The sequence below is a fragment of the Benincasa hispida genome, chromosome 2, assembly GCF_009727055.1.
Source record: "Benincasa hispida cultivar B227 chromosome 2, ASM972705v1, whole genome shotgun sequence".
Lineage (NCBI taxonomy): Eukaryota > Viridiplantae > Streptophyta > Magnoliopsida > Cucurbitales > Cucurbitaceae > Benincasa > Benincasa hispida.
The window spans coordinates 8,689,595-8,761,683 of NC_052350.1; the positions used below are offsets into that span (position 1 = coordinate 8,689,595).

Consider the following 72,089-nt stretch of genomic DNA (forward strand, 5'->3'; position numbering starts at 1 on the left):
TTATTCTAGTATAATTATTAGTTGAGAATGTCTCAATTTAGTGAAGGGGTAACCGGTCACCTCACGTGACTTTTACCCTGCCCATTGAAGCATCATTGCAAAATAAATGTCACGTAAGGTGCAATAGAATTTTTCTAAATTGATTGGTTGTTTAATTGGGTAATGCATTTAGTAACTAATATAAATAAATTAGATAGTTTCAACAATTTCATTATGACGAGCGCTACACAAAAACTACTTTCCACTGATAAATTAAATGGTGATAATTATACAAGCTGGAAAAATACTATTAATATTGTACTCATTATCGGACCTACAGTTTGTCTTGGTTACGGAATGTCCTCAAGTTCCCGCCTCTGAAGCATCTTGAAATGCTCAGGATGCATATGATAGATAGGTAAAGGAGAGCGAAAAGGCCCGAGCATATATCCTGGCCAGCTTATCTGAAGTATCGGTAGAGAAGCATGAGCCCATGCTCACGACATGTAAGGTCATGGAGTCCCTGGGGGAATGTTTGGACAATCGTCCACACAACTCAGGCATGACGTTCTCAAGTACATCTTGAATGCCCATATGAAAGAAGGGGCATTTATTCATAAACATGTTCTGAACATGATGGTCCACTTTAACGTGGCTGAGATGAACGGGTTTGTCATTGAGCAGGCCAATTAGGTTAGGTTTATCTTGGAAACTTTATCTGAAAGTTTCCTTTAGTTACATAGCAACAATGTTATGAACAAGCTTGACTACAACCTGACCACCCTGCTTAATGAGCTGTAGACATACCAATCCTTGATGAAAGTGAAGGAACGAAAGGGTGAAGAAAATGCTGCCTCATCCTTCAAGAAGGTTTACAGAGGTTCGCCCTCTGAAACAAAGTTTGCATCTTCTTCCTCCGAAACCAAAAAGTGAAAAAAGAAAAAGGGAGGTCAGGGGAAAGTTAACCTCTCCGCTGCTAAAAAGGGCTAGAAGGCTAAGGATGCAAAGGGAATTTTTTTCCACTGCAACTAGAAGGGACACTGGAAGAGGAATTGTTCCAAGTATTTGACAGAAAAGAAGAAGATTGTTCGAGTCTTTTTGGTATCGCCCCAAAAAGACCTACGAATCAAAAGAAAATTTATACTGCCGAACTACTCCTATTACAACAAAAACGTAGCAACAGTCATAACTATGAGGTAGAGCCATAGGGAGGCACAAAATTAATTCCCTCTTAAGCTAAATTTGATTGTGGAAAAACACTAAAAATAGGGTTTTTGTTTTTGATTAATTTGAAAACATGGAGGAAAATAAATGTAAGGGATAAATGTAAACAAAAATTGGTTCATCTAGTTCTCAGATCAAGTTAGACATTCATTGCAATTTCTATCATCTGTTTATGCCAATTGATAATGCAATCGAATTATGCATTCATAACTACTCACTTGATTCGATCTAACTAGCTTCTATAGTGGCGAACAACTAGCATGAATCTAATCGAGAAAGCGTCCTAATTATTAATTAAGGTCGGAAAGGACATACCCTAACTAATTTACATGCTTTTAAATTCAATTGGATTCGATAGCGGCCATATAGAACTACAAACACATGCATTATGATTTAGGATTCGATTATGTCAATTAACTGCCAGGAAAGCCCTATTCAATTAACCAATTTTATCTTTGAACCTAACAATTAGAACATTCTAAGAATAACCATCAAATGCCTAAATTATTATTGCTATTTGTGATCTTAGCAAGACATTAATATGCAAAAATAAACTTAAACAAGATATTCATGCAAATTGTGACAAACTAAGAATCAATCAGCATGCACGATTAGGCGTGAAAAGTCAACCTCAAAATCATTCTTGGGAATTAAAATAGATTCAAAGAAAAGACACAATTTAGAGTTGCAAATGTCAATTCAGAACAGAAAACTCAAGAAATTGACATCGAATCCTTGGTCCAAGAAACTAGATAGAAAGTTACCTCATCAATTAATGGACAAATCCTTGAGATACAATACAATCGATGATTACAATCCAAAATAAAACTAAAATCTAACCTAAAGATACTGAAAATACAAAAGGAAAAAAAGAAAGCTCGGCCTCTATTGAATTTTAGCATATTTCTTGACCTAAATCTAAGAGAGGGATTTATAGAATTCAATTGCAGCGTTGCAACGTGAGGAAGAGCGTTACAACATTGCCTTGAAATTGGGCTGAAGACAGAAGCGTGCGCAGCTGGGTTAGCATCAGATGATCCATAACGTTGCAACACTGTTAGCAGCATTGCAACACTACCCTGAACATTAGTGTTCTGTCTTCAAGCATCAGGCAAGCACTGGGGCTATGTATGGCATGAGCGTTGCGGCGCTGTCCATGGGCATTTTGGTCATTTTTATTCTTTGAAGCTCAGATGCTCAAATTGACTCTAAATTGCTTCAAGTTAACTCTATTTAGCTTCAAATGCTTAGTTCTACCTCTTATTTTCTCCACACCTACAAAATAAGATAACTAACATTAAAAATCTACTAACGAGCTCGTGTTAAGCTAGGACTTATAACTCTTTTTTAGAGTTGTCAAAGGCCAAACAAGGTAAATATGATTTACTCGTGTTGGAAACTTGTTTAGTGGAGAATGATGATTCTGCCTGGATAATTTATTCAGATGCAACTAACGATGTTTATTCTTTTGTTCTTCATTTCAGGGAATTAGCTCCTCACGGCAGCTGGAGACTAGTGAGATGATGATGCTAATTGGAATTGGGCACATCGTCTCGGCTGTGGTAATGGGAGGACTCCGTTTACATTTATAGAAATCATACTTATTGTTAGACAATATTTATGTAGTTCCTTATTTGAAAAATAACTTGATTTATGTAAAGTGTTTGTTTGAACAATAGTATACTTTAAATTGCATTATGAATAAAGTGTTTATTTACAAGCATGGTGTTGAAATTTATTTTGCAAACTTAGAGAGCAACCTTTATGTGCTAAGGTCGTTAGCATTTAAGACCCTCCTTAATACTAAATTGTTCAGAACTGATGTAACTCAAAATAAAGTAAACGGTTTCTCCTAAAGAAAATGTCCGTCTTTAGCACCTACGATTAGGTCACATAAATCTCAATAGGATTGAAAGGTTAGTTAAGAATGGAATTTTAAGTGAATAAGAAAATTCTCTGCTAGTATGTGAGTCATTCCTTGAAGGAAAAATGACTAAGAGGCCTTTTACTAGAAAAGGTCACAGAGCAAAAGAACCCTTAGAACTTGTACGTTCGAACCTTTATAGTCCTATGAATGTTAAGGCTGAAGGGATGAAAACCCTAAGGCACAGCGGAAGCCAAAACATAGAACCATTTCATTTTTTCAAATTGGCATTTAAAATCAAAACAACTTTGTGGAATAAAAGGTAATATCGATTAAGGATGCACTTCCCAAAAAGACTAGCTATACAGGGGAAGAAACCCTACCTTGCAAACCTTTTGACAATTATGTAGAATTTCTCCGTTGCATTGGGATTGGGCACCACCACTTGGAAACCTCCCTATTCTTGCAGGAAATTGAAGATATGGAGAATTGTGGGATTCTCTCTTTTGAGATTTGGGAATATCACAGAACGATTTTTATTTCTTTTCTTAGTAAGAAGAAAACACTCACACAGACCTTGATAGCCTTACTCTCCCTCTGCAAAAACAAAACCATTTTGTTAGAGAGAGGAATGGTGAGATAGGGATAGAAAAACGTAGGATTGGTTCTACATTTTTTCGTAACTTACCTAAAATGGGGAGTTAATTTGTTTAATTTAATTTAATTCACTTTAATTTAAATTAAATTAAATCATATTTAATTAAATGATAATTTAAATCATATTTAAATGATTTCCTCTCACATAACCTATAGTTTTATGTGCATCTAATGTACATTAATTTTAACATATAGTTTTGATTTAATCAATTTAATTAAATTCAAATTTTAATTAAATTAAACTAAAATAAATAAATAAATAATTCTTCAATTAATTAATAATCCAATTAAATTTCACATATTTAATTTAATCTCTCATTTGAATCATATTAAAAAAAACATTTCTCTCATTTAACTTATAGTTTTAATGCGCATTCAATGCACATTATTTTTACCCTATAGTTTTTAATATGAATCTTATTCATATTAAATTAATATTTGAACTCCTTTCAAATATTTCGTTCTCTCATTTATTGATTTTGAATCATATCCAAAATTAATAATTAAGTGTAAAATTAAACTTTATATTAAAATGTATCGACATACATTAAAAAATTATCATTTCTGAATTTGAACATTTCAAATTCAATTTAATGACAAATTATCTCAATACCCTTTACAAGCTAGGAAGGGGGCCTAATACATTGCAGATCAGAAGCTCCAACTATGTGAGATTATTTGGCTAAACTCATTAGCCAAATTAATCAATATTCGTTAACTGTTGATACACTCTACTAAAGACCCATGACTGCACTCTTCTCACTATAGATATGTTTCTGTATTCAGGGATACAGACTAATAACAACAAGTTAGTCTTTCACGAGTGTTCATAACACCAGCTGGGTCAAATTATTGTTTTATCCCTAGGTTACCTTTACATCCTTAAGTACCAGTGCTCCTCTAATGAACAACCTGTTTATGGTCCAACCATTAAATAGAAACCCTCTCAGGCCAGTGAGAGGGTAGGGCTCTTTGTTCAAGTCCGAAGACACCATATAAGGGAACACTCATCTACTTACCCTAAAGTCGAGAAGGAGTGAAATCCATCTTGTATGATTTTATTTCTAGCTACCCACTCGGTCTTATCCCCAAAATGGTAGGTATATTAAGTCGGAAAACTGGTCACTCTCACCCATATAAGTCAAAGGATAATCCCTCGTGAACAAAAGTTCATAATATACTCAGGAGTAAGACTAAGTTTCCTAGGTCATCCTATTGAAATAGAAACCTAAATATCAACGGAGTTACATCTAGTGGTTACTACTTCGCGGTCTGGTCTTATGCAAAATCATTGCACAGGATACCCACACTAGCGTGTCTCCTAAATGAATGTGTTGGATCACTGTGTTTGTTTCAAATACAAAGTTGGTCGTATTCATAGTGTTAGTAGGATAAGGTACCCAACCTTATCTCTATACTATAGACCCTTTAGGCTATATCTTGAACAATGTTCCTGTTGGGGATGATGCCCTAAACTCTCGTGTCTTATAGTTTGTAAACACAGTTTTGAACGAACGCTTGTGATGTATAATATATGATATTTTCTTCACTACTTGTCTTTGAATGTTGGATGTTTTATTTGCTTTACCACAAACCAATAAACTAAAATCCCTGGTTGTCACTATGTAACTTAAGCATGTATGTGAAGACATACAAGTGGATCATATTTTAAGTGATAACCAAAATGGTCTGTAGTATATGGATATAGGAGGGAAACCTTATCCTGGTAACGCTACGGATGCGACCCGCTTTGTAGAATAGTTACAAGTGTTGTGACTTGCTATAGATGGTCTGATCCTGATCATTCGTGTGAGGACATGCGAGCGGGGGCGTCGCATACAAAGAGTTTGTATAAGACCTGACCACAAAGTGTTAACGTCTCGTTATATAACTTCGTTCATGAAAAAGACTTCACTTCACTAGGATGACCATAGGTAACATGACCTCAGTCCCGAGTGAGTTGGGAACTGAGCCTTTGAGGGCAGTCTTTTGATTTGCATGGGTGTGAGTGGCCTGGTTGCCGACTGAAACCTACCACTTTGAGGATTCGTCTGATTTGGGAGCTGGGAACTCATCTACACAAGATGGAATTCATTCTTTCCCCAAAGCAAGATTAAGTAGAGATATTTCTCCCTTAAGGGCTGATTCTAGGGCTTGAACAAGGCCCGAGAAGTGTCCACACATAGTAGGACTATGTTGTATTGTTCATTAAAGGGATCAGTGGTACTTAAGGAGTTAGATGTAACTATAGGGGCAAATTGGTAAATTGGCTCACGGTACTTACGAGCATCTGTGAAGGGTTATCGCACTATTGATTGGTTATATTCGATGGACACAAAAATATATTTATGGTAAGGAGAGTTCAGTTGTCGGTCTTTAGTGGAATGCTTGGTAGTTAACGAATGGTGGATCTCATGGCTAAAGAGTTTAGTCAGTTATTCATGTACCGTTGGAGCTTTGAGCCATAGGTCCATAAGGTCCCCTTGGTAGTTCAATGGATTCAAGTTGAGAATCAGCTTTTGGGTCAGTTTGAAATATTCAAATTGACAAGAAGGAATTCGATTATATATGGTATGATTGAACTGGTTAATTATAATTAATATAATTGACTTTATGTATGAGATACATTATTTTGGAGGAAAATGGATATAAATATGATTTATATCTAGTGGAGGAGAAAACACTATGGTTTATATGTGATATTAAACTATAGGTTAATAAATATAATATGATTATATTAATTTTTTTAATAGGATAATTATAGGATAATTATGCCCGCTGTTTTCTCCGTAACCGTGTGTTAGTGGGAGGTTTGATTAAGTTTTCGTAACTAAAGAATAAAATGAAAATTGTTTTCATTTTGCAAAAGATGACGTAATTCGCTCAAGTGAAGTGTATACTGTCTATCACTTAGCTAACCGAGAGACTATACGATAGCTTGAAGTTACTACACGATCGTATACACATGCGCCTCTTACTAAACGATCACCTACATTTTACTAAACAATCGTCTAGTGCCCGAGCATTTACTAAACAATCGTATAAATGATCGCTGCCTATTTACTACACGATCGTGTACGTTCTTCTAAACGATCAAGCATTTTCTATGAGATAAACCCTACCCTTCTTCCACTTGCTTGGTCGTTGTATATGATCTTCATATCCTCCTCTTCTTTACCAAATTCCAATAGAGCACACTCTTCGGATTCTCACACCGATAATACCAAGATTTCCAAGTGGTGGTGTCGTTCCCTTTTGTTCTGTTCGTGTGGAGGTCGTTCGTGAGTAGACGACAGGTGATGTTGGTGAACGATTTGCTTGGAGGTTCCAACGAGAGTGAGAGGAGCCGTCCCTTGGAGAGAGCGAGATTTCGATGAAGAAAAGTTCTTCAACTGGTACATATCTCTTCTCTTTGTTGTTTACTATTCAAAGCATGCTGGTAATTTGTAGTACAATGAATATCTTGTCTGTTAAAATGTTAATGTGGTAATTCTGTCACAATATATTTGGAACAATCCGCTTCCGTTCAGAGGTACTCTTGTATAAGAGTTCCTTCAGTTCTCGATATGTCTCTACATATAGTTCAAGACTCATAAGACAACCTAGGATGTTAGTTTATTGGATTTTAGGATTAATAAGACAAAATTAAATAAAACATCAATAACACTTATTAATAAAAACATTAATAACTATTTATTAATGATGGACATTTAATTACATTCATTATCTACGAGTTTTAGGGCATAAAACTGAATAAAGGCAATAAGAGAATTTGAGTATTTCATCATCTTCACAGATTATTATTCAAGGTATGGGTATGTTTACTTAATGCAACATAAATCTGTTGAAAAGTTTAAGGAGTACAAGGTTGAAGTTGAAAATGTATTAAATAAAAAAATAAAGATACTTCGATCTGATCGAGGTGGAGAGTATATGAATTTGATATTCCAAGACTATTTGATAGAACATGGAATTGTATCCCAGCTCTCGACACTAGGTATGCCTCAGCAGAACGGTGTATTAGAAAGGAGAAACTGAACCTTGTTAGGCATGGTTCGGTCTATGATGAGTTACATGCACTTACCTAATTTGTTTTAGGGTTATGCAATGTAAATTGCAAACATATATTTTGAACTGTGTTTCATCAAAAAGTGTTTCTGAAACACCTTTAGAATTATGGAATGGCCGTAAAGATAGTTTATGCCATTTTAGGATATGGGGTTGCCCAGTATATGTGTTTGAGGCTAATCGTAAGAAATTATAACCTCGTTCAAAACTGTGCCTATTTGTAAGCTACCTCAAAGGAATGAGAGGTGGCTACTTCTACGATCCTAAAGATAATAAAGTGTTTGTGTCAACAAACACTACAGTTTTAAAAGAGAACCACATTAGGGAGCACAAACCGCATAGTAAGATAGTTTTGAATGAGCTTTCCAGCGAAGATACTAAATCTTTAACAAGTGTATTTGAAGAATCTAGTACATCAACAAGAGTTGTTGATGTCGATTCATCTAGTAGGTCATTTCCACCTCAATCGTTAAGGGAAACTTCGACTTAGTGGGAGAGTTGCGAATTCTCCATTTGTCATATGGCTTTAACTGAAACCCACTGCTCTATCTTATGGCGATGTTAAGGATCCATTGTCCTATAAACATGCAATGAGGATGTGGATGAAGATGAATGGATCAAAGCTATGGATCTCGAATGGAAACATGTAAACCTAAACCCTATCTACCCTACATTGCTACTTAAATATATTAATTAATATGTTGAGTAAGTTTAAATATGTGCTATGTTATATTGTAGGGAAAATGTTGAAGAATGAGAAGAGTGAAGATGGAACACTCTAACTGTGGATGTATATGGCCTCGGGTAGCTTTATGTTTGGCCTTAGCAAGTGGGAAATTTGACTAAGTATGAGAATAGGCGTGGATGCCATGAGGCAATGCTATGAGGAACTTGAGAGGCAATGAGCTTGTGATTGGAGGTTAATTGAGCACCTAGAAGAGTTAGCCTCGTTGGCTAAGTATTGGTTGCATAAGGACATCATGCATTGGAGGCTTTGATGCATTGAAGCTTGGAGCATGGTATACGACAGCCAAGTACTCTTGAGATTATTTGGGCACATGATAGGCACGAGGGAAGGCGTTGTTAATAGGCTAAGTGTTAGCTGCAAGGAATGAAGGTGTTGAGCGCACGACATGGGCGAGGCTACCTAGGCATTGAGGTTGGGTGTGCGCGCTAGCCAGTGTGTGGGCTATGAGGACTATACGTTGGCCAGAAGCCTATGCAATGAAAAGTTGTGATATGCACCAGAACATGCGCTGATTGGGTAGGTGGTGTGCAGCAAGGGAAGATATGGGCGATGACATGGTCGAGTGATGGCATGAGTGGCTGACTAGGCGATGACAAGAGCGTGATACTAGGCAATGGTACTGTAGGCTAGGAAAGTCAAGATGATAACCATGAGCAAGGCATTGGGCCTAGGCTAGCAATGCCCTTAAGGCATGCGGCCAAAGGAGTGTGCGATGGTGCAAGCGATGGCCTTGAGACATTCGTCCAAGAGGTTGTGTAATGGCAAGGCTGATAAGCTAGCATTGATCAATGTTGATGTCATGTAGTTATGCGTTGATAATTATGGTGACATAATTAGCTTAACCACCATTTTAAGTGGCCAGCTGTCGTGATCAGATATATTAATCCCACTTAGGGATGAGGTGGCAGCTTAATAGTTAAAGTAAAGCATGTAAACTCGAGTATAAAAGAAACGTTGACTTCAAATGCACGATTTGAGCAATCTACTGATGCTATTAAGGTGATTTTAAAGCCATCTGAAAGCCTGGTGAGCCTTGATAAGTTAGGGTTGCCAAAAGGAAACTCCAAAGGAATTGAGCTGGAAATCGAAGAAATTGCAAGAAGGTTGAGTTATCGGATGAATTTGGGCCAGTGATGAAGATTTAAAGTTTCTGGCCAAACCACGAGGAATTTTGAGTTCAAATTTTAAGCTAAGTATGTTAAGAAAATTTTGAGCATGTTTGTAGAAGAAACATTTCTATGAAAAGGCCTGAAAAATGAGTTATTTGAATTATAAGTTGAATTTGGAAATTTCAAACAAGCAGATAGCTCAAGTTTAACGTGCGTGCAAGGGCAGAAGTGAGCGCCAACGTGCCTTGTGCTTAGCATGGGGTTGTGTATGTGAGCGTGGAAGGCTTGGACGCATAAAGGTAGGGTTATGCGATGAGTTGTGGTCATTGGGCACCTAATCATGCGATGAGCACATGTGTCATGGGCGATGGTAGTGTGTGATTGCCGCATAGCCAAGGTTAAAAACCTAAAGAAATTACTAAGTGTTCAATGCATAGTAAGGTAGTTGTTGAAAGGTAAGACTAATGTGTTAAGGAAAATGTGAGCTTAATTATGTAAATTAGTTTCAAAAGGGAGACCATTGCTAGTAACTAAAGTGAGTTGTTATGTTCACAGGGTTGACACCAATAGGAGAAGCTTATCAACCTTAGGAGGATTACCCAAAGTTGTGAGTGATAAATCTAAAAAGTTTTCTAAGTATTTTAGTAACTCATGCTTGCTTAATTATAAGAATGTTTTCCAAGCAAACCAAGTTTTAGGAGCTATTATCGCATGTTAGTTTAAAGGAATGTTTATAAAGCGTGTTTAAATATTTATGTGTTTATGTACATAGAGCATACGTTAGAAGTTTATAAAGATGTGAAAGCTCTTGTTCATGTTACTATGCTTTCAAATATACATGTTTTAAAGAGTAAGACTTATGATGAGCATGATAAACCCAATACTAAAGGACTCTAAGAAGGTATCTAGGCCATAGTACCTAAGGTATGACGATATTTAATTATTACCGCGTGCACATAGGTAGATTTGACGTCAAGGGATTGAGAAAAAGGGTTCTCTTGACTGAGGTTGAGGTTGAGGGATTGAGCAAAAGGGTTTTCTCTCAACTTAAAATCAGTTTAGCTATGTTTTCAGATATGATATGATTAAAGGTTTTAAGCACATGTTTGTTTAGCAAGTTTTCTGATTTCAATATTCATTTTTCTAGCTTTCAGTTTTAAAGTATGAGAACTATGTTATTATTATGTCACTCACTGGGCTAGTAGCTCACCCCATTTTTCTTAAATGTTTTCTTTTCCCTAGGTAGCGGTCAATTTCTCAGAAGATAATTCTACTACTGCTCTGCCACTTAAAGACTCAAACTTGGGAAACATTAGGTGTTTGTTGTGGAAATATGTGTACATATGTTTTGTTCATACAAGGACTAGTTTAGTGAGTTGAGGCCCACAGGATCTTCTATATACATGTCATGTATATGAAATCTTGTTGATGTAAGTCTGATGAATGTTGGTTACATCAGTAAATATATGTTTGTATAATTTAAGGTATCTAAAATAGGTTAAGCAAGTTAGTAGGTAATAAGTGCCAACAAAAAGATTGGTAACTGCTGCCGTCACATTTCCTTTCAGATTAAGAGTGGGAAAAGGTGTGACAGAATCTATATACTTAATTTAGTCTGGGATATTGTAAATCAACCTGATGAGGTAAAACCTATAAGTTGCAAATGAATCTACAAGAGGAAAAGGGGTATAGATGGTAATGTGCAGACCTTTAAGGCTAGGTTGGTGGCAAAAAGGTTATACCCAGGTTGAGGGAGTTGACTATAGGGAGACTTTCTCACCTGTTGCCATGCTAAAGTCTACCTGGATACTCCTGTCAATTACCGCACATTATGACTATGAGATTTGGCAAAAGGACGTCAATATTGCCTTTCTGAATGGCAATTGTGAGAAGACCATCTATATGCAACAACGAAAGGGATTCATAACTATCTACATGCAATAACGAGAGGGATTCGATCTTGGAATATAAGGTTTGATACTGGGATTGAATCTTATGCCTTTGATTATAATGTTGATGAGCCTTGTGTCTACAAGAAAATCATCAACAGTTCAGTAGCATTCTTAGTGTTGTACATAGATGATATCTTACTCATTAAGAATGATGTAGGTCTACTGACTAACATAAAATAGTGATTGGTGGCCCAATTTCAAATGAAAGATTTGGGAGAGACACAATTTGTTCTGGGCATTCAGATATTTAGGGATCGTAAGAACAAATCACTAGCATGATCTCAGGTATCGTACATTAACAAGATGCTTGTCAAGTATTCGATGCAAAACTCTAAAAGAGGCTTACTACCTTTTAGGCATGGAGTTTTCTTGTCTAAGGAATAGTGTCCTAAGACACCTCAAGAAGTCGATGAAATGAGACGGATCTTCTATACATCGGCTGTTGGCAGTCTGATGTATGTAATATTGTGTACTAGACCTGACATTTGCTATGTAGTGAGGATAGTCAGTAGATATCAGTCGAATCTAGGATTAAATCACTGGACAATTGTTAAAACCATCCTCAAGTATCTTAGGAGAACGAGGAACTACATGCTTGTATATGGGTCTACGGAGTTGATCCTTACAAGATACACTAACTCTGATTTTTAAACTAATGGGGATTTTAAGGAACCCACTTCAGGATCAGTGTTTACTCTTAATAGAGGAGTTGTAGTCTGAAGGTACACCAAGCAAGAGTGCATCGCTGACTCCACCATGGAGAAAAAAATATGTAACAACTTATAAAGTTGCCAAGGAGGTTGTATGACTCAAGAAATTCTTGACTAATCTGGAAGTTGTTCAAGGCATGTGAAAGCCCATTACTCTTTATTGTGATAATAACGGTGTTGTGGATAATTCCTAGGAGCCCAGGACCCACAGGCGTAGAAAGCATATAAAGCGCAAATATCACCTGATTCGGGAGATTGTGCATCGAGAGGACGTGATCGTCACGAAGATCGCTTCAGAGCAATATGTTGTTAATCTATATATAAAGGCCCTCACAGTTAAGGTGTTTAAGGGTCACTTAGAGAGTTTGGGTCTACAAGACAAGCCGCATATAGTCTAGGACAAGTGGGGGATTTTACTTGGCACATATTGTATGCCCTAGTTTCGTGTTTTTTTTTTCTTTTGTACTATTGTACTTGATTTCACTTTTGTTATGTACACCTCACTAGTTTTAAGACGAGTGGGAGATTGTTGGGGTTGATGTCCTAAATCTCATGGTCTTGTAGTCTGTAATTGTATTGTACAAATATTTTATTTGTCTAATAAAATAAAAGGTATTTTATTCAACATTTAGTTGCATTAACCCACAAAAACCAATAAACTTAGATTCAAGGTTATCTTCTATAACTTAAATATGTATATGGAGACATGTAGGTGGATCATATTTAAGTGATAACTTAAACAGTCTGTAATAGATAGATAAGGTTGGACACCTTGTCCTAGTCACATTACAAATACGACCCGCTTTGTAGTTATTAAAATTGTTGTAAAGTGCTACAAATGATCTAATCTTGATCATTCATGTGGAGACATGTGAGTAGGGGTATTCTATACAAAGAGTTTGTATAAGATCAGACCTCGAAATGAATAGATTCTCTATATAACACCATTGCCAGAAGAGACTTACATTTCACCAAAATGACCATATGTGACTTGATCTGAATCCTCTTGTGAACTTCTGCCTATAAAGGCGGTCCTTTGATTTGCATGGGTGAGAATGACTAATTTCGCTGACTTAATATCCTTACCATTTTGGGGATTCGTCTGATTGGAGAGTTGGGAACATAGTTTCACAAGAAGGAATTCACTCCTTTCTTACTGTTAGGGTAAGTAGAGAAATTGCTCCCTTAAGGACTTATTCTTGGGCTTGAACAATGTGGTGTCACACCCTCTTCTGGTCCATGAAGAGTTCATTTATAGTTGAACTATGACTAATTGTTCATTAGAGGGATCAATGGTACTTAAGAAGTTAGATGTAACTACATAGGCAAAATGGTAATTTTGGCTGATTGATACTATTAATTGGTTATATCCAATGGATGCAAAAATATATTTGTAGTACGAAGAGTGCAATTGTTAGTCTTTAGTGAAGTGGCCGATTGTTAATGAAAGTTGATTAATTTAATCAAAGAGTTTAATTAATTAATCAAGTACCATTGGATCTTCAATCTATAGGTCCATAAGGTCCCCTCGCTAGCTTAATTGAGATTAATGAGAATCAAATTATTTTTTATTAATTTGAATTGTTCAAATTAATTGAACAGAATTAATTATATAACATATAACTAATAAAATGTATGTGATACATTATAATATAAAATTAATTATATAATATACTAATTAGTAAAGTTTTATTTGAGAGAAATAGATACTTAGATATGAAATATTAATTATATGAATGTGATTCATATAACTACTATAGGTTAAAATTAGTATGAATCATATTCATATTAAATACTATAGGTTAAATGAGAGAATAATGAACTATAGGTTATATTATATGTGATATAATATAAACTATAGGTTATGTGTTATATTAAATATAATATGTGGTTTATATATTTATATATGTGATTCCCCCTCCCCTTCCTGCCCCTTTATTCTCTCGTTTTTTTACGTAGTGGGGGTGGAAGAGAAATTGGAGATACTTTATCTTCTTCAGTATTCTCTAACACAACGTATCACAGAACTCCCAAAATCTTTGTGCAAAATAAATCTGGAACAATAATCTCTCCCTCCCCCCTCCAAAGTTAATACACTGAAGCCTAAACCACTCTAAGTTGATTCTTTACCCCTCAAGAATAACAGGGAAATCATTGTGGTAGTGTCCAGTTCATTGGAGTTTCGTTGTTGTGTACTTGGTTGTTCTTGAGACCGAGAGAATAGAACATTTTATTCATGATTGGAGAGGATTCACAAGAAGAATTGGTCTTCAAGGGTGAGTACTACAAAAATTTTCACATTTCCCCACGCAAAAAAACGTCAGACAAAGTATTGAAAACATTGGGATAGGTTATGCCAACGCATTTTTTTACATCGGCATAATCGTCGTCGTATCCATGTCGGGAGAAGTTCCTCCCGACGAAAACTATTTTCGTCGGCATAAATACCATTTTTGGCAACACAATTGTTTGCGTAGGCATATGTGTTTTCCCAACAAAATATAATTTGCGTCGGGAAAAACATAGTCCTAAACAACAAAAATTCGGTTCAATAGACAGATTTCTGCCAACGTTTATTTGCGTCAGCATAAGTTGTTTATAATTTTATATATTTTTTATAACAATTAAATAACCAATTTTTTATTTCATTAATACCTAATTATGCACATACAAAAATTAATCTTCAAACAAATCAATTGGGGATAAATATAACAAAAGTAAGCTTATATATTTAAAAATAAGACTAATATTCAATTCAAGCTATAAAATTCTACGAATAAAAACTGTGTATACAATTAAATTTGAGCTTTTCTAACTTCTTACAAATCTCCTATACAAAAAAAAAAATTAATCTTCCCTAAGCTAAAATACCCTAATTCAAAATAAGTGAGATACTAAACCAAACTAAGTAACCATCTCACAAAATCTTCTCACAATCTCCAAAAAAAATCATCTTTAAGAATTTACACGAATAATCTAAAATAGGAAAAACAAATATTTTTAAAGATTTCTTAAAATCAACAAAGAAAAATGCACAAAAAGAACTTAACAATCATATAAAGACTTAAACAAAATATTTAAAATGATTATGAGGAATGATCTCTCTCTTAAGTTACAAACATGTCATCAATGTTCATAATTAAATCATGAACACCACAAACAACCATTTTACTCTCTAAAAAGTGATTAAAATGGTTATAATTAAGACATGAACCCTCCCCCACGTTACGGGCATGTTGTAAATGTACTTAAACAAATAGATAAACACCCTTTAAATTTTCACAACTATCGGATCCCTACAAATAAGCCAAGAACTTATTCCTTTAAAGTCCACAACTAGGCTTCAAGATAATCTAAAATACAATTACAACATACACATCCCCTCCCCTCCCAAGCTACGAACGTGTCCTAGTTCCACCTAAACGTAATTTAAACCACAAAGTAGCAATAAATGCATAGAAAGTGTTGAAATGAATCTCTCCCACCTAAATCTACCTAAATTTATTTCAAGGTTAAACCCATCGTTCGATAGTCTTATAAACATATAACCCAACTCTTGGATCCCTACAAATAAATCTAAGAACAAAGTTCCTTTAAAGTACACTATTAGGCTTTTAGATAATCTAAAAAACAATTACAACATATACATCCACAACTAACGGATCCCTACAAATAAGCCAAGGACTTGTTCCTTTAAAGTCCACAATTAGGCTTCAAGATAATCTAAAACACAATTACAAAATATACATCCCTCCTCCCCTCCCAAGCTACGAACGTGTCCTAGTTCCACCTAAATGTCATTTAAACCACAAAGTATCAACAAATGCATAGAAAGCGTCGAAGTGAATCTCTCCCCTCTAAATCCACCTAAATTTATTTCAAGGCTAAACCCGTCATTCGATAGTCCTAAAAGCATATAACTCAACTCTCGGATCCCTACAAATAAATCCAAGAACATAGTTTTTTTAAAGTACAAAATTAGGCTTTTAGATAATATAAAAAAATTACAACATATACTTCCCTCCCCCCTCCTCCTAATCTACAAATGTGTCCTAGTTCCACCTAAATGTCATTAAACCTACAAAGTAGCAAAAGAGTAGACTAAACACACATTATTTAAAGTTGGCTATCATAATTGTAGGATAGCCACAAAAAAAAAAAAAAAAAACAAATGAAGTTCCTAAATCCACTAAAACGCTCCTATTTGAGGTGACGACTATAACTACAGGATAGCCACAAACAACCAAATTAAGTTTCTAAATCCACTAACCAAGAACTGAAAGTTGTCATAACATACCTAATTGTTCGAAAGTCCATCGTCTGTAATTCAATAAACAAATTTATTATTTACATTCAATGGGAAATGAATAAAACAATAATGAATTTGCATCATACCATACAAATTCATTTTTCAATTGAAGAAAGGATTTCGACCCACAATAATGATTGAAATTGAAACATTCTATACTCTTCTTGTTCTTCTCCCTTTTTTCCTACATAGATTATAATTTAGGGTATTACAATTGGTAGAATTTTTAGAAATAATAACCAAGTGTATAACATCATTTTAAAAAAATTGCAAATATAGACAAGTCTATCAGTGATAAACTTCTATCGTTGATAAACTCCCAAGTCTATCAGCAATAGACTTCTATTGTTGATAGACTCTTACCAGTGATATGGTCTATCACTGATAGACTCCTACCAATAATATGGTCTATTACGGGTAGACTATTTAAATTTGACCATATTTGCAATTTTATTTACATTATATTATATCTGCTAATACTTGGGGTCTAATATCTCTATTTGCAACTACCCTTATAATTTATTAGTACAACCAATTTATGTAAACAATAAGTACAACAAACACATAAAATTTATCAATTCCATGAATTGTGTAACTCCATCAATGCACTCTCTTGAAAATCTATCTCTAAACTTAATCCAATCCTTATTCATTGTTGAACCAAATGAATAAAGTGTGAAATTTAACACTAGCAAGTAAAAAGTGTAAAATTTAGTTAATTAAATATCCTTAGCAATTTCATTTTAAAACTTAAAGCATATTATATCCATAAAAAGGAAAGATTAAACTTTAATATTAACAAATGAATCTCATATACAAAATCAAAACCAAAATACACAAGTAATTCATCCTTCATTATATCCATCCATACAAACCAAATATAGAATAACAATTTCATTCATAAACAAATGAATATCCTAACTCCAATCTGAAACTAATACTTAAATCCATCTTAAAAGAAAGAGAGAGAAAAAAAACAAAACAACTACAAGCTTATTTTAAATGGATTTATTCATCAATTTTATTAAAAACAAAATTTCGTCGGGAAAAGAATAGTGTGGGTTTTTTTAATGTCTTTTGTCAACGCATATTTCGTCGGGATATGTTCAAATTTTTGTCAGCATAATTTTTTTTTTTAAAAAAAATGTCCATGTTGTTATATTTTGGCTGACGTATTGAATTTTTGTCGAGATAAATACGTATATACCAATGAAAATTGATGCGTCGAAAAAAAATATCGGAATAGGTAAAAATTCTTGTAGTGAATGAAAATTGGGATACTCATCCTTTCCGCTGTGAGTATTGACCTACTCTTTCATGGACACCGGACACAACCGATCCATTTGGTCTTGAATTTTCAAAAAGAAAAAAATAAATTATACACATGAATAAATAAATAAAGATCCAATTATACACTTGTCTAAATTTTCGTATTTTATACAAAATATATTTAGACAAAATTTGAGACTTATACCAATAGTTACTAAAATGGTGTTTTAACCCTAAGGGTGTTTTAGTCTTTTTCTCAGTATTTACTGTCTGGGTTTCTCTCTGTTTGATTATTTATACATGTCATTTGTTAAGTACTGTGTATCAGAAAAATTAAAAGAATAAAAATTCTCCTATCGTGGTTTTTCTCTCTGATCTAGGGTTTCCACATAAATCTGTATGTTTCTTTTCTTCTTCTTTTTTCCAACATGGTATTAGAACATGGCGATGAAGCCATGGCCGTCATTGATGAGAATAAACCAGAGACTTCAGCAGAAACCACCATTGGAACAAAGGGATCCATGAACGCTGAAGTTGCTGCAGCCATAAGAGAAGCCGTTGAGCATTATTTTCACGCCGCTATGCCTCAACTCCTAAAATCTATGTCTGATCCAACCTCCAGCCAGACCCGACCTGATCCTCCAATTTGTAACCAGTGAACTACCATTGCAGACCCGACCATCAGAACTCTCAGACCAAATCGGCACACGGATTCGAGCTTATCTGGATTTTCTACCTCAGATCCGAGTGACCCATCTGGAATTCGACAACCTTATGGTTTTTCTGCTTCAAACCCATCTGCCTCAGACCCGATCGACACACATCTGCCTCAGACCTGAACCAACCTCCAACAAAACCCATCTACCTCAGACCCAATCGACACCCAGCGATTGACTCACGGTCCGACTGACCTCCACCAGATCCTGCCTCAGAACTCCCTGATGCATGAAAATCCTTCACCCTCGAGATATTTTGCTCAGGCCGACACCACCGTTCGTGACTGGCGGTATACAGTCAATCTCCAGCCCTCATTTTCAGGTCAGTAGCAAGCCCTAGCGTATGTTCCAGATCGCCCGTGGATGACCCAAGTCACTTAGCCGGTCCAGCCGAACCAACTGGTTCAACCAAACCGGGTCCAACCGAATCCGGTCCAGACGAACCAGTATGGTCAGTCAGTTCCCAGCCCTTCTTTTGGTCCGTCCTCGAGCCCAAATGAAGCTATTTTTTCGGGGATTTATGGGCAAAACCAATCTATGGCACATTCTAGTGGAACTGTTGGTTTTGAACAGCAGTTGGCCTACTTACAGCAGCAAATATCAGCCCTTAGATCCACGACAAATCCTACAACTGGTTTTCATCCACATTCAGACTTCTCTTTATGCTCAGAAACACCGGTAAATGCTTACTCTAATTTACCTTTTGCAAATATTATGTCTAGTTCTATGGGGAACTCTACAAGAATGTCTATTGGTGAGAAACTTAACGGTGAGAATTACTTTTCTTGGTCCCAATCGGTACGAATGGTCCTCGAGGGACGTCACAAGTTTGGGTATCTAACTGGAGAAATACCAAAACCAAACCTCGGTGATCCCTAAGAACGTATATGGAAAGGAGAGAACTCTCTCCTTCGCTCAATTCTGATAAAAAGCATGGAACCCCAGATCGGAAAGCCACTTCTGTACTCAGCCTCCGCTCGGGATATTTGGGAAGCTGTCAAGAAGCTCTATTCACAGAGGTAAAATGCCTCACGTCTTTATACCTTGAGGAAACATATTCATGAGTGCAAACAAGGTACTTTTGACGTAACATCTTATTTCAATAGATTGTCCCTGTTATGGCAAGAAACGGATTTGTGTCGTGAGGTCGTGTGGAATTGTCCTGTTGACGGAGTTCAGTACTCAAAGATTGAGGAGGTGAACCGGGTGTATGATTTTCTAGCTGGCTTAAACCCTAAATTTGATGGTGTTCGAAGTCGAATTTTGGGACAGAGACCAATATCGTCTCTAATGGAAGTATGCTTAGAGGTCAGATTATAAGAGGAAAGAACTAGAGCTATGAGTGGCATTAGCAACAACCACTTAGATTCTGTTGCGTTTGGAGCCAAATTCTCTGCGCCCAGAGAGCGACAACACAAACGGAAATCCCCACCCATTTATAGCATGTAAGAAACATAGATGGCACACCAAAGATCAATGCTGGAAGTTACATGGTCGCCCACCAAATGGCAAACGACAGTCTACAAATGATAAATCAAAAACCGGTCGGGCCCTTGTCAGTGAAACAGGGGATGCTACATCATCAGCCACCAATCAAGTAGAGTCCAACATGGTTGGAACTAGCAATATTGCTCAATCAGGTACTTATCAGTCCTTTAGCTTCTTGGTTGAAGGGGATGAATCGTGGATCCTTGACTCAGGAGCAACGGACCACCTAACTGGATCATCTGATCAATTCCTCTCGTATTATCCAAGTGTAGGAAACGAGAGAATACGAATTGTAGATGGGTCCTTTGATTTCGTTGCTGGAAAAGGTCACTTATCTCCTATTCAAGGGTTGATTTTACAGAATGTCCTGTATGTGCTGAAGATATCTTATAATCTGCTATCTGTCAGTAAAATAACCAGAGATCTGAATTGTAATGTCGTTTTCTCACAGGATAATGTTTTGTTTCAGGACCTGAGCTCGGGGAAGACGATTGGCATTACCCGGCACAGTAGGGGGCTCTACTTCCTCGCGGAGGATACTTCATCTAGGAGTTTATCTAGCACTTGTTTACTCTCTTCTCTTACTATTTCTGAAACTGATTTCCTGTTATGGCATTTTCGTCTTGGACATCCGAATTTTCATTATATGAAGTACTTATTTCCCCATTTATTTCGTAATGTTAATATTTCATCTTTATCTTGCGATGTTTGTATTCGTGCAAAACAACCTGGGGTGTCTTTTACTTCCTAGCCTTATAAATCGTCCCAACCTTTCCACCTGATACATATTGATGTGTGGGGCCCATCAAATATCACAACCGTGTCGGGTAAACGGTGGTTTGTCACCTTCATAGATGATCACACTCGTCTTACATGGGTGTTCCTTCTTACGGATAAATCTGAAGTGACTATAGTCTTTCAGCAATTCTACACCACGGTCGAAACCCAGTTCAATACCAAAATTGCTATCCTTCGGAGTGATAATGGCCGTGAGTTCGTTAATCAGTCCCTCCATGAGTTTTTAAATTCTAAAGGTATCATCCACCAGAACTCCTGTGCCTATACCCCGCAACAAAATGGGGTGGCCGAACGGAAAAATTGTCACCTTATTGAGGTTGCTCGGGCTCTCATGATTCCTGCATTCATAACCTCGTACCTATGGGCCGATGCTGTACTCACTGCAGCCCATCTTATTAATCGAATGCCTTCCCGTGTCCTCAAGTTCCAGACTCCCTTAGCCCATTTCAATGAATCCTTCTCTTCTACCCGGCTTTTCCCAGATGTTCCTCTTCAGGTGTTTGGATGTACGGTGTTTGTTCATAATCATGGTTCCCACAATAAATTCACTCATAGGGCTAAAAAATATGTCTTTGTTGGGTATCCGCTCCATCAACGGGGCTACAAATGTTATCAGCCATCTTCTCGAAAGTACTTTTTCACCATGAATGCTACCTTTCAAGAAGATAAACCTTTTTTTCCTATTAGTCCTCTTCAGGGGGAGACTTCGAGTGAAGAGTCTAACACGTCATCCTCCTATTCCATTCCTGTAGACTTGTTACTTGAACCAATTCTTGACACTAATCCTCTTGGCCCTCCTGACACTAATTCTGGCCCTCCAATTCCGGATAATCTTATCCTTCCTACAAAATAAGTTCCTTGGATAACCTACTATCGGAAGAATCTACGAAAGGAAATAGTTTCCCCTGCTGCTCCACCGGAAAGTGTTCAAGAGTTAGAACCAGAGACAACTCAAGATAACTATATTCTTGATAATAATAACTCTGTTGAAAGTAGTACAGTGAACACTGACAATGCAACAACTCTTGACAAATTTAAGGAGGATGAGAACAATGAATTTCCTCCAGATGATGTTCAGGAGACTGAAAATGTGCAGCAGGTGAATAAAGAGGAAAAAGGTAACAAGAACAGTGAAATTGATGCCACCCTAGACTTACCAATTGCCCTGCAAAAAGGAACAAGGTCCTGCACCAAGTACTCTATGAAAAGCTTCTTATCTTACAGTAGCTTGTCAACAAGATTCAAGGCTTTTACCACTAGCATGGACACCGTGACTATCCCGGGAAATATGTACAAGGCTCTGGAAATTCCTGAATGGCGAGCTGCATTCATGGAAGAAATGCGGGCACTCAAGACCAACAAAACATGGGATCTAGTTGTTCTTCCTAGAGGTCACAAAACCGTCGAGTGCAAATGGGTGTTCAAAGTCAAGTACAAATCTGATGGGACTCTCGACAGATATAAGGCCAGATTAGTCGTGAAAGGGTATACTCAAACATATGGGGTGGATTACTCAGAAACTTTCTTGCCAGTGGCAAAACTCAACACTATTCGGGTTCTTCTCTCTGTTGCTGTAAACCTAGACTGGCCTCTATATCAGTTGGATGTAAAGAATGTGTTTCTAAATGGTGAATTGGAAGAGGAGGTTTATATGACCCCTCCTCCAAGGTTTGAAGAACAGTTTGGGAGTCAGGTGTGCAAGCTAAAGAAGTCTTTGTATGGTCTGAAACAGTCCCCTAGAGCTTGGTTCGATAGGTTTACTACCTTTTGTCAAAACCCAGGGGTACATTCAAGGTCACTCTGATCACACCCTGATCACTAAGAAGTTAGCATCAGGAAAAGTAGCAGTGTTAACCGTATACGTTGACGATATTATTCTGTCAGGGAATGATTCTGTAGAAATTATCAAGCTGAAACAGAAAATGGTAAAGGAGTTTGAAATTAAAGATCTTGGTTTCTTGGGGTACTTCCTAGGCATGGAGGTAGAAAGGTCAAAAGAAGGGATCTTAGTGTCTCAGAGAAAATATACGTTAGACCTTTTACAAGAGACTGGGATGACTGGATGTAAACATGCAGATACTCCAGTTGAGGTCAACAAAAGTCTGGTAAACTCAGCATACGACGTACCAGTGAACAAGGAGAGATATCAACGTCTTGTAGGGAAGCTGATATATCTCTCACATACCAGACCTGATATTTCATATGCGGTGAGTTTGGTAAGCCAGTTTATGCAAGTCCCGTATGGGAGACACATGGAAGCTGTTAACCGAATTATGAGATATCTAAAGTCAACATTGGGAAGGGCTTAATGTTCAGGAAAAATGATAGAAGATGTATAGAAGCCTACACTGACTCGGACTGGGCCGGTTCTACTACTGATCGAAAGTCAACCTCGGGGTATTGTACCTTAGTATGGGGAAACCTCGTTACATGGAGGAGTAAGAAACAGGGTGTTGTGGCTAGAAGTAGTGCCGAAGCTGAATACAAAGTTATATACTTGGGTATCTGTGAGGAAATTTGGTTGAAAAAGATATTAGTAGATCTTCATCAAGAGAGTCGTGACCCGATGAGACTCTACTGTGACAACAAGACTGCTATTAATATTTCCAATAACCCTGTTCAGTATGATAGAACCAAACATGTTGAGATTGGCCGACATTTCATAAAAGAGAAACTTGACAATAGTAGTATTTTTGTTCCCTATATTCCATCCAGTCAACAGATTGCGGATGTTCTGACTAAGGGCTTACCTAGACAGATATTTGACACTTGTATTAGCAAGTTGGGCCTCATTGATATTTATGCCCCAACTTGAGGGGGAGTGTTGAAATGGTGTTTTAGCCGTAAGGGCGTTTTAGTCTTTTTCTCAGTATTTACTGTCTAAGGTTTCTCTCTGTTTGGTTATTTATACCTTCATGTGTTGAGTACTGTGTATCAAAAAAATTAAAAGAATAAAAATTCTCCTATCGTGGTTTTTCTCCCTGATTTAGGGTTTCCACATAAATCTGTGTGTTTCTTTTCTTCTCCTTTTTTCTAATAGTTACCTATTGTAGTAGAAAAATAAAGCTTTTATTGTAGTGTATTAATATTAAGCTTCTATCACTAATATACTACACTCGTCCTTATTGAATTATATAAGTGATGGGCACGTATAACTTTTTACCACATGTACCTTGAAGTGTTAATATTTCAAAGTTGATAGCCACATATAGACTATCGTTGATAATCGTTGATAGCCATTGATATACTTCAAATTGAGAGAAGACGTGCACAAACATTTGTGATTTTGGGTTTCTTTTGGTGAGCTGAGCTAAAATGTGGAGGGGGCTTTTTATTATTTTCTAACATTTGAGTTTTTTTTTTTTTCTATATCTATATATATTCCAAAGATATCTTTTATCCTTGTACTATATATGTCATTATTTTGGATCTGATTATTATTTATACACTCCCCATTTTCAAAATATGTCAGTTAAACTTTTTTTAATTATTATTTTAAATAATATCTTTAAACATATATGCATAAACAAAATATGATTGAACAATTGTATAAGATGTACAAAAGTAGTCTAAGATACACCAAATATTTTTCAACTAATATCACTTTTCTTTTCTTTTATCATTATCATTTTTAATAAATATTCAATTATTAAATTACCAAAAGTGAGCATTATATCAAAGCACAAATAAATACTAATCAAGTTAGAAGAAAATGGCAATTCAGAATTTTCAACCTCGAGTATCTGTAATTTGCAAGTAGAAAAGTTCCAGACTTTTAATTCCATGTCGTACAATGAAAACTTTACAAATCTAAGAAGAGCAAGTTTTATTAGAAGACTCCTAAAATCTTGGGATTGGGGTGTTTAGCCACCAAATTTGAAGTTGGGAGGGTGAGCTACATGTTTGAAATTTCAAATATAAAAATAGTATTTAAAACTATTTATAACATTCAATTAAATACAGTAAATATTAATTCAAAACCCAATTTGCTATAATATTTACTATTTATCACTCATATTCTCTTCAATACACGGAATATTATAATTCATACTAAAATACTCTATTCCTAAACATAGATATAACCGAACTAAAATATTTTACACCATAAACACATATCATAACTCATATATTATAATAACCAACTCAGTCTTCAGATAGGCCTTAATAACTCATTTGTTTCTTTTTCCTTCTGTATCAAAATGGCTTCTTGATCGAATTCTTCTGATTTAATCAGTTTTACCAGAGAGATCCAGACCATAAAATTTTTGTCTCACTTTCTCATTATTTACTGAAAGGCTAGAAATATATCTTCTTTCGACAGAAAGAGAATGAACGTTAATTTGATCTTGATCCTTGTAGAGTGAAAAAGGGACTACACTGCATCCGCACGAACCTCCTGATAATATCCATAAATGACTTGTTTTTGGTAAGAGATGGACATTACTATATGTAAATTCGGGTGCATGATACACGTCGGTACTCCAATGCATTTCTCCCTCTGATCTTAGAGTGTATAGGGTTGGGCCAGGAGGGTAATCAGGAATATCGGTAAAAAAAATTCTCTGCATTACTCTGAAGATTTCAAGACTATCAATCCAAGAAGCAAAATCAATACAGTTGGACGTGGAAAATTTCCTACTGTGGGAAGCACAAAGTTCTGGGTGCTAAAATTCATGCGGAGATGACTAATTCAGAAAATGGATATGTAGGAGTTCCAAACCCTACCGACAATGAAGTTTGTTGAATGATATAATATTAAATTTGTCTTCCTCCATCAACTTAAACATGTAGGTCAATCGATGATTTAAGATGGTATCAATAGTCGGGAAGAAGTGACTTAATAAGTCACGAAGATCATGTAATGCATATACTTTCAAAACTTGGGCTTGAATATGATTCAACAATTTTTGGTATTATCTGATAAAGAATAACCTCCTTCTCTTCAGAAAGTCTACTCCATGGTACTGATTAATTCAGATGGACTCTTCCTTTTGTGAACTATGCAGCTAGCTACATCAACTAAACAAAATTCTCAAACGCCTCAAATAATAATACTACTACTGAAAATCAGCAAGGTTATACACAGTAGGTAAAGTAAAAATTCGCACACAGATTCAGAAAAATACACATGAAGATTGAAGGAAGTTGACAAAGAAAGGAGAAGCAACCACCTCATTCATCCTTACATAACAGCAAAATATTGCATATTTTCCGATGCTTTCCAATGCCGTTTCCTCTGGTTTATGAACCAATTGTTTATTTGTTTCTGGTTTAGGCCTGTGGACTCGGCCAACTCAATTTTGTCTGTGTCCTGCAACCAAAGTATGGCAACAATATTTCGAGATTGAACACCTTTCTCAGATAAAGACAGATGTATCAGAAGAATGATCAGATCAGATTATTGCTACCCAATTAAAAGATGAGGTTATCATCCATAAAACAAAATTACGGAAAATGCAAACATTGGTAAATAATATTAATCTTTATGTTTTTTTTAGTAACAATTGATTATGTCTAGTCATATAAATGTAATTTTCGTATACTTAAAAGGATAGTTGCATAAATAGAATTCAAGCAAAAAATAATAGAATATGTAGTACAAGAATAAAATAATTGCATATATAGATCAAAAAATGGTAAAAGACTAAAAAACCCATGCCTAGTCACCATTTTGTTCGCTTCTTCCCGATTTTCTCAAATTAAAGGCTATCACTGATAGCAGCTATCAGTGATAACTACTGATACTGCTATCAGTGACAACCACTGTTAGTAGTTATCAGTGATAACACTGATAGTTGTTATCAGCTGCTATCGTTGATAGCTTTTATCAATTACTACCGATGATAGTTGCTATCAACGATAGCTTTCAATTTGAGAAAAATTAATACAATCTTGAAATATTAGTTTTTAATTTGCTATCAATTATTAGTAGCTATCATTGATTCACTTTCATCAATTGGAATCAACGTTGAAATATTACTACTTAAGGCTATCAGTAGCTATCAATGATAGATTTATAAATAGTGATCAACTTTGAAAGAAGACCAACAACTTTGATTACCATAGTAGTTATCACTAATAATCTTTTATCATGGCTATCACCGATAGCAGCTATCAGTCGTTATCACTGATAGACTTTCATCAATTAGAATTAACCTTGAAATATTAACACTTAAGACTATCAATGATAGACTTCTATAACTGGTTATCACCTTTGAAAGAAACTCGATATATAGATATCACCTAAGTTTTATCACCGATATTGCTAACATTACTCATATTGTGGTTATCAATGATAGCTTCTTTCACTGATAGCATCACTAATAAGATGCTATCAATGATCTCACTGATATCATGCTCTCCGTGATAGTTCTCTATCACCGATAACGTGCTATCAGTGGTAGCTTCTATCATCGATAACGTGCTATTGGATAGCTTTTATTATCAATAATATGCTATTAATATTAGCTTCTATCATTGGAAACATGCTATCAGTATTAGCTTCTATCAATCATAACCACCGAACACCTTTTTGCCCCTTTCTCATCCTCCCAAACATTTGTAAGTCCATTTTCTTTTCGATGATAGCTTCTATCATTAATAAACATGCTATTAGTGATAACTTTTAGGCATTCCACTTATATTTTAGTTCGAGATTCAACTTTCTATCAATGATAGAGTTCTATAAGTGGCTATTAACTATGAAAATATAATCAAAGATTAAGCTATCAATGATAGAAAATATTAGTGGCTATCACTGATAGACTTTCATTTGCTATTTATATTTATTGTTTGTTATAATAATCAAACTTGATGATTGGCTTGTTGGTGTTAAGTCACTTATGAATTGAGTACTTTCGAGTCATGCGTATGAAACTCGGCCTCATAATTCTTGTGAAAAAACAAAAGGAAGAAGAAAAAAATTCAAATAAAGGAAAGAAAAATTTTAAAAATAAGAGAAAGAGAGAAAGCAAAAATTGAAAAAAAAATTAAATTAAATTAAATAGAAAAAAAAAAAAAAGCAAAAACCGGACAAATGAAAGAAAAACTAAAAATGAAAAACAAAGGGAAGAAGCAAAAAATCGGAGAAAGAAAAGAAAAGAAAATAATAAAAAAAGATGAAGAAGCAAAAATGGGAGAAAGGGAAGAAAATAAAAATAAAAAAGGAATAAGCAAGAACTGAAGAAAAAGAATAAAAATAAACAAAATAAACAAAAACCGAAGAAAAGAAAAGAAGAAAAGAAAAGAAAAGAAAAAAAGGAAAGAAAAGAAAAAATAAAGAAAAGAAAAAGAAAGGGAAAAAGAAGGAAATTGAAGAAAATAAAAAATAAAGGAAAGAAACAAAAATCGGATAAAGGAAAGAACAAAATAAAATAAAATAAAATAAAAAGAAGAAGAAGAAGAAGCAAAAATTGAAAAAGAAAATAAAATGAAAAAATGAAAAAAATGAGAAAAGAACAAAAATCGAAGAAAATAAAGAAAATAAAAAGACTTAAAAAAAAGTGTACAACAAGATAAGACGGGAGGGTGAAATTGAAAATTAAAAAAAAAAAAATTTAAAGATGGATTAGTTAACTCATCCATATTTACAAATATTTTAAAGATGTAATATATTTTTAGATTTTTTCTCTTATTCTACTATGTATTACAAATATTACCTAAAATGATTTTGAATTAGTATATTTAGTAATAAAAGTGATTTTAGAGTTATCAAATTACTTTAAAAAAAGTATTTTCTTATTTGATAAATCATTTAATTAAACTAATTATTAGAACTATTTATTTTATTAGGAACTTTTTACTAGCAGGATTGATATATTGAGTAATAGAAATGCATATAATAAATTTTAGAAGAAAATTCAATATATATACGTGTTTCAATGTAGTTATTTGTATCATTACACCTACTTAACACTAGAAATTATCGTGCATTTAATGACAGGAATTATTTCGTAAATAATATAAAATAATTTTTTTTTTAAAAAAAAAAAAAAAAACTGGACTAAAAAATGGTTAACCAACAATATTTTAATAAAACTGAATTAAGTACTCTTAAACTAGTTACAGTTAATCATTTCAACAACCTATCAATTAATTCTTCTAAAATAAATTTTAGTCCATGTCGAACATCTCTTTTTAAGTAGGAGTGATTTTAGTAAGAGAAAATTGATTTTGATTATCCAAAAAACACTCCCAAACATAACAAGTGTAACTTCTATCATGTTTAAAATTACTTCAAAACACACGTTTAATCACATAAAATCAATTTAATATTTGATTTTTTGCTGAGACATGTTTTCTATACTATTAAAATTTTTTCAATTGATTATAAACATTATATCAATGACTTGAAAATAACAAAAATGATTTTGACCATAAAAAAATCACTCCTAATATGGCCTAAAATTCCGTAATAGTTAAAAAAAAAAAAAAAAAAAAAAGCTCACAGTGGGATAAGGCCATTGGGAATGGATGTTCCACCACTGAAGCAGGATTTGTTTGGCTTCTCTCGGTAGATTTTCCTTCCTTTTAGTTCTTGAGAATTCCTGCTTTAAGCTACAAATATGACCACCATACTTGCGAGCAAGTCGTTTCTTCAGCTCGCGATCTTCACTTCCTGGAACCAGAAAATCAGAGTCTTGCACTTCTCCCACACTTGTATCCTCTTCCGAAGCAGCTTCATCTGATATGATAAAACGAGAAAAGAAAAAAAAAGAAAAAAGAAAAATCTATAACTCCCTCCTATAATGGAATAATAGAACTCCATAAAATATATTGTTAACGTTTAAAATAAAATTTTGGACAAAAAAATAAAAAAAATCCAATGCTAGACTTTCGAGATGTAATAATTTGTTGAAATATAAACTTGATTGTGGGTTAGAAGTAATTGGGTCTAACCCAAACAAAAACTCAAGTTCTAGAAATATCAAACATTAGAATATTCTAGAGATATTACTTGGAAGAGATGCTTAGAGTAGATTGAAGAATTATCTAGAAAATATAAGAAAAAAAAAAGTAATTATAGAGAATATTCTAGAGAGACATTTTGTAATTATTAGATCATGAATGTACTGGCAAAATCCTAACCATAGATTTAGGGGTGCCAACTAGTAAAAATAGGAGGTATGTCTAACCATTTGCATCAAGCCAAAAAATTAGAAGTGCTCAATAAGATTAGTAGCCTCTTTCTCAATTCTCTCTTCCAAATTTCCTCCAAATTCCAAAATTTCTTTCCAATAAAGTGGTAACAGAGCCTAAAGATCTTTTTCAAGAAGATGACAAGCAAGAGCATGGTTCCATTCCAAGTTCCTATACTCAACAAAAGTAACTATATGATAATTGGAGTATCAAGATGAAGGCTCTCCTTGGCTCACAAGATGTGTGGGTGATCGTAGAGAAAGGATACATCGAACTGGAGAATGATGGTGGTCTTTCTCAATCACAAAAGGATAACTTGAGAGACTCAAGAAAGAGAGACAAGAAGGCTCTCTATCTAATCTATCAAGGATTAGATGATGCTTTTGAGAAGATTTCAGTGTTAGGAATGTCCTAGAACTCGTAGTTTGTAAATTATATGTTAAAAATTTTATTTATCAATAAAATATTATTGAGTGTCTTAATCAATAAAGCTGTTGATTTTGCATTATATTATGAAAATCCAATAAACATATTCATGGCTATAGTATGAATACTTTAACTTTATGTGGTGATATAAACAGATCAAGTTAATAGTATATAGCCTAAATGGTCTATAAGTATATGGATGAAATTGGGTATCTAATCCTGGTAACACTATTGGATGAGACCCATTTTGTATAGGTAATACAGATGACGTGATCCATAGATCATTCATGTAGAGACATGTGAGTGGGGGCATCCTATGCAATGAGTTTGCATATAGACTGAACCACGAAATAGTCACTTTTCTTTATAACGACCGTTTACTGTTAAAACTGACTATTTCATACTTAAGTAATCTAGGATAACTCGGTCTTAATCCTGAGCTAGCTATGAACTCCTGTTTATTCGGGATTATCCTTTGATCTACATGAGTGAAAGTAGTCCAACAATCTGCATGAGTGAGAATAGTCTAACACACTGCTCAATAAGCCTTCCATTTTGGGGATAAGACCGGATGGATAGCTGGGGACATAGCTCTGCAAGATGGAATTCACTCTTACCCATTTTAGGGTTAGCAGATAGGTTGTTCTCTTAAGTGCTGATTCCAGGTCTTGAACAATCGGAGCCCCGCCTTCTCATGGTAGAGAAGAACATGATTCACTAGTATTATGAATCAAATTGTTCATTAGAGGGTCAGTGGGTACTTTACGAACAAGATGTATTTACAAGGGTAAAACGATAATTTTGACCTAGCTGTAATTATGAACAACTTGTGAAGGATCGACTTACTGATTATGATTTACATGGACAGAAATATATCTACAGCGAGGAGAATGCAACTATCGAGCTATAGTGGTGTGTCTTAAAAGTTAACGAATAATAATTATTCGATTAAAGAGTTTTAACGAATTAATTACAGATCGTTGGAGCTCATGATCTGTAGGTCCATTAGATCCCTTTACTAACTCATTAAATTGGAATAATAAATTGAATATTGATGTATGAAATAGGGTTATGAATTTGAAATGTTCAAAATCATTTTAAGGGTTTCTCGATTGATTGTATGTGATACAATTATAAACATTTAATTTAATTGAAATTAAACGAAATTAGAAAATCCTAATATTTAAAATATGATTTAAATATAAAATTTATTTATTGGTGATATTGATGTTTTATTAATTTAATATTTAGATATTAAATTAATATTATTTTAATTAAAAAGTTTAATTAAAATTCAATTAAAATCAGTTTTATTTAATTAATTATTTTTAATTAATTTTATAAAACTAAATTTAAAAAAATAATAAAAATGAAAATGATTTTTGAAATCATTTTAAGTTGGTGGATTTTCCAATTTTTGGGAAAAATCCACTAACTATATTTGATGGATTATCACCAAATTCTATTTCTTTGTGTAATGATCTTCAAGCTAGAGCTACCCTTCATGCAACTCTGTATAATTGCATGAATTCTACCTATATATAGTAGCTCCATGCATGAACATAAGTAAGCAATCTGGGTTATACTTACTGAAGTGATAACCTAAAAACCTTACATGCCCCTTACTGCTTCTTCATCAATTAAACTTGATTTAAGTGTTTCCACCACACGTTCCAGCTTGAGTATAGTAGAGAAGATCTCGATGGTAGTCCTCTTGAAGTTTCAAGATCTATCTTGGTGGATTTCAGCTGAATTCGTGGAGGAAATGTTCAAAGGTAATATGTGTTTCAAACCCTCTTATGAATATCATATGAACAACATGCTTAAAACTCAAATTAAATGTAGTTTAAGTGCTTATTGATTATGTAGTCTTCCGTTGCACGATATATCATTCCTACATTCAGAAGCAAAGACGACGAAAGAAGCATGAGTGAAGCTTCAAACATCATACAAGGGAACAGATCCAGTTGAAAAGATACGTCTTCCAACTCTAAGAGCTAAGTTTGAAACTTTGCATATGAAAGAAGGGGAAGCCATCTCAGACTAGTTTTCTAGAGTCTTAACTATCACTAATCAACTTAAAAGAAATTGTGAAAATATTGATGGTGTTAAAATCATGGAGAAAATACTAAAATCATTAGATCCAAAGTTTAAACATATTGTCGCCATAATTGAAGAAACAAAAGACTTGGAGTTCATGACCATTAAGCAACTCATGGGTTCACTACAAGCATATGAAGAAAAGAAAAAAAAAAGAAAAAAAGGAAGGAATCATCAATCAATTGCTCAAGTTGCAAGTTGATTCGACTAGTAGAGGAATTAGTCCTAATAATAGAAGCGAACAAAGACAAGAACAAGGTGGACATCGAGGACAAGGAAGAGATCATAGACAAGCACAAGGATGTGGTTGGAGGTCCAATGAAAACAAAAACAATAACTCCTAAAGAGGACCAGGAAACTCAACAAAAGGTCGTGGACAAGGCAACTCAAGATCAAGGTACGATAAATCAAACATGAAATGCTATAATTCTTAGAAGTTTGGTCATCATGCATCCGAGTATAGAGCTCCCAAAAATAGTAGAGTTGGGGAGAAGGTGAACTACATTGAAGAAAGAAGTCAAGAATATGGCACCTTATTGATGGCTTGCACGAATAATGAATGGAGCAAAAATAATGCATGGTACCTAGATATTGGGGCAAGCAACCATATATGTTGAGAAAGAAGCATGTTGATGGAGCTTGATGAATCAGTAAGTGGCAATGCAGTCTTTGGAGATGAATCTAAGGTAGAAGTAAAAGAAAGAGATAACATTCTCATCCGATTGAAGAATAGTGATCACCAATTTATTTCAAATGTTTATTACGTGCCAAATATGAAGAGTAATATCTTAAGCCCAAACCAACACTTAGAGAAAGGTTATGACATTCATTTAAAAGACAATAACCTTTCTATAAGAGATAATGCAAGTAGACCAAAAATAGAAGGTTTACACTCAACATTCAAAATGACTTCACAAAATGCCTCAAGATGTGGTACAAAGATACATCTTGGCTTTGGCATCTTCGATATGGGCATCTCAATTTCGAGAGATTAGAATCAATCTCCAAGAAGAGTATGGTGAGAGGGCTACCAACTACCCTGATCAAGTGTGTGAAGGATGTCTACTTGGTAAGCAGTTCAAGAAAAGCTTCCCAAAGGATTCAAACTCAAGAGCTCAAAAGCCTTCGGAACTGATACATATAGATGTGTGCTGATCGATCAAGCCAAGTTCACTTGGTAATAGTAACTATTTCCTTCTCTTCACTGATGATTTTTCAAGAAAAACATGAGTATATTTCTTCAAGAATAAATCAAGGTGTTCGAGAACTTCAAGAAGTTTTAATCCCTTGTTGAGAAAGAAAATGTATATTGATCAAGGCCACGAGATCTAACCATGGAGGAGAATTCATATGATTCCAAAAATATTGTGAAGATCATAGAATTTGTCGACCCTTGACCGTGTCAAGATTCCCTCAACAAAATAGAGTGCCAGAAAGAAAGAATAGAACAATTTTGAATATGGCAAGAAGTATGTTTAAAAGCAAGAAACTGCCAAAGGAGTTTTGGACAGAAGCAGTAGCATGTGCAGTCTACCTATCCAACTAATCTCCAACAAGAAGTGTATCTGGGAAAATGCCACAAGAAGCATGGAGTGGAAGGTAACCTGGGATTTTCCATTTAAGAGTTTTTGGAAGCATTACTCATGTTCATATCTAGATGAAAAGTAAGAAATACATCTTCATCGGTTATGACTCAAATACTAAAGGTTACAAGCTCTACAATCCAGATAAAGGAAAGACAACCCTGAGTTGAGATGTAGTATTCGATGAAGAAGGAAAATAGAATTGTAGAAGACATGATGAAGACTACAACTTCTTGCCCTACTTTGAAGAAAATGACATGGAGCAGATAAGTACAGTGCAAATAAGAGAGGAGCTTTCTACGCCACCAGCTTTGCCAACTTCAAGTTCTCAAGAGAACATAAGCTCAAGCTCAAGTGTTCTGCACTTCAGAAGCTTACAAGAAATTTATGGGGCAACTAAAAATCAAGAGGATCCTTCTATGCCATCAGCTTCGCCAACTTCAAGTTCTCAAGAGGACATAAGCTCAAGCTCAAGTGTTTCGCACTTCAAAAGCTTACAAGAAATTTATGAAGAAACTAAAAATCAAGATAATCTTTCTTTGTTTTGTCTTTTTGCCGATTGTGAACCCATGATCATTCAAGGAGCTATGGAGAATCCATATTGGAAAAACACTATGGAAGAAGTGATTAATACAATCAAGAAGAACGATACATTGGTGCTAGTCTTACATCCAAAAGGTCACAAGGCAATTGGTGTGAAATGGGTTTACAAAGCTAAGAAGAATGCAAGAGGAGAAGTTGAAAGATACAAGGCAAGACTAGTGGCAAAAAGTTATAGTCAAAGAGCCGGCATTGACTATGATGAGGTATTTGCTCTTGTTGCTCGACTCGAAATTGTTAGATTAATAATTTCATTAGCAGGTCAGAACAATTAGAGAATCCATCAAATGGATGTGAAATATGCCTTCCTCAATGGAGTAAGCTGAAAAAGGCACTTTATGGACTAAAGCAAGCTCCAAGATCCTAGAATGCTCGAATAGACAAGTATCTACACCAAAGAAATTTCATCAAGTGTCCATATGAGCACACACTTTACATCAAAGTCCAAAATAATGATATATTGATTATGTGCTTGTATGTATATGACTTGATCTTTATAGGTAGCACTCCAAGCATCTTCAATGAGTTTAAAGAATAGATGATGAACGAGTTTGAGATGACTGACATCAGACTCATGTCTTACTACCTTGGAATTGAAGTAAAGCAAGAAGATAAAGGTATCTTTATCACACAGGAAGACTATACTAAGGAAGTGATCAAGAAGTTCAAGATGGATGATTCTAATCCAGTCAATACACCCATGGAATGTGGAATCCAACTGTCAAATTGTGAGGAAGAAGAAAGAGTTGATTTAACACTCTTTAAAAGCTTGGCTGGAAGTTTACGATATTTAACATGCAGAAGGCCTAACATTCTCTATGCAATTGGAGTTATCAGTCACTTCATGGAGAAACCAACAATAATAAATTTGAAGGCAACAAAGAGATTTCTTCGATATATCAAAGGTACGATAAATTGTGGCTTGTACTATTTTGTGTCTGATAATTATAAGCTCTTGAGATACAATGATAACAATTCGAGTGGAGATGTGGATGACCATAAGAATACAACTGGTTTTGTGTTCTACATGGGTGATACTGCCTTAACATGGACATTAAAGAAGCAATCGATTGTTACTCTTTCAATATGTGAAGCAGAATATGTGGCTGCTACCTCATGCGTTTGTCATGCAATTTAGCTGAGAAATCTATTACAGGAGTTGGGACTGCCATAAAAGGAGCCAACCAAATTTTTTGTAGACAATAAGTCATCGATTGCTTTGGCCAAGAACCCAGTCTTCCACAACCGGAGCAAGCAAATCGATACACGATACCATTATATTAGAGAGTGCATCGAAAGAAAGGATGTGCAACTAGAGTATGTGAAGACTCAGAATCAGGTAGTCCACATTTTCACTAAGCCTCTTAATAAAGAAGACTTCACATTGAGAGATTTGCTCGAGGAAACAAAATCAAATTTAAGAGGGAGTATTGAAATATAAACTTGATTTTGGGTTAGAAGTAATTGGGCCTAGCCCAAACAAAAACCCAAATTCTAAAAATATCAAACATTAGAATATTCTAGAGATATTACTTGTAGGATATGCTTAGAGTAGATTGAAATTATCTAGAGAATATAAGAAAAACGTAATTGTAGAGAATATTCTAGAGAGACATTTGTAACCATTAGATCGTGTTGGCAAAATCCTAACCATAGTTTTAGGGGTACCACCTAGTATAAATGGGAGGTATCTCTTACCATTTGTATCAAGCCAAAAAAATTAGAAGTGCTCACCAATACCAGTAGTCTCTTTCTCAATTCTCTCTTCCAAATTTTCTCCAACTTCCAAAATTTCTTTCCAACATAATTAAAACAAACATAGCTCAATTGGTATGTTTGTAATATCAACTTTGAAGTCAGGAGTTCGTTTCCTTCATCCCATATATTATTTAAAAAAAAAATTAAAACTTCAAATTGTATAAATTCAATATCTATGTCTCTATAGTTGAATCAATATATACCTATGATTTATAGTTAGTTTTCCTTGATTAAAAATTGCTTGAACAAAATTATTCTTCTAACAAGATGCTACAAACAGAAAACTATCTAGAGAGAAATAGAGAAAGATGATATATATCTGTATAAGTGTGAGAATCGACAATATCAATGTCGATAGTATATGCAAGTTGAATTATACTAATTTTGGAGGAAAAATATCTAAATATGTCATTTAGGTTGTGTCAATTAAAACTTTAAATTGTACCAATTTAATCTCTAAACCTTATAATTGAATTAGAATATACCTACATTAATGAGATTCATTCCAACAAAATTATTTTTCTAACAAAATTCTATGAAATGAAAGTTATATCGAGAAATTAGAGAAAGATAGAGAATAAAATCACTGAGCAGTGTGAATATACTAATATTAATGTATTTCTCCCTGATATTGTATTAATACTTTAACATGCTAATACTTTATGCATCTCTAAAATTTAGAGTTATTTTCAAATATAGAAAAATGAGTCAATTTATCTAATAATTTTAGTAATAGATATTGATAACTGCTATCAGTTATTAGTATCTATCACTGATAGATAGTGACACTTATGCTGTATTTGAAAATATTATAAGTATTTTGCCATTTAAAACAATTACCCTAAAAATGATGAATTAATGGTTTTAAAACAAAATCTCAACAAAAGATCTATATTATATTAGAGTTTTAAATAATTTAACCGTGAAATTTTAGGTGTTTAAATTGATTTTCTCTTTGAATCCTTACATCCATTACGTGTGTACACCAGTTGAGTTGGGTTGAGGGTTTTTTTAGACCAATCTGAAAATTTGGGTTGGTTAGATTAACAATCCAAAAAACTCTAATAAAGTCTCCAATCGAACCCTTAAATTCGAGTTGGGTTGTTGGGTTATCACTAATTTTTTCTTATTAATTTAAAATATGTAAATTTAGCTGACCCGAGATCTAATCTAATCCAACAAAAATAAAAAAAAGTTCAATCCAATCCAACCCTTAGTTTAAATTGGATAGTCCGAATTGTTTAGATTATCGAATTTTTTTAACATCCCTAATTTTATTCTCTTTAATCAATTTTTGTCACTCTACTTTTTATTTTATTTTATTTTATTCTGATCACTCCACATTTTAATCCATTCCTCTAAAGGTTTTTAATCAAATATTAGCTTTCATGCTTTCAATAGTCCCAGTATTAATCTTTTTGTTAACTTTTTTATTATTTATTTATTAGCATTTCTCTGCAAATTTGAAAACTCTGTATTACTCAGAATCACTTCTATAGTAGATTCTATAAATTATTTATGTACAAATTCTGATTTAAAATTTTAAAATGTTATTTAATAGTCTAAAGAAAAAAATTCTAATCCAAATACATGGTATAAGTTATATTATAACATATACGAATGTTTTCTAAAACTAAAATATAATAAGCAAAACATAGCAAATTCATAGAATACATTATTTAGGATATAATTATAAGCTTCTCAAATTTCAAAGGTATTCAAAACCAATATAAACTATAAATAAGATCTAATTTTGAAACAAAATAATATTATAAAAATAAAGCTAATTTTGTAAGTGGCGAATATTATTTTAGAATAATACTTAAGTATCTCAACAATATGCGCATTTATCTTAGATATGAACCAAAATATTTAAAAAGAGATGTAAAAGAAATAAAAATTATGATAAGAAAATTTAATAAATGCACAGATGTTTGTGAGTTGAGTTGAAACACTTTTTAGATTTAACTTAATCATTGTAAAATTCTTCAAACACAAATACACCTTATTAAATAATGAATCCAACTCAACCATAAAATGTTTGGGTTGGGTCGGTTCAGGTTAAATAGGTCATTATTTAAATTTTTGTTTTAAAAAGAAGTAACATGTTAATAGATAAAAGAATTTGATTAGTTATTTTCACATATTGAAATAAGATTAGCAAGTCAATTTTCATTATATTATGAAAAATTTATTTCCAAAGTGTTAAAATATTATTTTAAATAATTTGTAGATAATAAATAATCTATAAGATATTAAGAAATTAAGCAAAATTAAAACGAATAAATGTATATATAATTTTTAATATTTATAATACATTCTAGTGACTCAAATTATTTTTGAAGATCCTCCTATTAAATTTTAATTTATTTGAATCCAACTTAATCTAAATATATTAATAACCCAATTTGAGTTGAGTTGGTCGGATTTGTTAAGTCAACCAATTTTTATGAACTCCTAATAAGAGACCTAGATATTTTTGGTCCCACAGTAAACGTGGGGTGTATGAAAAGGAAGTCTTGGTTAAGAAAAAGCTGGCGCGGGACCGAAGAAGAAGAGGGCTGGTGGGAAGACCAAAGCATTAGTGGGTCCACTAATGACCGCGCACCAGTTCAAATCAAATATGACTTTTGAAATGGATGCAATGCATCGACCGAAAGAAAAGCCGATACCGCAGAACGTCGCGGACACTGACGCGACGTACAACTGATGCGAGAGGGATTTTGAGGTTCGTTGTGTCGAATCTAGTCAGTGAATTGGCTTCCTTGGAAGCATTCATTGTTACAAACCAAGACAGCAAAAGTCTGGAAAAGGAAATTGTTTACCCCGCAAGTCTCGCACCCACCCATGTTCAACCTAACTCACAGGGAGCTGAAAATGCTTGATTTTCAACTGACCAGTTTAAAACAGCACTACTTGAGTGGTATATACTGTAAAAAAAAACTACTTTTATAAGACAGAAAGGACTTACTTTTATAAGTTAGATATTAAATAATTCAACTTCAATGATTTTTACTATTGAAGTTTGCACATATATTGAGAATTCCATATTAGAAAAAAATCAAAGAATCTCATACTACTATAAAATCCTATATTATCAAACATGATATCAGAGCTCATAAAGTCTAAACAAGTATTCAGTCCAATAAAAAGAAAATATGATTTGATCAAGAATGGTAAATAAAAAACATGCACCATCTTGAAGGGACATGTGCAAGAGATCTCACACTTCTTATAAGAAAGATGTGTTACTTCTTCTATTATCCATTGATTTTGAGATGGACTCCCATGTTATCAATTACATATTTATGGAGAAATTTCATTTTATAACTCTACATCTCAAAAACAGACTTCCTAATGCCAAACACTCTTAACATTGCTTAAAACAATATTTGCTTTTATATCACTTAAGTTAACTTCATGATTATACTATAAAGCCTAACCTGGTATAAAACAGTAAAAGTCAAGATTTTTTAGTTAGAGTGACATACCTTATATCCATGATAATGATCTTCTATAATTTATGGGATTGTGTTTTTCTCTCTTGACTTTTCTTTAGAATTGAATTTTTTTGACGTAAAGAAAAGAACTAGAGGGAAGATCAATATCTATTTGTTTTATTTTTTTATGTAGACACATCTTATCATTGTCTTTAATTAAGTAAATATTACACAAAAAAATAGAATTAAAATATTTAAAGAAAGATGTAGGAAAAACTTGAGTCACTATGATGAGACAATTTGGACGAATATACAAAAATATGTATAGCCTGGAATGCACTGTTCCAGCGGGCAATGTTCTAAAAACTAACCTTTGCCCAATGCCTTCCGAGTTCTTCAAAAGCGGCTAAACAGGCTATCCATTTACTTACTCATACTAATTAAAAATTCAAAGGATAATTTGAAAAAACAGCGAAATGAACATCGATTATATATATATTACACGCACACACGCCAAAAAAGAAAACATAGTTAGAAGAGCAGAAACAATTTCAACTTATCTGCAGTTTCAGATCTGCTGCAAATTAGGAACGTCCAAATTTCAGTTCTCTCAAATTTCTGCTCCAATAACCCTAACATGAAGAAAGGTAACCCATCCAACATTCCAATATAAAACCAAACCCTATTTTCAGCTTCAACCCGTCCCAACTCCAAATATTAACAGAGCTATATATGGACAAAATTGAAAGCTGCTCTTATAAAATATTTAAATTTAACTGGCTATGTTTCTTTATGGCACTGCGGATGCTTATACAATCTCGGACCAAGATAGCCCTAAAGCTATCCATTAAAATTAAAATATACATACACAGATCGCCACTAGAATCTATAACCAGAAAAAAATCAAACAAGGAACTTGATTTCATTTCTACGAACATTACCGTGCAAATCCTGGATTTACCAGCCGTAATGTGAACAATGAAAAAGTAAATCTTCTGCATTTCCTCTCCATCACTCACATAAATAAAAAAAAAAAAAAAAAAAAAAAAAAAAAAAAAATTCAAAACATAAATAGGAAGAATATGTCAGATGACAGATTGGAGCATTAAGTGGAATGCATAAATATCTAAGTATTTCTCCATAGAAAATAGGAAGAGATCAACGTAGTGACAAAGCAACCCAAAGTTCCCAATTCTAAACGTGACTAGTCCTAGGGGCACCAAGAACAAGAATAGCTAGAGCCTAGAAACTGTATACATGTCCAATCTTTGTGGTAGTGCTTTTATAGCAGATAAATGAGTGCAGGAGAAGATAATGTCTTATGGACTAGGTCACGAGAGTTGCCGTGTTACAATGGGAACTCAACTGCTAATAGTTTAGGAGATTTTGGGTGGGGCATCCATCTATGAATAATGATTATAAATGCAGCGTTATTTTCTTCATAAAAGTAATACCAAATATGGGTTGATCAGTTAGAAAATATAAAGAGATAGAAAACGGAATCGTTTACCTTTTCGTTGTGTACGATCGAGTCATGCGATTAAACGATGCGAGACAACCTTGTCGTTTATCTTATCGTACTAAGCGATGGAACCTTGGAAACTAAGCGATGGTATCGCTTACCTTATCGTGTACCTTATCGTACTGAGCGATGGAGCCTTGGAAACTAAGTGATAGTGATATCGCTTACCTTATCGTCTACCTTGTCTTGCTAAGCGATGGAGCCTTGAATACTGAGCGATAGTGATATCGCTTACCTTATCGTCTACCTTGTCTTACTAAGCGATGGAATTGCAGAGACTAGGCGATAGTAGTATCGTTTACCTTATCATTTACCTTTGCCGTACTAAACGATAGAACGTTGGCGCTACACAATGGAGGCTGTCGTCTACCCTTTCATTGTACACGATGGACACTAGGCGCTAAACGATGAATGATGTATTCAATCGTTTAGCTGATCGTTGTACATGATGAAGTCAAATTTACTAAGTGATAAACAGAGTGATATTGGCTTTGCCTCTTTGTATTCTGTATTTTATTGAAAGGGGGTAGCATGCCCGATTTATACACTATTCCCTATTTTAGGGATTAAAAGAATTAAAAAATTATATACTAAACAACTAATAAAATGAGGACACGATCTAATACATGAAGAAGAAATATTTATTTGTTATCACCAATTCTAATAGAAATTTTGAAGCACTAAATGAAATAATTCTTCATGACTCTCCACAGTGACATGGCAACCTTTAGCTGATGTGTCTTCTTGACTCCTTCTTGGTTTCTGATGTGGCATTTTCTCTAACACCCCCGGTCAAACTTGTGGGGAGTTCAACTATCCCAAGTTTGGACCTTAAGTTGAAGAATTGAGAGTGTGTCAATGGTTTTGTGAGGCAGTCAGCTAGCTAATCCGATGAAGGAACATACCGGATTTCAAGTTTCCCTTTGAGGACTAGATCTCTGACAAAGTGAACATCGATTTCAATGTGTTTGGTCCGAGCATGGAAGACTGGTTGTTGGCTAAGGCCCCTACACTCACATTGTCACACCAGNATGTGTTTGGTCCGAGCATGGAAGACTGGTTGTTGGCTAAGGCCCCTACACTCACATTGTCACACCAGATTAATGGTTTGGCTGAATGGGACTGCTGGATTTCACTTAGTAGTTGTTGAAGCCAAACAATTTCTCAAGTCGTGTGGGCAAGGGCTCGATACTCTGACTCAGTACTTGATCGAGCTACTGCTGTTTGCTTCTTTGAGGACTAGGAGACAAGATTTCCACCAACAAATACACAGTATGCAGCTACTGACTTCCTATCATCAATGTTTGCTGCCCAGTCTGCATCTGAATAAGCTGATACTGCAAGTGAATGACTAGGTTGAAACAGTAGGCCATAGTTCTTGGTACCACTAATGTATCGAAGAACTCTTTTTGTTGCTTGCCAGTGAGCATCTGTATGAGCTTTGAGGAATTGATCGAGGTGATTCACCATGTAAGTAATATCCAGACGAGTGCTGGTTAGGTACTAGAGTGCTCCGATTGTGCTTCTATACAGAAATGGATTAGTGAGAGGAACTCCATCATTGATAGATAGATGTTTGCCTAGGTTGCTCGGTGAGGCTACAGGTTTCAGATCTGAAAGGCCAATCCTTTGTAACAAATCATCAACATATTTCAGTTGATTCAATATAAACCCATGCTCCAGATATTGAACTTGGATACCTAAGAAGTAATTCAGCTTTCCTAGGTCTTTGAGAGCAAACATGTTATTCAAAGTAACCACTAATCGAGAGATCAAGTGGTTGTTGTTTCCTGTATTTATGACATCATCCACATAGACAAAGAGCAATATAGTTGAACCTTTCGAGTTGGTGAATCCCCAACTAATTAAAGTAATGGTGAGTAGATCATTCCAAGCCCAAGGGGCTTGTTTCAGTCCATATATAGCCTTGTTCAATTTGCATACATGATTAAGGAACTTAGAGTTGACATACCCGGGTGGCTGATGCATGTAGACATCTTCTGTTAGTTTACCATTTAGAAAAGGATTGTTGAAGTCAAGTTGACGAAGGACCCCTCCTTTGGAGACAACAATGCTTAAGACAACTCTAATTGTTGTTGCTTTGACTACTAGGCTAAACGTTTCAAAGAAATCAATTCCAGGATGTTGATGAAACCCTTTGACTACTAGACGTGCTTTGTATCCATGTATTGACCCATCCAAATTTTTCTTTAGTCTAAAAAACCATTTGTTGCCCAACACATTGAAGGATGGAAATAGAGGAACTCACTGCCAAGTCTGGTTGTTGATGAGTGCTTGAAATTCAGTGTCCATAGCTTGCTTCCATTGAGGTGTAGCAAGTGCATCAGACACCCTCATTGGTTTAGTCAAGGACCAGTCACGTTGAGTAGTGCTTGGCCAAGCTTTTGGTTTGAAAATGCCAGTTTTGCTTCTCGTAATCATTAGATGAGTAGGCTGCAAAGGATGAGAGGTTAGGAACAAGGGTTATATGTGAGGTATGCGGAAGGGTGCTGCTAGGTGACTGATTGGAAAGGCTAGCCATGGGAGTTTGGGTATGTTCTGGACAGTTGCTTGGCAAGGCATTTGAAGTTTGAGGAAAGGAGATTGGTTCAGTAGGTATAGGGGAAGAGGGAGAAGTTGGATTGACATCTGGTATGGAGGTGTTTGATGGTGAGAGATTGTTATAAGAGTTTGAGACAGATTGTGATGAGTGAAATGAGGCACTTTGCAATAGTGGAGTGTTAGGAGAGAGGACTTAAGGGCCACTATTCACTGTATTTTTGTCAGCTGAAGGACCAAGTATCTGAAAACCATAGGAGAAAGGAAAATCAAATTCATTAAAGATAACATTCCTGGAGATGAATACTTTACCATCTCTGTTGAGACATCGATGTCCTTTATGAACCATGCTTTGACCCTAGTAAACACATTTATCAGAGTGAAACTGAAACTTGTTCGGCTGGTATGCTAGTAGACATGGGAAACAGGCGCAACCAAACACTCTTAGTTTTGTGACCTCGTGACCTCAAGTAGTTTACCATACATCAGGTTTATAGGTGACTGGTTATTTAGCACCAATGTAGGAAGACCATTTATCAGATGACAGACATTGAGAAATGCATCCCACCAAAACTGAAGAGGCATTGATGCTTGTGCTAGTAAAGTCAACCCCATATCTACTAGATGTCTATGTTTTCTTTCAGCTCTTCCATTTTGTGGAGATGTATAGGGATAAGAGAACCGAGAGGTAATTTCTTGTGAGCTACATAACTGATGCAATTTGACATTCACCACCATTATCTGACTGTAGTGCTTTTATGTTTGTTTTAAATTGTGTTTGAACAACTTGGAGGAAATGTTTAAGGGTTTGATAGTGTATCAGACTTTTGTTTATGTGGATATACCTAGAGATATCTACTGTAACCATCAATAAACGATATGTAATATCTATATCCTTCAGTGGAGTTTGTAGAGGCTGGACCCCATACATCTGAGTGTATTAAATCAAATTTATGTTGTGCACAAGTCAAAGAATTAGGGAAGGGTAGGGAATGGGCTTTACCAAGACAGCAAGGTTCACAAAACTTAATCTCTTCATTCAGCTTAGTAGGAAGATTACAAGTTTTCAATATATTTTCCAAAATTCGAAGAAAAGGATGACCTAGTTTTCTATGCCACAATCCTTTATATTCTACTAAGTTTGCTCCACTTTTGGACAAAACAAAGGTTGTAGAATTGTTACTTTTGTTCATTGGTTTGAGAAAACAGCTTGCCTCTTTGATATTTACATCAACTGGAATCACGTCTGCTTCATTTAGCTGATATAGTTCGTATTTAAGAGTTCCTTTCACCAGTACTTGTCCCGAACATTTGTCCTTAACAACACAACAATCATTATAGAACTCAACAGAAACATCATTATCTTGAACCAGTTTTGATATGCTAACTAGATTCTTCGCAATATTTGGTACACATAGTATGTTTTTCATATTCAGATTGCAACTAGAGGAACTTTAACATGCATTTCCTATTGAAGATATATCTAACTGTTGTCCATTCCCTACTATAATTTGTTTGTTACCTGTGTACTCAGAGGGGTTTGCTATATTTTTGGGATTTGCTGTCACATGATTGGTTGCTCCACTATTTGCATACCAATTAAAGTCCCCTGCTTATTCAGTTTGAAGAAACGGATTGAGGTTTTGTGAGGTGAAAAATGCTGAGGGATTTACTCCATGGTTTCTTTGATTTAGAGTCTGAGTATTTTCTTTACCACTGCTTTGATTTGGGACAAACTCTCAGTTGTACCTCTGGTAGCACACATCTGCAGCATGTCCATAATTGGAGCAAACCTGACATGTAGGTTTATTTCCTCTACCTCGATCTCTTCCTCTATTTCCTCCACTGTTGTTGTAACCTTTGGATCCATTAAATTATTTTTTGTTACCTCCTTGTGTGTTGCTTTTTCCAGAGGCCTTCTATGAAGAGTTGTTCCGATTATAAGCAACATGCAGAGGCATTGTGAGCAAACGTTGTGGTGGCTTTTGAAGTGTTCTCATGTTCCAACCTTTTCTCGAACAACAGTAGTTCAGATTGCATATCCAACTATGATATCTCTGGCTTGCTTTGAATAACGACAACCACTGGATTGTACTCCTCATCCAGTCCAAGTAGTACCTGAGACACTACGTTTAGATATTGGGCTCCCAGCCTGAGCCAGATTATTAGAGTGAAGCTTCATAAGTTTCAAATATTCAAACATCGACTTATTATCTTTGCGTGTTTGTTGGAAAACTTGGCGAAGATAGTCTTCTTCTGCCCTCGACTGAACTCCAAACAACGAGTGTATGGCATCCCATAGACTATTTGCGCTCTCGTACCCCTTCAGCTGAATGGCAGCTTCAGGATTCATTAAGTTGTATAACCACACTAATAGGAGTTGATCTGTTGTAACCCAAGCTTCATACTGTGGGTTCAAGGACTTCACGCAGGTGGAGCTCGAAGCTCCTTCTGAGGCTTGAGAGTCTGCTTCTCCAGGTTTAGCTACTGATGAAGTAGACGCAATGAACATAGGAGGACATACCTTTGTTCCTGACAGATGACCTTTAAGTCTGTATCCTTTCAGGATGGGAAGAGCTAACATCTTCCACAGTATAAAATTACCTCTCTCCAACTTGGTGTTGGTTATCTGATTCAGCAGTTGATTAAGAGGAGGTGTGCTGAACTTCGACGATTCAGTGGTCGCGTTGAGTCTTGTGATAGTGGCGTCTGCCATGGTAACTCTGATATCAAGTTAGAAAATATAAAAAGATGGAAACGGAATCGTTTACCTCTTCATTGTGTACAATCGAGTCACGCGGTTAAATGATGTGAGACAACCTTGTTGTTTACCTTATCGTACTAAGCGACGGAGCCTTGAAACTAAACGATAGTGGTATCGCTTATCTTATCGTGTACCTTCTCGTACTAAGCGATGGAGCCTCGAAAACTAAGCGATAGTGATATCGCTTACCTTATCGTCTACCTTGTCTTGCTAAGCGATGGAGCCTCGGATACTGAGCGATAGTGATATCGATTACCTTATTGTCTACCTTGTCTTACTAAGCGATAGAGCCACGGAGACTAAGCGATAGTAGTATCGTTTACCTTTTTCGTACTAAACGATAGAACACTGGCACTAGACGATGGAGGCTGTCGTCTACCCTTTTGTTGTACACGATGGACACTAGGCCCTAAACGATGAATGATGTATTCAATCGTTTAGCTGATCATTGTACATGATGAAGTCAAATTTACTAAGTGATAGACAGAGTGATATTGGCTTTGCCTCTTCGTATTCTGTATTTTATTGAAAGGGGGCAGCATGCCCGATTTATACATTGTTCCCTATTTTAGGGATTCAAAGAATTAAAAAATTATATACTGAACAACTAATAAAATGAGGAAACATGGTCCAATACATGAAGAAGGAATATTTGTTTGTTATCACCAATCCTAGCAGAAATTTTGGAGCACTAAATGGAATAATTCTTCATGACTCCACAGTGACATGACTGTTATCACCAATCCTAGCAGAAATTTTGGAGCACTAAATGGAATAATTCTTCATGACTCCACAGTGACATGACAATCTTCAGCTGATGTGTCTTCTTGACTCCTCCTTAGTTGTTGATGTGACATTTTCTCTAACATGATCTAATATTTTAATGAGTGGTGGCCTACTGCTCCAAAGGTAATAGATTGTTGTTAAAAAAAAAAAAAGGAGTCTGTCTGTAAGGTTAAGGGTTTAACCTTTGTTGAGGATGAACAGATTAAATAAATTTTTTAAGAAAAACTTTCAATTAAATAGTTAGATTTCAAATGTTTATTTAAAGGGTCAACCCTCTCTTAAATGGATAATACTCATGAAAAAAAAAGAGTTAAACCTCCGAAATTAAATTGAATTAAATAATATTTCACATTAATTTATTTAATTATTAATACATAAAGGGTAGGGATAATTGCAAGCAAATAAGCAATCATACTCAAAATATTAGTAAAATATTAACATATATGACACAATACAAAACAACTGCAAATATAAAAAAATTTAAATTAATCTCTCGTAGACTGATAGATTTTGCTATATTTACAATTCTTTAAAAATGTTGCATATTATTAGTTCTAAAGGTGATCCAATTGCAATTATACTAAAATTTAAAATTAAAAGAGCAATAATTAGGTGAATCTTAGAATGCACTCATCATCATATACACATAAAAAAAAAACGTAAAATATATTTTTTAAAATATAAATAAAGTGAACAAAAATATATGTTGTCCGAGATATACCTAAATATTTTTTAAAATTAAAAGGTTCACCTTATATACTTATATCCTATGAAGTACATATACTTCTTGTGAGGCAAAGAATCCGTTTGATACCGATACTTCCAGATACTTTGATGTATCCATTTTTATGCTTATTTTTTTAAAAGAAAAAATAACTAGGCCACCTATTTTTTTAAGCACCAGAAAATGTATCTTCAAGGTATTAATATTCTCATTTTTTAAAAATATATATTAAAATAATATTTAAAAAATAATGTATCATTCAACGTATTCATATCATGTAGTCGTATTCGTGCATGTGTTCATAACTTTACGCCACAGCACCACATGGACGGACACAAACCACATAAGCAAATCAGTGAAATAGGAGAAACTAAATCCCACAAAAGCACAAAAACCAACAAACTCAATAAAATAAGCAATCAATCGTAAGAAACCAGATTGGCGTATGATAGAGAGAGAATTACGAACCGGAAACGTAGCCTGTGGGAATACCGTTACAAAGCACGTTTAACTTCATTTCCATGTTGGTGAGGAAGGAAGATGCTTCCACTAAGGGCTGGGAGAGATCCAACACGCATTTTGCCAGTATACCGCAGTATGTTCCCTATTCCAAATTGTAATTGTGAATTAAACTAATCAAAATATAAACCACACAAAAACTGAGCTAATTTTTCTTCTCTATAAAATACGCTACATTTTCTTTTTGTCCCTCTCATAAATTTTCCTAACTTTTTTTGTTTAAATATTTAATTATTGTTTTTATACGTGTGATGAGAGTGAAGTGCAATTTTATTCTGGCAAAATTTCCTAACATTTTTATTTAAATAATTAATTATTATGTATGTAGGATAAAAACGAGATACATCAAAATAGAGACATCTTAGAAGATCCAAATATTAATCAACTTTTTAAGATAATTATTAGGTTCATGTAAAATAAAAATAGTGAAACTTTTAAAAGGATATAGACTTTTATTGGTATGCTATGGTCCACCCAATTTTTTTTATATAAATAATAATTGGGTTTATGCATCCCCTCTCATTACTCACCTAAAAAAACTAATTTATATATTTTAAATAAGAAATAGTGCTGTCTTTAAATAAAGAAAAATGTTGAAAGATATTTTAGGAAAAATATCAATTTATATCTTGAACTTTAGATGATGTATCAATTTAACCTCTAAATTAATAATTGTATCAATTTAAACCCTAACTTTGGGGATTGTATCAAATTAAACTCCAAACTAATAATTGATCAATTTAAACCCTGAACTGTCATAATTGTATCAACTTGAACTCTCCATTATATTTTATTTAGATACACGTTTGAAAGTTTAGTATATAAATTAATATATTTATGAAAGCCTAGGGTTTAAAATTGATACATTTATGAAAATAGAATTTATACACTTATAAAAGTTCATTGTTTAAATTATACAATTACTAGTTTGAGTTTAAATTGATATAAATCCAAAAATTTATCGTTTAAATTAATATAATTCTCATAGTTTAGGTTTTGTATTGATACAATCCCTAAAGTTTAAGAATATAAATTGATATTCCAAGAGAATTGTATTAATCAATCTCCAAATTTATCGTTTAAATTAATACAATTCTCTTAGTTTAAGGTTTGCATTGATACAATCCCTAAAGTTTAAGAATATAAATAGATATTTATTCAATATTTTAAAATATAGACAGGTTGGATATTTATGAGGATATGATTGTCATTCATAGGTCTATTAGCGTCTACATTTTGCTGTAGCTATTTTTCTTTTTTTGTCTCTCTCTTATCTGTTGTTGAATCAACACGGAAAACGAAGCAAATACCATGAACTCGTCGAGTTCGGGATCGGAACCCAAGCCAGTTGAAACGCCGGAAGTTTCTTGGCCAATAATGTCGCTTCCACGGTTGTTTTGGTCTATAATATTAGTGAACTCCGGCGGTGAACCGACCTGAAAAAACCCACAAAGGATGGAATCAGAATAATGCATCAATTGAAATTAGCCCTAGCTAAAGGCTGAAACAAACTGTAGCTCGCAAAATATAGATTCGAAACTGTTCTTCCGATTAGCATCATCGGTTTTCGTTTCGTTTTTTTTCCCCAACTCAAATACGATTTACTAGAATTTCAATTTCAAGAAATGAAGATGCACTCTAGAGCCAGAACGCCAGAATATAAGAGGTTCAGATTTCTAAAACTTCACCATTCAACATGAAAACAAATGTAAAACTATAGTTTGGCATAATCAACAAAAATCGGTTCATTCAAACGAATTTTTAGAAATTTTTCTTCATTCCTCAACGTTCAAACGTGAGCATTTTGTATGTCCTTAAAGCTCAGAATAGAAAACCACCTTTTGGCAGTTCACAAACGCATCGACAAGCTTAGGGTAAAGAGGATGAGAAGCAATTTTCGCTTTAATTTCACCGGCGGACTCCTCGGAATTAGCACGCGGTGTTTCAATCTCAGCCGCCACCTCAGCGGTGTCGTACGCCGCAGATGAAACCGGCCGCAAAAGTTCCGATTCAAAAGCCGGAAGTAGATGAGAATAATCGTCAGAAGCCATCGGATAATTAGCAGGAAGGGCAAGGCTATCCAACGTCGTCGCTGAAGATGACTGGTAAGAGCTATCGGCGAGGGGATGGAGTCCGTAAAGATCCGCCATGGTCGACGGCGGAGAGAGAAAAATGGAAGAATTATTTAGGGGCGTAGAGAGAGAGATAGGTAGGGTGTAGGCCATAGTACTGTGACTATGAGCCATCTGGAGAGTAACGGCGAGCGGTAGTCGTACAGTTAGTGGCCTTTGGAAAGCGCAAAGTTAAGCTTAAGCGTGCGCATCTGACATTCATCAATTGATCCCTTCAACGGGCGAAGAACAAAAATAGTTTAACTCTTATCCTAAATATATTTTTAAAAAATAATTATCTGAACCCATTTACGAATGTACATTCCACAAAATTATCTATTTATAATTAGTTATGTGGCAATTTTTTTTTAAAATATGGATATATCTTGGTATACACACAAGTATTATCCTACCAAAAACGCTTTCAATTAGATTTTAGAGTTTAATTTTGAAGAGAAAAATAATAATATTTTCCTAAATTTAATGCATGTTTTGTAAGTGATTATGAAATTGTTAGAATCACTTTTCTAATGTTTAAAATCACTCCGAAATATACTATTAATTGTACTATGTGATTAGTGTTTATTTTTATACTTTTAAATGTAATCTCTATTTTGTCAAAAATGATTTGAATGACTAAAAACTTGTCTATTTTGAAAAAGACAAAAGCGATTGTAATAATTTTAGAATCATTCCCAAAAATATGTTTATTGTAGTTAGCAAAATGACTTTTTAGAAAGGACAATTGCAAATATAGACATTGAACCAAAAGTATTAGTAGATATAACATAATGTAAAAAAAATTGCAAATATGACCAAATTTAAATAGTCTATCAGTGATAGACCATATCATTGGTAAGAGTCTATCAACGATAGAAGTCTATCACTGTTAGACAATTTTTTTAAATGATGCTATACACTTGATTATTATTCCAAAAAATGGTACCAATTACAATTACCCTTTTTAGAAAATGAATATGAGTAGTATATCATTTGAGTCAATATGAATAGTATATCATTTGAGTAAAACACTTAAATTAAAAATTTCAAAGTATTATTTTGTATTTTATTTGATTGGAAACACGTTTCAAATTTTCATGATATGAATAATCAAAATCTCTTTGTTATTCACTTTCCTACAACATCACCACCAACTACTCGTGTGATAAGGACAATGTAATCTTTATCTATCTCTACAGTAATATGACATTGTACATTTTTGGAGGTCTCATATCTACAACTAATTTCTTTCTAACTAATATGTGACTTTGTTTACACAATGACCATCAATGTCAACCATCCCATTCATAATGTTTTTTGTAATTATAACCATTTTAAATACAAATTTGAAGTTATAAATTATTGATTGTGTTCTATAGTCTTCCTTTTAATAGTAATTTGCCATTTGTATAAATGTGTAAGGCAAACTAAACAAACTTGTGCAGTAGTGTTTAATTTATTTTAAATCAGTTAATATACATTAAGGGCAAAGACTAGAAGTGGGCATTATATGTTAGGGACATAAATATCTACTTCTAGCCTTTGGCCTCGATGTTTATTATATATTGGGCATATATTTATCTTTTTGTTTATGTTTTTACATATCTGTTGATACCATATTTTGGTTCCCGCGGTGAATTTGTAAAGTTCGAGAGGAATTAAGTGAATACCCTATGCAATAGAGAATCTCACATTGGTATGATGCTTGGTCACCAACATTCCTACGATTAAGTTAGTAATCGTTTAGAGAGAGAGAGAGCTAAATAATAGAGAATTTGAGATGTTTTTCAACGTACCTCAAATTTCACGAGCCTTCTTGATTATATAAATATAAATTTTGTAACGATCATTCACTGATTAACTTATTGGATCATTAATCAAACTATTATTGACCGTTATGAATTGTTGGATTTATTTCACTAGTGATTATAATATATGCAAAAGTGAAACACTTAGAGCGTGTTTGGCCCAAGGAGTTGTGAAGTAGGAGTTCGAAAGTAGAAGTTGCGAACTCCATTTCTTGTTTAGTCCAAAGAGTTTATGGGTCCCAATACTAAAAATTATCAATTTTATATCTTATCAACTCTCTACAATTTGGGTTCTGATAGTTCACAACTCCCTATACTTCATAACTCTTTACTTCTCACCATTCCGTCCTTTACCCCAAACACACACCGTTAGGCATAATTGTACCTTTATAGGGTCGGCCTCCATACGTAGGCATTTTTTCCTCTTGTGGCCGACCCTATGAGTCGACCTCTATAACCTCCTTTACTTCCTTGGCCGATCCTAGGAGTTGGCCTTCATAGTTCTTGTCAATCTTATGACATGAATTGATATTCTTAACCATATGTTGACAACCATACTTAGCTGAATAAAACATATCTCTTGTAATGATCTATGTTGGAATAAATGATAGTGATCATTCGTATAAAGTTATATCGTTTCATAAATGACATGTCTTTTCGTAATTAACCAACTTGAAGAAGAGACGTGACTATTTGAATGGCCATGAATAGTCTATAAATATGCTTCTTCTTTAAATTGCAAAAAAAAAAAAAAAAAAAAAGAAAAAAAAGAAAAAAGAAAGATTTTCACCATTAATTTTATCCCATAAAAATATTTCTCTTTTTGTAAATTGGTTCAAGTTCAATTTATTTCCACAACGTATAGTTCATTAGATCTTGCAGACGAGGTGTTGCTTCCATAAGAAAATCAATTTCTTCTATCCTAGGAGACAATTACTCTAGAAACTCGGGCACTTGAGTGAGTAAAATTATCTTAAGGATGCAACATGAAGTCGTTAGGCTCAAATTCTCTTATGTGTTGGGTTGTATGTCCTAAAACTTGTGGTTTATAATTATTAAACATATTCTATTTGATAATAAAGTAGTAATTAAGGTTTATTCAATAAAGGTGTTATTACATTTGTGAATTGCACCTTTTAACTTTAAATTCAATAAACTGAGAACCTGATATGAACCAGGACGCCCTTGTGTTGCCTCCGAGATCAATCACACGCTCAAGAGCCAAGAAGCTATAGTTAGTGGTGAATTCTCACATTCAAGTGGAGTTGAACTCAATTGAGGGGATTCAAGTAGCAATATCTGATCAAAATCTTTATAATTGGTTTCAGTTGATGCTATAAGATGATACCAATTGAACTTTGTTAATTTATTTTAATTTAAAAAATATACCTTAATTTTTGGGTATTTTCATTATTGAACCCATATATGTTTTGTTTAGGTTTTTAGTTCAGGGTAGACTAGACTTTTTGTTAAGTAGGATGGGTTTAAAAAAGGAGAGAAAAAGACAGTATGGAGGTTTCAAAGTTTTGAGTTTTTTAGGGTTTTCTTTGAATGAAAATTCTCTAGTAGATGATAGAGTTTCATCACTAATTTTGCAATTCTTGATTCAAGGTTGCCAAGAACATTCAGGTAAGTTTGACCATCTTGCTTGTGGAGTGTTCAAACTTGGAGTAAGGAACTAGTTCTCCTTATCTCTCGTCCTTCGATCAAAAGGTAATCCAAATCTAATCCTTCCCCTTTGGATTGTTGTCAAATTGATTGGGGGTTTTAAAATTCGATATTAAGGGTTCAACATTGGGGTTATTTAACTTTCAAATTCTAGGGTTTTCATATCAGAACTCCTGGCTATAGCATGAATACTTGACCTTTATGTGGAGACATAAAAGTGGATCAAGTACAAGTATATAGCCAAAACGGTCTATAGCGTAGGGATAAGCTTAGGTACCTTAACTTGGGGACGCTATCAGAGTGTCCCACTTTGTATCTGATACAAACGATGTGATCCTGAATTGTTCATGTAGAGACATGTGAGTGGGGGCATCCTATATAATGAGTTTGCACAAGACCAGACCACAAAATAGCCACTTTTATTCACTATAAAAAATCACATATATGATAGCTAACAAAAAAGCTATAATATACTTTTTATAGCGTTTTCTGAAAGTCCTAATAGCCTATGTTATTAAAAGACTGGGACTTTTTATAGTGTTTTTCTAAAGCTATAATGGATGCTATTGTAAAGTATGAAGATACAGCTTATATACGATGCTATAAAAACATTTGATAGTATTTTTTTTTTATTTAAGTTATAATATGTTTGTATAGCTAACATAATGTGTTATCTTTAACATATAATGGCCTTTTTCCAACGCTATAATATAGGATTTATAACTGTAATTGTATGCTATAGTAATGTTATTTAATCCTTTCCAATTATTATAATTATTATAATAACCTTTTAATAGTATTTCATTTTTGCTATATAAATCTTTCTATAGCTTTAACTCATGGCTATAAAAGAGGTAACTTTTTTTCAAAAATAATTTTTTAATTGATTAGATTTTGATAAATTTTAGCTCAAGTACTCAATTTTAGTTAAAATATACGTACATAATATACTTCATATCATAATAAATACTAATAACTTCCATTCGTAATCTATTAACGTTACAAAATAAAATATTCAACAATTTCCTAGAATAAAGTTGTGTCTAAATGATACAAGCTAGATGAAGTATTTAATGACCACACCAACAACATAAGTTAGCTCTCAAAATCTCCAAAGTGTTCAAAATTGACCGAGTATTCAAAATACAAAGTGTTCAAAATTCACCAAGTGTTCAAAAAATACATAGTTGAGCTGTCATTGTTGATTCTCTTTTCCTTTGGTAAGACATCATTTCATTCACCTACATAAATTTATAAAATCTATATCAATGTATGATTTTGTATACACAAACAATAGTGAATATTAAAAAAATATAGAAAATCTTTTAATAATGTAGATAAATAAGCTTAAAAAATAACATAACAATAATCACTTTATCATATGACCATGCAACTGTACTGCCCAAAGCTTCTTCAATACATGTCATCTCAGATGTAGGCCTCCATTAATATGCGTCGGATTTCTTTGATACATCAACCCATAATTTAACTGCATGTGGACCAATAGGAATGTGATGAACAAGAGCAGTTGGATCATTAGAAGACCATCGTCCTTCTGCAAAATCTCTCCTGAGCCATATCAATCTAATAACTTGCACTTAATTTGACTACTTTTATTGATACTCTATCAAAAGGAAAATATGAGATATTAGAATAAGATAATAATGAAATCAAGAATAATTCTCATCACATTACAAATAAATTTACCAATGGAGATGATATTAGAAAAGTTGAAGGAATATTTGTTGCCTTAGGTACACTTGCAGTAGCATTTGAAAGATCCTCACTTGGTTCAACTTATGATAATTTCATATGAAACAAAAAAGTCAACAGAAAAATGAATGCAAGTGATTTAAAGAAAAACAGATTACTTGTTTCTTTATAAAACATGACATAACTGCTTTCATTTTTATCATTTCATCTTTCATTGCTTTTACTTCTATCATTTCCTCCTTCATCTTCAAATATTCTTTTTCAATAACCTTGTTCTTGTTATCTTGTTAAGACAAGAGAGATAGTTTTGTACGAGTCACACCAAACTCAAATCCTCTTACATGACCACGGTCAGGGCCAAGAATCTTACTTAAAGCATCATCAACTGAAGGAGTAATCTAACATGCAGCAGAAGAAATCATAATCAATAAGCACTCTAACTATACTTAATTTGAGTTTTAAACATGCCATTAAAATGAAATTCAAAGAGGGTTTGAAGCAAACATTACCTTTGAAGACTTAATCCACGAATTCAGCAGAATCACTTCAAAATTGAGCTTGAAACTTCAACAAGACTACCACCAAGATCTTCTCTACAAAGCTCAAGAAGGAATGTGTGGTGGAAACACTCAAATCAAGTTGTATTTGGGATGAATTTTGATGGTTTGAGAGGGTTTTCAACTATGCAGAAATTCAGTAGAAAAACTCGGATTCATCATCCTCATCAAGCTGCATGGAGGACTGATTTATACACACAAACCATGCATTAAAGTAGGGTTGCATGGAGGGTAGCTCTTACTTGAAGAATTTGATAGAAATTGGTGAGTTACAACTTAACGAGATAGTTGATTTTTTCCAAAATTGGAAAAATCCACTTTCTCTTTAATTTTGTTTTTAAAATCAATTTTCCCAAAATTGATTTTGTTTTAAATAAAACTATTTTGTTTAAATTTTGTTTTTATAAAATTAATTTATATAAAACTAATTTTATTTCAATTAAACCTTTTAATTAATAGAAAATAATTTAATATCTTAATATTAAAATTAATAAAATACTAATTCCACCAATATGACCCAATTGCATATTTAAATCATAATTTAAATATAAATTGATTCTCCAATTTCATTTAATTTCATCTAAATTAAACGTTTTTAATTGTATTAAAATACAATAAATTAAAAACCCTAATAATTGAATTTGAACATTTCAAATTCATAGCCTTAATTCCAAAATTCATCCAATTAATAATAAATTTGTTATTCCAATTTATGAGCCAGTAGAGGGACCTAATGAACCTTATGGATCATGAGCTCCAACGATTTGTAATTAATCGGTTAAACTCTTTAAACCTAATTAATCACTATTCGTTAACTATCAAGGCACACCACTATAGCTCGATAGTTGCACTCTCCTCACTGTAAATATATTTCTATCCATTTCGATCACAATCAGTAAGTCGATCCTTTATAGGTCATTCGTATTTACAGTTGGGTCAAAATTACCGTTTTACCCCTGAAAATACATCTTGCACCTTAAGTTCCCACTGACCCTCTATTGAACAACTGATTTATAGTACCATTTATAAATCATATCCCTCTCTTCCAAGAGACAACGGAGCCCCGTTGTTCAAGACTAGGCATCAACACTTAAGAGAACAACCTATCTGCTAATTCTAGGTCGGGTAGGAGTGAATTCCATCTTGCATAACTATGTCCCCAACTATTTATCCGGTCTTATCCCTAAAATGGAAGACTTATTGAGTAGTGCTGTTGGACTACTCTTACCTATGTGATCAATGGATAATCCCAAAATAAACAGGAGTTCATAGTTAGCTCAGGATTAAGATCGTGTTATCCTAGGTCATTGTAGCTTTAAATAGTCAATCCTAACATTAAATGATCGTTATAAAGAAAAGTGACTACTTTGAGGTCCAGTATTATGCAAACTCATTGCATAGGATACCCCCACTCACATGTCTCTACATGAATTATTTATGGATCACATCATTTATATCAATATATGAAATGGGTGGCATTCAATAGTTTTACCAAGATGAAATACCCAACTTCATTCATATACTTATAGATTATGTAGGCTATGTACTATAACTTGATCCTATTTATGTCACCACATAAAGTTAAAGTATTCATACTATAGCTATGGATATGTTTATTGGATTTTCATAATAAAATGCAATATCAATGACTTTATTGAATAAAATACTCAATAATATTTTATTGATAAATAGAAATGTTTAACACAAAATTTACGAACTGTGAGTTCTAGGACATTCCCAACATCAATCACGTTAGTTGTTGAAGTTCTCGTCTCAGCCTCAGTTTGTTCAATGCACTCCTAACAACAAGTATATGCGAAATTATATAATACAAATCCCACATTTTCGTCTATACTTTACCAAAAAAGTCAATGCTCTTAAACTTTTTCAAACCCCCCTGCCCCCCTCCCCCCCAAAAAAAGAACATAATGCACTTCAATCGAATCATTCTTCAGTAGAAGTTCACGAACTCCATAAGCTAATTATACCAACAAAGTATATTCCTAATAACCTTTTAAGAAAAGGAACATAGTAATGTTTAAAGATATCACTTTCAAATAAATTTAACATACTCTATAAGCATAATATCCCAACAAAGTCAATGCTCATAAACTTTTTCAACCCTCCCCTCCTCTCCCCCCTCCCGAAAACATAATACACTTCAATCAAATCATTCTTCAATAGAAGTTCACAAACTCCATAAGCTAATTATACCAACAAAGTATATTCTTAACAACCTTTTAGAAAAAAGAACATAGTAATGTTTAAAGATATCACTTTCAAACAAATTTCACATAATTTATAAGCATGATATCCCAACAAAGTCAATGCTCATAAACTTTTTCAACCCTCCCCCCTCCCCACAAAACATAATACACTTCAATCAAATCATTCTTCAATAGAAGTTCACAAACACCATAAGCTAATTATACCAACAAAGTATATTCCTAACAACCTTTTAAGAAAAAGAACATAGTAATGTTAAAAGATATCACTTTCAAACAAATTTCACATACTCTATAAGCATAATATCCGAATAAAGTTAATGCTCATATACTTTTTCAAGCCCCCCCTCCTCTCCCCCTCCTTCACAAAACATAATACACTTCAACTTGTGCATTCACCGATTGCTCGACCTTCTTTTTATGTGTTTTAGTTCATAATGCAATCCTTGTGACTGCAATATTTTTATTAAAGTAATAATAAGAAAATTTAAATATATATGTTTTGAAGTAAAGATTTTCATACCAAGAAGTTTGCACTAGTATTTTCACTCACAAAGTCCATCCAGTCATCTTAAAAATTATTGGACATTAGCTTCAAAAATGCATCCTTGGTCAGGCATCTCGAATTTGTTTCACTAGACAAGATTTTCTAGCCCTCCACAATCTACCCATCTTTTGGAAAAAAAACTCTTTTTGCCAATTTTCATCTACATTGTATCTTGACTAAAGTTATGAATAGTTAGAAGTGAAGGAAATCGGATTCGCGATTTTCATGAGCAGCGGAAGCAAGATAATTCCAAATTACAATCATGAATAAACAATGTAACATTCCGCACATTTTTTATAATAATGTAATTTCAGTAACGTTATTATTTGGTAATTCATTTTGGATCTCAAGTATAAATGCAGAAATTTAAGTTTGGCGGAAAATTATTCAATGCCTATAGGGAAAGAAATCGATAGAATTTCAATGTGAAAGTTATAGTAGAAATTAATTTTCCTTTCAAAACAGAAAGAATTTATTATAATTATACCTTCCTTTTTAGTTATTACATTTATTATTATTATTTTTGTTAAAACCCCCCACCAACCCTTCTCCTTCTTCTTCCTCGTGCCGCACGGCAATACCACCATCCCTAATTTTTCTTTCTTCTTTCCTCCCAATCGCACGTCGCCTCCGTCCAAACCCACGAATGTCATGCCCTCTCTTTCGACCGCGAGCATCTGTTCAACGGCGTGCCTTCTAAGTCGACTCGACTCCCTTCAGTCGTCTGGGCTATGAAGCAGTCGCCGCTACTCGATTCATGAGATCAGTCGCGTCTCTGATCGTCGAACCCCAACGGTATCGCTCGCCAACCCGCGCTGGTCTTCGTGGATTGCAGGTTGTCGCCCAGAGTCTCGAGATTCCATAGCCACTCGCGCCCAAATCTGAAGATTCACAACCCGACGGCCAAGTCGCTCGCCGTCAGTCACGTAAGGGTGCTTCGAATCCATCGTATCTCGTCGTTTGTGCTGCCAACAGTAAGGGTTGTCGAAACTTGTGGATTTGGGTAAGATTGTGCCAATTTTTTTATTGGATTTACTGGCTAATGGTGTTCTGCTTCAATCTATTGACACATATTTGTTTGGGCTTTAAAAATCAAGTTTTGGAGAAGCTTTGAAGTTAAACGTGTGCTGTTAAGAGGATTTGGTTGTGGTTTCGACAAGCTTTTGGGTAAGATTATTGGGAATTATTTGGCTAATTTGGTTATTGGAACTAAGCTCTTTTATTAATTGCAATTTGGATTATGTTTAGGCCTAATTCAAGATCCATTTAAGCTAGGAGGAAGATTAATTTGCTTGTCACTTAAACATAATTTTGACTTCAAAGTAAGTAATCTTACCACTGGAACTGCCCACGGGCCAAGCTTTAGTTGTATGCTAGCATGGTGAGTGTATGTTATGGTAAATTGTTAGCATGTTGATTGATAGTATGACCTGAATCAAAGTATGTTCTGACACGAGTTCTGAATTGTTTAAATACACACCTAAGCACTTGATCGTTAGTATGTGATGGTATGTGTTTTCATATGTCGACGTATGATCTGCTGGTGTTGAGGCATACTTGTATGTTGTAGAATTATGATGTAAGGTTTACATGAATGTTGTATAATATGTTGTTGAGGATTATGTGTATGTGATGGAGCCATGGTACCAAAGATTTCATGTATGTTTTAGAATTGTACGGTGTTGATTCTTTGAACGTTGAGACTGTGTGAATATCCTCATTGATTAGTTAGATGCTCACTAATTTTGTGTTTCCTTCGGGATTCACCAGTTTGTGTTTCCTTCGGGATTCACCAGTTTTGTGTTTCCTTCAGGATTCACCAGTTTGTGTTTCCTTTGGGATTCACCAGTTTGTTTTCCTTCGGGATTCACCAGTTTTGTGTTTCCTTCGGGATTCACCAGTTTTGTGTTTCCTTCGGGATTCATCAGTTTTGTGTTTCCTTTGGGATTCACCAGTTTTGTGTTTCCTCCGGGATTCACCAGTTTTGTGTTTCCTTCAGGATTCACCAGTTTTGTGGGCATACTTAACTACAATAGGATAGGACTCAGTCTCTTGTCTGTTTCATGTGTTTATGTGCCATAGGTGGGTATCTAGAGGACATAGATGCCTAGCCTGACCCCAGTGATGGGGTTACTTACTGAGTATTTCATACTCATCATTTCTTATGTTGATGTTTTAGGAAAATATAAAGATGCACCAGTGATGGCGTAGCGTAATTCGTGATCGTGTCACTGGGACTAGATTTTTTTGCTTCTGCACCTTGAAATTTGAGTCCTTATTTTCCTCTTAATATTTAGTTTTACTGTTTAAAATTTATTAATAAGGATTATTTTTTTAATATACTTTTGTTAGTCTTTAAGAATTTTGGGTATCCTATTATTTGTTTTAACAATTGCATTTAATAAATGTCTTTTGAACTTTTCTTGTTTAATTAGCATTTATTTCAAATAACTGAGCGTTGTTTTAAATCCCGTGTATACATTTATTTTAGTAATGGCCTTCCCTAAGTCCTAGGGGGTCGGGTCGTTACAAACAATGCATTTACAGTCGACTTCAAACAAGCGGTTATATAATTCATACAGAAATTACAACATGAAAAACCCAAATGCACAAAGAGAAAAATTGTACGAACAATTGCAAATGAGTCTCCACACTTCGTTACGCACGACCGCTCGAACAACAGCAACCACGAACGCTTGATCTACGCGACCGCAACACCGCACGAACACTTCGTGCTTGTTCGCAACGATCGCCTCGGCCACAAACTCCTCAGCAACAGCACGAACAGCCTCCAAAAAACCTCGACGGTGTCGAGTTGAGTAAGATACCACCAACAAAGCTACCTTGGTATTTTCGATGTGATAATCCAGAGGGTGGGCTCTGTTCGGACTTGGTATGAGGTAGACGAAGGAGGAAACATCGATTGTGTACACGACTGGGAAAGTGGGAGATGGCGGAGACCTATTGTATAGGTCGATTCCCAATCGTTTAGATAAAGCTATGCGATCATCTAGCAAAAGCTATGCGATCGTTTAGCTCGGTCTATCGCTTACAGACTCTACACGATCGTTTACTTAGGACAAGTGATCGTCTAGCAAAACTATGTGATCATTTAGTAAATACTGCACGACCGTTTAGCTCGCCACTGCACGATCATTTAGCTCGTCCAGCCGTCGTTTAGTAAATCTGTATTTACTTGACGATTGCGTGAGTTTGTTTTATGTGAAAGAGAAAACTCAAAACCTTTTTACGAAAATTTTTCAGCGTTTGTAAAATCATCCTTTTGAAAAAAGGAAAACCATTTTCCTTTTAGACTTACGTTTACCATGAATCCAATAACCACCCACTCATTTGGTTATTTAAAGAAGAATAATTAATTATCCAATAATTAATATTATTATAAATATAAATGATAACCAACTTATCATACTATATTTATAACCTATAGTTTTAATATTTCATCTCATGAAACATATAAACCATAGTTATTTTCCTATTCCATGGTACTTAATGTAAATCTCATTTACATCAATCCTCCATGAAATGTATCTTATAGATCAAATCGATTATACCATATATAATCAACATACCTCTTGTCAAATTGAACATTTCAAATCAACACCAAGAACTGATCCTCAAATGAATCCATTGAGCTACCAAGGGAACCTCATGGACCTGTAGCTCGAAGCTCCAATGATACGTGAATAACTGACTAAACTCTTTAGTCAAAGGATCCATCATCAGTTAATTGTCAGGCACTCCATTAAAGACTAACAGCTGAACTTTCCTTACCACAGATATATTATGTGTCCATCTTAACGAATCAGTAGTGCGACAACCCTTCACAGATCGCTCGTAAGTACAGCTAAGCCAATAACCGTTATGCCCCGGTAGTTACATCTGTTTCCTTAAGTACCACTGATCCCTCTAATGAATATAAGTCATAGTCCTACTATGACTAAGTCTTCTCTTCCAAAGAGAAGCTGTGGTCACTATGTTCACGACCCGGAATTAGTCCTTAAGGGAGCAATCTCTATACTTATCTCTGCTTCGAGAAATGAGTAAATTCCATCTTGTGGATTGAGTTCCCAGCTCCCAGATCAGACAAGTCCCCAAAAAGGTAGGCATGTTGAGTTGGCAATCTGGCCACTCTCACCCATACTAATCAAAGGACCGCACTTAAAGGCAGGAGTTCCTAAAACACTCAGGATTGAGGTCATGTCACCTATGGTCGTTTAGGTGAGATGCAAGTCTCTAGTATCAACGACGTTATATACAGAGTCTAATCATCTCGTGGTCCAGGTCTTATACAAATGCTTTGCATAGGACACCCCCGATCTCACGTCTCCACATGAATGGTTAGGATCTACCATCTGTAGTAGTTTACAACACTTGCAAACCTCTACAAAGTAGGCCGTATGTAGTGTCACTAGGATCAGGTATCCCACCTTAATCCTTATACTACCGACCTATTTAGGTTATCACTTAAGGCATGATCCACTTGTATATCATATATACATGCTTAAGTTCACATAAGATAACCAAAAAGTTTTATTTATTGGATATGAGTAAATGTCAGAATTAAATAACACTTATTTTATTCATTAAAAAATGTGTATCTTTACAAAACAACGAGACTCCGAGAGAATTAGGACACCAATCCCAACAATCTCCCACTTGTCCTAATGACTCAGGAGACTAATGTACAATACAATATAAAAAAGTACAATATACAATAAACTAGGGCATACCCTAGTATCATCTACCACTTGCCCTAGACAAGATGCCACAAGTCCTGCAGACCCAGACTCTCCAGGTGACCCTCAAACACTTTAGCCATGAGGGCCTTTGTAAAGGGATCAGCAACGTTGTGCTCCGATACGATCTTCGTGACTATCACATCACCGCGATGCACAATCTCCCTGATCAAGTGATATTTTCGTTCTATGTGCTTACCCCAACGATGACTCTGAGGCTCCTTCAAATTTTCCACAGCCCTCTGTTATCACAATAAAGAGTGATAGGCAAATCCATATTTGGAACAACTTCTAAATCTGAACGAAACTTCCTTAGCCAAGCAGCCTCCTTAGCTGCTTAACAAGCCGCTATGTATTTGGCTTCCATAGTGGAGTCTGCGATGCATCCTTGCTTGATGCTTCGCCAAATTACAACCCCTCCATTCAGAGTAAATACTGACCCCGATGTGGATTTGCGAGAATCTCTATCGGTCTGAAAGTCAGAGTCCGTGTATCCTGTACGGATCAAATCCTTATCTTCATACACAAGCATGTAGTCCCTCGTTCTTCGAAGATACATGAGGATTTTCTTGACCGTCATCTAGTGATCAAATCTTGGATTGGACTGATACCGACTGACAATCCCTACTGTATAGCAAATGTCGGGTCTGGTACACAATATTGCATACATCAAGCTTCCTACAATAGAAGCATAGGGAATCCGTCTCATTTCCTCAACCTCTTGAGGTGTCCTAGGACATTGATCCTTAGATAAAAGGATTCCAGCCTGAAGGGTAACAAACTCCTCTTGGAATCCTGCATCCTATACCTGATCAACATTTGATCAATGTACGATGTTTGAGATAGGGCTAACCATTTGTTCTTGCAATCCCGAATAATCTGGATCCCGAGAACATACTGTGCCTCACCCAAATCTTTCATTTGGAACTGGGCAGCTAGCCACTCCTTAATGTCAGTCAGATACCCTACATCATTCCCAATGAGTAGGATATCATCCACATATAGTACCAGGAAAGCTGTTAAGCTATTGATGATCTTCTTGTAAACACAAGGCCCATCAACGTTCTGGTCAAAGCCAAACGAATTGACAGAAGTGTCAAATTTTATGTTCCAAAATCTAGATGCTTGTTTCAACCCATAAATGGATCTATTAAGCTTGCAAACTCTTTGCTCTTGATCTGGAACTATGGACCCTTCTGGTTGAGTCATATAGATGGTCTCCTCAAGATTACCATTAATAAAGGCAGACTTGACGTCCATTTTCCATATTTCATAATCATAAAATTTGGCTATGGATAGGAGAATCTTGGTAGACTTGATGTCCGTTTAGCTCGATCTGTCGCCTACAGATTCTACACGATTGTTTACTTAAAGCAAGCGATCGTCTAGCAAAACTATGCGATCGTTTAGTAAATACTGCACGATCGTTTAACTCGCCACTGCACGATCGTTTAGCTCGTCCAGCTATTGTTTAGTAAATTTGTATTTACTTGACGACTGCGTGATTTTCTTTTACGTGAGAGAGAAAACTCAAAAAAAATTTACGAAAACTTTTCAGCGTTTGTAAAATCATCCTTTTGAAAATAGGAAAACCATTTTCCTTTTAAACTCACGATTACCTAGAATCCAATAACCACCCACTCATTTGGTTATTTAAAGAAGAAGAATTAATTATCCAATAATTAATATTATTATAAATATAAATGATAATCAACTTATCATACTATATTTATAGCCTATAGTTTTAATATTTCATCTCATGAAACATATAAACCATAGTTCTTTTTCTATTCAATGGTACTTAATGTAAATCTCATTTACATCAATCCTCCACGAGATGTATCTTATACATCAAACCGATTATACCATATATGATCAACATACCTCCTGTCTATTTGAATATTTCAAATCAACACTAAGAACTGATCCTCATCTGAATCCATTGAGCTACCAAGGGGACCTCATGGACCTATAGCTCGAAGCTCCAACGATACGTGAATAACTAACGAAACTCTTTAGTCATGGGATCCACCATCCGTTAATTGCCAGGCACTCCATTAAAGACTGGCAGCTGAACTCTCCTTACCACAGATATATTATTTGTCCATCTTAACCAATCAATAGTGCGATAACCTTTCACATATCGCTCGTAACTACAGTTGGGCTAATAACCGTTATGCCCTTGTAATTACATATGTCTCCTTAAGTACCACTGATCCCTCTAATGGACATAAGTCATAGTTCTACTATGAATGAGTCTTCTCTTCCAAAGAAAAGCTGTGGCCATTATGTTCAAGTCCCGGAATCAGCCCTTATGGGAGCAATCTATCTACTTATCCCTGCTTCGGGAAAGAAGTGAATTCCATCTTGTGGATTGAGTTCCCACCTCCCAGATCAAACAAGTCCCCAAAAAGGTAGGCATGTTGAGTTAGCAATTTGGCTACTCTCACCCATACTAATCAAAAGACCACCCTCAAAGGCAGGAGTTCCCAAAACACTTAGGATTGAGGTCGTGTCACCTATGGTCGTTTAGGTGAGATGCAAGTCTCTAGTATCAACGACGTTATATATAGAGTCTAATCATCTCGTGGTCCAGGTCTTATACAAACTCTTTGCATAGGACACCCCCGCTCGCACGTGTCCATAGAATGGTTAGGATCTACCATCTGTAGTAGTTTACAATACTTACAAACCTCTACAAAGTGAGTCGTATCCGTAGTGTCACCAGGATCAGGTATCCCACCTTAATCCTTATACTACATACGTATTTAGGTTATCACTTAAGGCATGATCCACTTGTATATCACATATACATGCTTAAGTTTACATAAGATAGCCAAGGAGCTTTGTTTATTGGATATGAGTAAATACCAGAATTAAATAACGCTTATTTTATTCATTAAACAATGTGCATCTTTACAAAACAACGAGACTCCGGGAGAATTAGGACATTGATAACGAGTAGAAATGCATGTTATTACAGCGCAAATAATTAAAAGAATGAGGGAATGCAGCGGTAAAAATATATAAAATCATGTCCAAAAGTGTTAGACCAAGAAAATTGGTATCACATGCGCCTATTGCATAAAAGTAGCTAATTTACTTATTTTCTGCAAGAAAAATCTGTTGGTGCAAGTTAAATTGCGATCTAAGGAATTAGGCGTCCGCGCGCATTAAAAGATTGCGATCGCAAAGCCATGCGATCATATGCGATTGCGAGAAGTTGCTCAAGAAGGTGGCCGCATAAAGACGACCCATCAAGGTGAAAGCTTAATAAATCATGATAGGACGGAAAACTGATGACGGTCGAATCCGAATTTAGTTGACAAGCCGTTAACGACACATTATAGCAAGTATACTCAAATTTTCGATGACCATTAATCGGCACATCAGAGCAGAAGATTTAATGACCGCCCATCATTGCAATCATTAGATAGAAAAACTTCTTCACCTTGAGCTCTATAAATACCAAAGGCCACCATCGTTAAACAAGTTCGCCATATAGAATAGAGATCATATACAAGATAGTTAGTCGTTAGTCTGTTCATAGTCATACTTAGAAAACAGAGGCGAGCGAAGAAAAGAAGATGCCGAGAGATCATTCCCGGACAGCTCGAAAGACTGTCAGGAAGCACTACAAAAGGAGAGAGGGTCAACACTTGTGGAAGCAAGGATATTAATCTAAGTAAAGTTGGAGTGAAAAGACAATGTAAAAGGCCACGGGAAGTAAGACATTGTTACTGGGCTTCTTATCTCTACATTCTATTGTTATTCTGTATTCTGCATTTAATCTATAGACAATGGAAATCTCATTTCAACTTGTGTTCAATCTCCATACTTCGCATGAGTGGCTAAATCTCCGAATGGGTTGAGAAGTACTTAGCTAGCATGACCTAAGATCTTCACTTTATGCGATCATCTTGTCTTATGTATGCGTCATTCACCCTTTAGAGATGCGCGAGAGAGTGCTCTAAAGATAGAATCTAGGCTTGGAAGAGTTAAATTAGAATCGCATGAGCAAAAGATAGAAACTTAGGAATAAGTTCTGTTGCTATTAACACATCGCATGCACCCTAGAGATAGAACATGACAGTATGTGGTCACCTTATGTATTTGTGCATCATTCATCATCGCTTAGACAAGAATAGAGGTTTAGACATAAGTCCTATCGACATTATCATATACATCGCATGCGTCCTAAGAATAGAAATTACGGCATTTGCATTGGGAGATGACATGCAGTTGTTTATGTGTAGCATGATCGCATAACTTGAATGCAATCTTAGGAAGTGTTAGCTAAATCCCTTCTCAACCCGTTCATCGCATACTCATTGTAACTTTTGATTTCATCAACTCTTTACTCGAATGTGTTGCATAGGAAATATACTTAACAAAACACCATCCAACTTTTTTTTTTTGTCACCGCAAGGGAATCAAATTTATTGTCGTATAGTAACTCTGTAGTCCCTGTGTTCGACCTTGGACTTACCTGGAAACCTAGTGAGATTTATACTTGGGTTTTACTAGGAAAACTTGCATGTACAACACATAACTTATCACCGCAAATATACACCATAATTGCATCACATTTACAACGCATCAGACACCAATCCCAACAACAAGCAAATCATAATGATATGTGCATTCAATTTGAATTATCTAAATGAAAAAGTAACTTTGTATCTAGATAGATTTCCATAGACTATTTTCAACCTCGTAGGTAGTTTCTTCTAATTCTCTAAATTCACCGGTACAACCTCTCTCACTAGTGGACTAATAAATGAAGCTAATCCTACTGATTCATCCCTAATGGGTTGTCCATATTCATTGAAAACAAGGTTCACTCAAGGTTGTTTATCAACGGCTATTGTCTTCGTCTTTGTAGGGCCCCTTGTTCTTTTTGGCAAAGTCGTTGTTTCAGATGGGGGTTCATTGACTATGTGATCTTCATTTTCAAGTCTGTTTGCATTAGAAGTTATTGTTTGCCTACGAATTGCTAATCTTGTTCGAGCAGCCGATGAGTCTAATGTAGGAATTAAAATAGGATTACATTTAGTTATCTTCTCACTAGGATTGGGAGAGAAATATTTAGGGTGGTCATTCAGAAGAGGCAAACTATCATTATCATGTTTAGATGCATTTGATTTTTTCCTCTGGACCCCTACCTCTTTTAGTAGGTGGTCATACAACATTTCATCACTACAAATCTTCCTTCATAGAGACCTTTTTTTTCTTTTAACTTTTAGTTCTTAGGTATCTTGTATGTGTTGTATAGTCTGCAGGACTATGATGTATTGTTCATTAGAGGAATCAGTTATACTTAAGAATTTAGATGTAACTACAGGAGCAAAACGGTAAATTGGCCCAGTTGTACTTACGAGCGATCTATGAAAAGTTATCGTATTGTTGATTGGTTATATCCAATGAACACATAAATAAATTTGTAATGAGAATAGTGCGGTTGTCGATCTTTAGTGAAGTGCCCGATAGTTAATGGATGGTGGATATCGTGATTAAAGAGTTTAGTTAGTTATTCACGTACCGTTGGAGCTTCAAGCTACAAATTCATAAGGTCCTTTTGGTAACTCATTGGATTCAAGTTGAGAATCAGTTTTTGGGTTAGTTTGAAGTGTTCAAATTAACAAGAGGGAATTTGATTATATAAGAAATAATTAAATTGATTCAATTATATGTGATATAATTGATTTGATATATTAGTTACATTAATTGGAGGAATTCATATAAATATGATTTATATTAAATAAAGGAGAAAAGAACTATGGTTTAAATATTACATGTGATGTGATATTAAAACTATAGGTTATAAATATAATATAATAAGTTAGTTATTATATTTATTTATAATAAAACAATTATGAGATAATTGTTTAGTTGATTATTTCTTTTCTCCATTAATCGTGCAAGTGGGAGGTTAATTTCAGCTTTAACAACTGAAGAATAAAATGAAAAGATTTTTCATTTATTGTACGATCGCTTCATTATTGATTTACTAATCGATCGCTCACGAGAGACTAAACGATCAAGCGAGAGATTGCTAGACGATTGCTCACAGAGCAATAGATTACTATACGATCAAGTACCCACTATCTATGCGATAGACTAAACCTTCCTCCCACTTACTTGATCGTGTAGCTCAATTGTATACTTCCTCATTCCCTCTACCAAATTCATACAGAGCCCACACCTCTTATATTCTCACTCCGAGAATACCAAGGTTATCGAGTGGTAGTGTCGAGGTGTCGCTGTTCGTGGATCAGACAGTTAGTAATTGTGACTAGAGTGAGAGGTTGCTAGATGATTTCTCATGAGAGCGAGAGATTGTTGTACGATTGCTCACGAGAGCGAGAGATTTCTAGAAGAAGAGTTCTTCAAATTTATCTCTTGATTCTCTATTGTTTTAGTAAGAAAACATGCTATAATTTTCACTATAATGCATAACTGTTCTTGTATGTTTGTGAATGCGTTTATTCTTTCACAATGGGCTTGGAAAGATCTTACTTCCATTCACTGGTTTTCTTACATAAGAGATCCTTCAATTGGTATCAGAGCCAGGTTGTTCTGATATTCTAAATCCATTGATGTATTGAATTGCGTTTACATTCATGGTGGGTTTTAAGCATGTCTGCATTATGTTTAAGTGTTAAATTTTTTCATGGATGTGGTTTAATGGAGTTTTTGGGATGATTCCTCTGGTTTATGCTTTCTTTTACATATCAAAGTTAATTGTAAGGGCCCTTGTGTTTTTGGGCATATTAACTTGCTATCGAGTCTGTAATTCAAAGAGTTTGAGTCTGTAAGAGTCACTCGTGATGAAGCTTCAAGGCATGGAGATGTTGTTTACTTTGAGGAAGAAGAAGACCAAGAGTTGGTCAGATCGTGTAGCCCAGGCTAAACGATCGTTTAGATTTGGCTAAACGATCGAGTAGAAAAGTTCTAACTCGATCTTGTAGCATTTACTAAATGATGGCTAATGTTAAACGAACGAGTAAAGTGTTTACTCAATCAGTTTGCTTTTGCTCCTCGATCGTGTAAACGATAGGGATAAACGATCATTAAGTATGGGATACTCATTGCAAGGTAGGCGCACACACTAAATGATCATGTAGGCCAACATGCTTCATCCCATAGTCACTGGCTACACGATCACTCAGTAAATGTTACATTGCGCTTTCTCCTCGATCGTCTAGACGATCATGCTTCATCGCATAATTGTCATCTACACGATCGTTTAGGCTTGCATTTAAACTTGGTGCGTTACACGATGGAGTGGCCTTCATACTTTGTCGCATAGTCAAAGGTACTCGATTATTGCAACACGATCGTGGTTACTCGACCAACTTTACTTAACGATCATAAGGAAAAGCTACACGATCAGGAAGCGAGGCTTTGCCTGGGCGGTTCAAGACCTAGTTCGCCTATTTGAATCGGTTTACTCGATGGTTTGTGTAATAGATAGTATTTTATTTCCAGTTTTTTAGGTTAATCATCCCGGTCCATTAATATTGGTGAATGTACATGAGATGTATGTTTAAATTATATGTCATATAATATGCCATATAGTTTTAAATCCCATCATAGATTATGCATTTGTCATGCATCATCCCTATATTGTAAGAGTTATGATATAGTAGCTTGCATGATTAAATTACTTTAAGAGCATGCTCATGCATCATATAATATAAGAGTTATATTTATGCATGCATTAAGCATATTCATACATCATCTTTATATTATAAATGTTATAGTATAAGGGTGTATCGAAGCATGTATGCTTAGTTCATTACTTCTTTATATAAGAGTTATATATAGAAATAAATGGACATTGCATGAAGCATGACACATAGGTTAAATTTATAAGAGTTATAAATACCT

General features: G+C 34.7%; 1 protein-coding gene across 1 annotated transcript; it reads right to left on the reverse strand.

Annotated features, from left to right (window-relative positions):
• Positions 1-25,434: 25,434 nt before the first annotated feature.
• LOC120070843 (homeobox protein knotted-1-like 6) lies at positions 25,435-51,168 on the reverse strand. The gene is made up of 5 exons (XM_039022729.1): positions 50,649-51,168; positions 50,121-50,246; positions 48,760-48,895; positions 29,339-29,574; positions 25,435-26,202 (listed from the first exon to the last, which is right to left on the reverse strand). Exons 1-5 carry the CDS (start codon positions 51,054-51,056, stop codon positions 26,074-26,076), a joined length of 1,035 nt encoding a protein of 344 aa, XP_038878657.1. The 5' UTR covers positions 51,057-51,168; the 3' UTR covers positions 25,435-26,073.
• Positions 51,169-72,089: the final 20,921 nt, after the last annotated feature.

Bases quoted from the DNA above. Each gene is read 5' to 3' on its own strand.
- LOC120070843 (XM_039022729.1), bottom strand. From the start codon at position 51,056: ATGGCTCATAGTCACAGTACTATGGCCTACACCCTACCTATCTCTCTC. The intron at 48,896-50,120 runs GTATTTGCTTCG...AATTTGGAATAG, and splicing joins CCGAACTCGACGAGTTCATG to GGAACATACTGCGGTATACT. The intron at 26,203-29,338 runs GTGAGCTTTTTT...CTTTGGTTGCAG, and splicing joins CCCAATGGCCTTATCCCACT to GACACAGACAAAATTGAGTT.